General features: G+C 30.7%; 4 protein-coding genes across 5 annotated transcripts; 1 reads left to right on the top strand and 3 right to left on the bottom strand.

The window, feature by feature from the left end:
• Positions 1-13513: 13513 nt before the first annotated feature.
• On the bottom strand, positions 13514-27987 carry LOC105832397 (cytochrome P450 4C1). 2 transcript variants are annotated; one of them, XM_036287093.1, is made up of 12 exons: positions 27543-27987; positions 27010-27119; positions 26691-26781; positions 24197-24382; positions 22551-22644; positions 18551-18653; positions 18274-18376; positions 17963-18069; positions 16157-16225; positions 14402-14570; positions 14001-14180; positions 13514-13929 (listed from the first exon to the last, which is right to left on the bottom strand). In XM_036287093.1, the coding sequence occupies exons 1-12, from the start codon at positions 27688-27690 to the stop codon at positions 13757-13759; spliced, it is 1533 nt and encodes a 510-aa protein (XP_036142986.1). In that variant the 5' UTR covers positions 27691-27987; the 3' UTR covers positions 13514-13756. The 2 variants fall into 2 exon arrangements, with proteins under 2 accessions (XP_036142986.1, XP_036142988.1); XM_036287095.1 differs by lacking the exon at positions 24197-24382.
• Positions 27988-38248: 10261 nt separating this feature from the next.
• Positions 38249-40415, top strand: LOC118645856. The gene has a single exon (XM_036287630.1). The coding sequence runs from the start codon at positions 38465-38467 to the stop codon at positions 39023-39025; it is 561 nt and encodes a 186-aa protein (XP_036143523.1). The 5' UTR covers positions 38249-38464; the 3' UTR covers positions 39026-40415.
• A 6365-nt stretch (positions 40416-46780) lies between these two features.
• LOC118645868 (glucose dehydrogenase [FAD, quinone]-like) lies at positions 46781-49701 on the bottom strand. The gene is made up of 2 exons (XM_036287684.1): positions 47349-49701; positions 46781-47185 (listed from the first exon to the last, which is right to left on the bottom strand). The coding sequence occupies exons 1-2, from the start codon at positions 49140-49142 to the stop codon at positions 47039-47041; spliced, it is 1941 nt and encodes a 646-aa protein (XP_036143577.1). The 5' UTR covers positions 49143-49701; the 3' UTR covers positions 46781-47038.
• Positions 49702-60766: 11065 nt separating this feature from the next.
• On the bottom strand, positions 60767-67430 carry LOC114255345 (fatty acyl-CoA reductase wat-like). The gene is made up of 8 exons (XM_036287020.1): positions 67060-67430; positions 66847-66972; positions 66161-66306; positions 65979-66088; positions 62283-62478; positions 61623-61862; positions 61220-61477; positions 60767-61139 (listed from the first exon to the last, which is right to left on the bottom strand). Exons 2-8 carry the CDS (start codon positions 66952-66954, stop codon positions 61049-61051), a joined length of 1149 nt encoding a protein of 382 aa, XP_036142913.1. The 5' UTR covers positions 66955-66972; positions 67060-67430; the 3' UTR covers positions 60767-61048.
• Positions 67431-72089: the final 4659 nt, after the last annotated feature.

Genomic DNA, 72089 nt, shown 5'->3' with positions numbered 1-72089 from the left:
TGCAAAAGAATTATTACACATAGCTTTATTTCAGTTAAACATTTTTGACATTAATAAAGAATTAAAAGAACCAAAATAAATATTTTAAAAATCAGGAGTATAAAACGACATATATCTACATATATACTATTCGTACACGGATTCGGACACGGATACGGACATGTAAAAACAATCATCTGGTACTGATAATTACAGTGCTCACGATTGATTACGTATGTTTCTTCACCGTGTACGGTATGGATACAGTACGGAATGTCTGAATAGACCTTGATAATTATATTTGTTTGCTTGCAAATTTTTTAAAAAGCGATAAAATAGAATTAATGCGATAGGTGCTACATGATGGTAAGAAAAATATTAAAATATTAAAAAAGTATGAGAGAGAGAGAGAGAGAGAGAGAGATTTCGATAAAATAAATAAAAAATATTTAAAAGTATTAATGTGAGTTGCTCCAGTTAATGTATAGATACTGTAGATACAGTACGGATGATTCGATACTTTTTTCAAACATTGTGTAATTTGTGATGTTGATTAACTCGTAAAATTATAAAAAGTCAAAATTTGGCATAAATCACTGTTATATAGGTGCGGGTAAAATCAAAATACATTTAAGTCACTTACAATAAACATCATTAAAAAGCATTAAATTAATTGTCAAAATTATAAAAGATTAAAGTAATTATATAATATAAGCTTACATGTATTTGGAAAAGAACTGCGTTGGTAGAACGTGACGTAAATAAAGCTGAATAAGTGTTGTGTTCAGTACACAGACAACTCTCGTAGTGTATTGAGCTCGTATACAAAATTTTCAAAATGGATTTTGTTTCTACGATGATTTTTCGCTAAGTTCCAGCAGTTTGAAAATAGCCTAAATTTTCGGTATACTAAAAATATTCTTTATTTTTTTTTTAAGTAGTATATTAAGTCATTTTATTTATTCATTGACTAATATATAGTGACTTTCTAAGATTGGAAGAATATAATTGACAAAAAGGACTGCACTGTTTAACATTCTAAGATTTTTTCAAGAATTTTAAGAAATTACGTAATTCCGAGTAAAATTCTCTTCAAATAAAAGAACACGTGTAAAAAAAATTGTAGTATTATTTTAATTTCAAAGTATAATGATATATTATGTCATAATTGTAAATATAATTTTTGAAAAATTATTAATTCTAAATTTAATTTAATAATATATAGCAATTTTTAAACAATTGATGCTTAAAGTACCTGCATAATTGTATTATTAGTAAGAATTATCTTACAATTACTGCTGAATACATTTCTAAAATTAATTGTGTAATTATTGTACGAATTATTGCAAAACAAAAGAAAACCATTGTAGCATATAAAATTGTACAATTATTATTCAAGCATTCTCAAATAAAAATTTAAAAAAATTTGAAGCAACAAACATAAAACATAGTATTATTTCAATATCATTTCTAAATATTTGATATTATAAATTTATAAATATTTGATAATTGAATAAATTATTTGTTAAAGATTTAGAAAAAATATTATAATCACAAAATTCTTTTGTAACAAAAAATATGATTTATGCAACAATTATTGCGAAAGTTTTCTATCTAAAATTAGGAAATTAGAAATTTTAAAATTTGAATAAAAAAATATAAATCCCGGAAATTGATAAAATATTGATCGATATAATTGAGTATCAAATAAAACAAGCCATCACTGATAATTTCAAATGTTTTAATTTCAAAAATCTAAAGTTTATTTATTATTTTCTTATTTTGTTTACATTGATTTTTCAGAAGAAGTAATTCTATAATCTATAGCTGTGTTTTGCTCACCTCGCCTTGCGTTGCCGCGCGCTTGCCGGTATTTGGCGGTAGGCTGTGCAAAATGGCTATTCCTTCTTAATTAATAAGTATTGCGACAATTACAAAACTATAGAGGACTTTTCTACGCAATTCAGTCCGTTCACGTACTGAAATGTTCACCACTTAAACGATTTGGACGAACTGACGGAATGCGCTGTAACAGCATGCGCACTTTCTCTTGACATAATACGCCTCATCGTTTTCTCGACTCATCAAAAAGATATGTCGAGGACCAATCACCGTGTCTTAAAATTTGGGGAACCAATACACGCACTTTGTTTATATTAGATTAGATAGGCAGCAGGGCTCCGCGTAAGCCCTACTCCCGGCTCTATGAGATCTTAAATGAGAGTTAAAATTCTAAAGTTCTTAAATATATATATTTTACAGTAAAAATTCACATAATTTAATTAATCTATGTTTATCCTTATGCGAGGCGAATTTATTGCGTTTTTGATTCGTTGTTATATCTTTATTAGATCTCGTGTTATGAAAATTTGGTAAGGTTTGTCTTCGACTTATTCGAAAGAATACTTAACCTTGCAATTAGGATGATTTCAGTCTTATTGTTATAAATTGTTATAAATACGTATTAGTTAGTTCTGCAAAAGGGCTTTCTTCTTTTAAAAGAAAAATATATTTTATTTAAGAATGCTCGAAATGAGTTGCAGGCTGCGTTTCTTATCTTAAGACGGTCGCCTGGAACGACTTAAGGGTTTTAGATATTTGGGTTTACCGCGTGGGAATGCGTTGCGTGATCTGTGGAAATAGATTGAGATAAATATTTGAGTGAGCCCTTTTACAGAACAGATGGAAAATTCTAGTGTGGGAAATGGATATACTGGGATGTAACAGAATATCTTTTAGCGATAAAACTTCAGATCTCTCCAAGCTCTCAGTTTATTGTTTCAAAACATCATTTTTCTATTTGTAATATAATTTCTATCTTTTTAATTGAATTCGTTATTAAATTGTAGAACAATTAACTACAAAAGTTTCTTTAAATCTAACTGCCTATTTTTTTAACAAAATAATGTTTAAATAATAAATTTTAACTGCAAAACGTTTATTAATCAAGCGTTTTCAAACGAGAGAAATTACTTTTGCAGATGTCCATTCTACATGTCAAACAATGGTACAGATTGACATATACAACATGTAAATTAACGCTGACATTTGTAGCTTTTTTGAAATCCTACTTTTTTTATAAGATGATGTTTTCTTGAAATTGTTTATTACCGCTTCGCAATAAGTGATAGTGTTTAAACAGGAACAATTGTTTTTCGATGATCGTTTCGAGGCTTTCAAAAATATCTGCACAACTACGTACACAAACAGAAGGATTTCTTCGGATTTAATTAACAGTTTTTTTCAACTGTTCGAAAGCATATATTTCTTTGGTTTTAATAAATTTTATACACATTTCTTTAGATTTAATAAAATTTATTAGAAACAAAGAAATATGCGCTTTGGAATAATCAAACAAAGCTGTTTATTAAATTTAAAGAAATCTTTCTCTTTGTGTATGTTACATAAATGTTAATCCCTTCACCATATTTATTTCTCCAATATATAAATAATTAAATTGTTAATAAATTATTAACAATTACAAAAAAATTAATTTGAGTTGGAGGAGAATATAATATAATAATAATAATTCATACTAAATAATATAATTAAAGAGGTAAGATAGTCACAAATATTCTATAATAGTAATTATCAATTACTTTGTTTTATGTTTTCGTCCTATAATATAATTTTAAAAAAGCTGCTTTTTTCAAATTGTTAAAAAAAAAACGGAAAAACCGGGTTTTTTTCAAAAAATTGTTTTTTGGAAAAAAATTTTTTTTGGAAAAAATTACTATTTGCTGTATATATGCGAACAGAAATGCTTGGCTATACTAACTACACTAATTCCGAGAGGTTTCTGAGTGTATCTTTCTCTTTCCACATGTTTTCGTATTGGAAAAAAAGACACTCTGAACTAGCGCAGTTAGTGTAGCCAGACATTGTTTGCGAGTGTACGTTGCGCAAAGAATACAATAGCATCTCAAATATATCAGTAAGTGGTTTATGTTGACTACAAATTAAAACGCGCGCGCGCGTATTGTATTTATAATACTAGGTTTATAAAAACATTAATTCTTAGAACTGCGAGAAAGGTTAAGTATTTTTTATAAATTATAATTTATTTTATTAAAAAAATTTTATAATTTGTTTTAATCTGCTTGAAACATATATGCTTTTATTTTTATTTCATAAAGTTTATATATAATACGCTTTTTGTTTAAATTATAAGTTACAATTTAATTTAAAAATAAGATATATTTTAGTAAAAAAATAAATTACTTAAAAATATATTAATTTTGTTTTTATTTACTGTGATTTGATGTTTCTCTTGTAATTAATACTAAAGAGTACTTTAAAAACAGAAAATATATGACAGACCAACTTTAAACTAACTCTAGTTATTTAAAAATACAAAAGTAAGTGTAAATTTTACGAAAAACATATGCCGATTTCTCAATAAATTTTTCTACCCTTATGAAAAAATCCGAAAAAACCCGCAGAAAAGTGAAAAAAACCGATTTTTTTCCAAGCCTTTAAAACTATAAACTATAATCATTACATAAATATGATAAGAAAATAATCAATTAACTATAATAAATGATAATTATTTAGTAAACTGTTTACTAAAATTTTGTAAAAGAATTCTCTGATAATGTTCTTGGATTTTTTAGTAATCATACTTATTAAAAATTAGAAAATTTTAGCTTTAATATAAATTATTATATTGTCATTTTATTATTTTAGATCGTAGCGCGGCCCACTGTGTCAAGCATTAGCTGCCGGCGGCGGAGGGAAGGAGAAGAAGCGGCGCCGCTACACCTGCTTCGCCGCTCTCGCATTCCACCGCACCGCGCCTAGACTCGCGTCGTTACGCACATTCTCAATTACTTGACAAAATTATTTAGCAAAAATAGGACAAATTAAAACCCTAATAAACTTCTGTGACTAAAAAAGTCAAAAAAGAGAAAGCGATAGAAACTTATGGAATCTTCAAATAATCTAATTTCTATCGTAATTGTGAATATAGTAAATTAATGAAAGTTTTCGGTACATTTACGATATATTCTTTTTTTTTCTTAAATATCTTATTTACAGTATCATACAATTCTAACTTTGTTTCTTATCGAATTGTATCGTACTGTTAAATCCTTGATGAAAACATTGATAAAAATTCGTAAATTTATTCGTAAAATTATTATCGTAAATTCAGGATTGATTCTCAAATTGATAGTTTTTCTTTATTCGTTTATTATAATATTTGCCACTTTGAGTTCTCTCATCGTTATCTTTTTTCTCTTACACGATATATTCATAAATATTTCTTCATATTTAATTAAAATGATGCAACAGTAAAACAAACTTTTTTAGCAGGAAATGCGACAACGATATAAAGTGATATTATTTATTTAAATTTGTTCTTTTTGATTTAGAGAAGTGATAGATTATGAAATAAAAATCAATTAGATTTTCGTGTTTCTATTTTAAACAAATCACTGAAAATCTATCGTAATTAATAATGCAATTAAAGATAGAAGAAGCTCCAAGTTTTCTATCGTCATGAAAAAAAACCCTTCGTTGTATTAACAATATGTGATATTGAACGTTAATCTCTAAGCATAATTATCGTTACGTTACATGATCGTTTGATAGGCGTATTTTGTTCTTGATGAGCCCGAAGCCGATAATGTTAGGCCTTATTTCCTTGACTCTTTTTTGTTACGCATTCGGTGCTCATTTCTCCTTTAGCATGCTTTAGCATGCCCGGAGAATTTGGCGTACTATGAATGCGTACTGCCAGCCGTATGATCGTTTAACTGTAAAGCAGTAAAATCTTTCATCGGGAGAGTCTGTCATTAATGTCTGTTTAGGCAGCAAGCCCGAAATTATGTTAGTGAGTCGTTCTAATTAAAGACAGGAAAACAATTGGACGGAAGTTTAAAAATTTGTCTTAAAGACGAAGCATTTCGATTCTTCGAAAGTGATTAGGCTGTTTCCGAGCACATGCTTAGATAACGTTTGTATAGTTTCACCATATGGTCTCCCACTGGGCTCGTATTGTAAAGTGAGTGAGGTATGCTGTGCCAGGTAGACGGGTGATTGTTAGCCGATGTAGCCACGTATTTTTTGTACTTCGGAATTGAGCCTCGTATGTATTTCTTTTAACTTATTATTTGTATTTCCAAAATTCATCCCTCGTATAGCTACAAACCGACAATTATGATAGATCGCTTATAATCTCAAGATGCGTTGATGAATAAATATATGAGAATACACGCGTAAATCTTGATCCGTGACTGATTGTGCGGAACTTTCTTTTTTTCGATGTGAAACGGATTACGAAAGTAGTATTACCTTGTATTCACGAAAAGAGCCGCGTCATAATTTTTGCTAAATTGTTTTATTGTGTTTAAACACGTGAGACAAGAGAAAAATGCATTCTATTTGCATCATAAATGTGTGAGCCGATAAGGAGAGGTGTATAAAGGAAATTTGCAACATTTTAATTTAACATATAATTTATAGCGCACTTGTATATCAGTTATGACGGCACGTTTTTTTTTTAATCCTTCTTAATCTCGTCTCATGCGAAAAATTAGCACTTCTACTGTTAACGTTATGGATACACTAGGAGGAGATTCATGATTCTCTTGGACACAGATGTGCCTTTAAATATAATTTATAGTTATTTTTGATAACTGTGTTTAACTATAATATATATATATAATTTTTTTTTTTGCAAACGGTAAATACGATAGTCTAAGGCATCCGCTGGTGCGAATCAGCCCGTTTTTGTTCATAATTCTATAATAGATTTAAGTCGTAAATTTACCTTTGTCTGTTCTGTCTCAATTTTTGACCTGCTTAACTTTGTCCGGGAAGTGAATCGATTGTAAAGTTTTAATACGCGTATTTCGGCCTCTTCGAATTTTTTAAGCTTAACAGACCAAATTTTTGCGATGTAACACGGCGGGCGGTATTTAACGATCCTCGATAATTGCGTGTAAGATAATACGTTTCTAATATGCTCGGATTGCAAATTATAGTTAATGGAAGAGCGGTTGTACACACGCATATATTTGTGTATATATATATCCCTTCCCCTTGTTTTTAATGTGTAAATAGCAATTTTATTCCGCGATTTTTCCTTCTTTCAACAATAATATTGCAAGTAGTCACCGTATTTGTTATAAAAATTTGAAATATAGACCACCATTGTTTCTAAACATACGTATAAACAACTGTATAAATATTTTCTGAATACGTTAAAAATATGTGTAAGAGCTATTGGAGAAATTGTATACTTAATTGTAAAAATAATAAAAATTAATTCAAATCTAATGTGTGCCAAAAATAACGGATGTACCGAGTGTTAAAATTTAGAATTTTAGAAAGATATTATAAATAGTGCTAAAAGGTTTTTTTACTACTCTAAGCTGAAGATTTGCTAATCAACAGTTGCAAGGATTAACATAAGTAATATTTAATCAAAAATATATAAATATACCAAAGTTCCTTGCATGAACATATTTCGAAAACTCATGCGATGTTTCGTTTCTAATGACTCGAACTCGTTCAATGCACTCGCCGCCAGTTGGCAGATCGTCTACGTGTAAATCGTTTTTAAGAAATATGACGGCATGGTAGTATATGTAACTTTTATCCTCCGCGCGTTCTTGGAGATCACGAATTGTAAGACGACGACGAAACGTCGAATGTGAGAGTGTTTAATTGATACGTCTTTATGTCGCCGTCCTCGCGTTGTTGAATTTGATACCGACGCGACGGTCCTTCTTGTATAGTACTGCTAGTAGTATGCCGGTACGTTTTCTCAACGTCTGCGGTTGTTACGTGTAATTGTATGTGCGAACCCGAATCTAATATAAAAAGTTTATTCTGGATCGTAGGTACCGTCATCGACGCATCGTTTAATGACGCATATCGTCAGCTGATTTTACGAACGCGTCAGACACGATACGAATCTTGTCGTGTTGCTCGAATTTTTGATAACAGCTTAATTAGATGCGTGAAATTCGTCATCACCGAATTCAACGAAGATGTGTGATCTAATGTTTGCATTCATTAATTCGCGTATACTCAGTTTCAAATCAAAATTTTGGTTTAATTTACGTTTTAGTGTCAACAGACATTTTAAGCGCGACGAACCGTAACTCGTCTACATAAATGTTTAAATCGCGGAATGGCGAGCGGATTACGTTAAACTCGTCCTTGTTGCGGGAAATGGTTTTACGAAGTATATTTCGTCTTTAATGTCTTCTTTTGATTTTATTTTGCCGACCGCGACCTCCTCGATCGTTCAGAATTTGGTTAACTATTTGTCAAGATTTGTTAATTGAAACGACGAGGTTTCGTCAGAATCCGTGACGTACTGCCGATAATAATCCATCCTGAACGTGTTTCCTTTGTAAACGTAAATTATGATTGCGACGCGATGAGTCAAATTTACCAGTAAAGAACAAGCAATGTGGCACCAGAACCGATTAGTAAATTAATGACGCGTGACAAATAAATTTCGGATCGATCAGCTTTCGTATTCGGGGGTATTTCAATTAAAGTTCATGGACAAATCTCGTAAGAAATCAATTCGGTGATATTCGGAATTATGATATACGTTAAGATTTTATTAAACCCGTTGTATGCTGATTATATTATTGTTTGCACAATTCCCTTTAATATTGTGGAATTCATCGATTCGACCGATTGCGACTGCCGGTAACTTTAATCGTCCGACGAGGCGTTTGGAATAAATTCAGTGTGTTATGTGTATCTAGGAAAGCACGAGATTTAGTACGATTAAGTTTTATGATCTCGTTCATATGTTAACGCGCTCGCTAATAGCTGCGACGATGCTGCCGTGGACAGCATTGATAAATTGATTTTACTATCGTTCGAAAGCAGTCAATCGGTCTTTATCTGCTATCCGCCTTCGCGATTTCGCAGCTTGCCGTACTTGCATATTTTTCTGAATGTAACAACGTCACGTATTGTGGCGTTTTTGTAGATGAAACCCGAATATCTGCCTTTGCTAGTGTGAACCCATGTAGGTATAGCATAGCCGAGCCCCTACTACCAATTCGATACGCTTATTCACCGGCATTTGTGTGAACCTTTGAGTATATATACATAGAGGAGGAATGCCAGCACTGAAAGTGTGTCCAAGATCTGTGCGAGAGAGAAAAATATATCATGATACTTGCTCTCTCTGCGCATGCGTCAAACGCTATTGTACAATGGCTGGCATTGTATGTTTCACACACACATACAATTCGTAATTAAGTACAAAAGTGCACAAGAAGTGTTGAAACTGCGGTGCGGATAATGATATTGACGCATGCGCAGAGAGAGCAAGTATCATGATATACCTTTCTCTCTCGCACAGATCTTGGACACACTTTCGGTCTACATGAAACCATAGCAATTCCTCCTCCATGTATATATACTCAAAGGTTTGAACGCGTCGCACGCAAGAGGGTTTTACAAGCTATGCAGGTATCAGATGTATTCGACCAAAAGGAGTCTTTTGTGTCCCTTTTGCAGGTAGGGCTGACTCGTCTTTCTCATGGTTCGAAAGTTTGATCTCTCGCGTTTTCGACAAGCTCACCGCAGCTTGTAAATAAATTCGTATATTTAGTCGGCCGTCGGAATTTCGTCTTTATCAAGCTTTGCTTCCCATTTGTCGATGGTACGTTTAGATAATTTGCCTTCTAATAAATGAACGATAACTTCGGAACCGACGTGGACGCCTAACGCTTCTAATGACGCGTACCGTCGCGAGTCTCGTCAAATCGACCGTGTATCTCATTTTGGTTGAGAGATATTCCTTAACGACAGAAAGTGACGTGACATGAAAGAATTCGATTATTTTATACGCTTGCTCTAATAATTCCCACGCTTTAGTATAGTTTATCCCGTTTACTGAAAAGATTTTATTTTATTGACCACTTCACCGCTCGAGACTAATTTTAAATGATGCGGTTTAATTATTTTGATTATTTTGTAATAATCGGTTTATGCGTTTATTATATTTTGAATGCCTTTCGGAATGATGGTCAATGTTCTTATTAACCATTGAACGTCGGAAAAGTACTTCCGTTATAAATTTATGTTTCTTTGTCAGCGCGACCCGTCGCTACGCGATTCGCCGCTCAATATGCCAACGGTGGATGCCAACGCACTATACATACTCGGAATATTGTCGATTTTACTCGTTAGCGAGTAGAATTAATTTTGAATGTTAGTAAATTTATTCATATGCCTCCTGGTCGAATAATACAAGCTCATTGCTGAAATCCTTGCATGTATATAGTAAAGTTAAGCTCGTAACTCATAGATTTAGCGCGTTTTTTATAATCAGTTTACGTTGTTAGTGAAATGGGTGATTTGAGATTTCAGCGACGTATGCTTTCGTCCGAGGAGTTTAACTCTGTCAGACGCGCTTGTATAGATAGTAATTTAGTAAAGATCAAACGACTCACTTTCGATAGCGGTTCTCCCGCTACTTGCCTGCGCTTGCCGACATCTAGTTCTGCGTCATTGAGCTTGGACGTAGACTCCCCGTGTGCGTGGACGATATCCGACTTCATGGACGTTGAGGCGGTTTTTCATCGGTGACTCTTTTTGAATTACTGTTCCTATATCCGTGTAAATGAGTGCGAACTTCGCATCTCGCAGGAGGCACCAAAATGTTCTGTAGTATCGGCGGTGTTGTACATACACATACACACACACACACACACCGGCGTTTTCGCGTAAGATTCTTTGAGTGTAGGTATATAGTCAATGAGTCAAGTACACTGTTTGTATTATATTCAAGAGTTTATTATGTATTGGCGAATGTATTCACGAAATTATAATCTTAAATCGCTTAACGCGCGCGGCGAGGATAACCTCGTAGAAACTTGAGGGCCGTGATGCCCTCACCGCGATATATTCGATTAAACGAGCCTGTAGGTGTACGTTATTTCGATTTTGTTATGTGTGAAGAACTTACGAGGAATCGGCCTCTGAGTTTATATCTCGAAAACTCGGTCTCTGGTCTACGATATTAAGAACTCGGTCTCTGATTTACTATTGAGGACTCGGCATCTGCACGTGTTAGCGTATACACTGCGTCAGACAGACTGATGATTCTTCCTGTCGACAACTCTTGTGTAGGCGTACTTGAAGGTTGCCCAAATCTGATTTGGTACTGCCTTTCGGATTATCGTCCCTTAACTCGGAGGTGAGCACCGTCTGGAACAATCGGCGATTTCAGGTCCTGTAACGGTCGTAGCAGCGTACATGACAAGGTGTGTCTGCACATGTTTTTTCTCGAACCCTTGCATGTCGCCAGGAAGACCTTCGGCGCCGAAATAACGGGACAAGCATATTTACGACTTGCATTCAGTGGTGCAAGTTTTGGGCCGCTAGCACCTCGGGTGCTCCGCCGAGCACCGCCGAACACCGCCGAGCACCCGAGCCGGTCGCGTTCGTACCTCGAGTCTCGGGCCGGCTCGGTCGCTCTCGCTACGCCTGCCGCTACTCGGTTATTAAAAAGAGAGAGACGTCCGTCTCTCTTCCTCCAAGGCTGCCACGAAAGCGTGCGTTCAGCGGCCAGCGATTGACGCTTGACGAAAAGCGCCTATGCTCCCCCCAACTCCTCACATGTTCCCTGCTCATCTAAAGCATCGCGATCAACAAGCAGATCAATTGATATCAATCATTGATAGCATTGCTTATATTATTCATTATTATTAATTATTAAATTTTTTTCCATTAATGTAATTTATTGTCTTATTTAAATTATAATAAATTAATTATAATAAAACCAATTATAAATGTACCTTAAGTAATAATAAAATTTTTTAATAAATTATTAAATACAACTAAAAATAGAAAGAGCTGACGAATTAGCAAAAGATCTTTATATCCAAATTCTTTATTCTATAATAGTTAATAGACATTTTGTTATTCAATTATTTTTAATGTATATATAGTTTCCCCAGATGTACTATAATTATTAGATAAATACGCCAACATGTCAAATAAAAAATAAATTAAAATCTTATCGGTGGTAACGATAACATTAATTATTAAATCTTAATTACATTGCAACTTTTTTAGATATTAATACACAGTAATTATAAATACATACATAAATTCGTGAAATATGTAAAATTAATGTAACGTAATCGTGTCACTCTTAAAATTAATTAAAAAGTAAATTAAATAAGAGAAATATGATAGTAGTCCGCAACTTAACAAAATAAGAAAATAATAAAAATACACATATAATAACAAGACTCGTGACAAACTCATCTCCGACAAAGTATTTAGTCACTGTTAAAACTCAACTAACAAGGGAACCTCGCGAACCCGAAAATTCTGATTTTAATGAAACTTGGCATAAATGTAGAGGGGGTAAATACATGAATTTAGAAATTATAAGTTGGTGCTTATAAACGGTTTAAAGGGTTGAAACTACCCTTCAAAAATTTTGAGCTTTTGCCTTTTCTCGATATATCTCGTAAACTAAACAAAATATTAAAAAATGTTTTATAAAAAAGTTTTACAGTATAAATACCTCTATTTAATTATGTTATTTATTAAAAAAAAAATTTTTTTTTCAAAAACAAATTTTTTTTTCTTTGAAAAAAAATCTTTTTGGAAAAAATAAATATAATAGTTGAATAGAGGTATTCATGCCGTAAAACTTTTGTATGAAACATTTTTTAATATTTTGTTTAGTTTACGAGATATATCGAGAAAATGCAAAAATGTTTCAACTTTGAAGCGTGCTTTCACCCCTTCAAGCCGTTTTTGAACCAAAATAAAACATTTTTAAATTAATGTATTTACCACCTCTACATTTATGCCAAGTTTTATTAAAATCAGAAAATTTTCTCTTTGGTCTTAAAACGGTTTGAAGGAGTGAAACTACCCTTCAAAGGTTGAGATATTTTTACCTTTCTCGATATATCTCGTAAACTAAACAAAATATAAAAAATGTTTCATACATAAGTTTTATAGCATAAATACCTCCATTTAACTACGCTGTTTATTTTCCGAAAAAAAATTTTTTTTTAAATTAAAATAAATTTTCAATAAAATTGACCTTTATGTATATAGCATTTATAAAGTAATAATACTATCTTATATACTACGTTTTATTTATATTAACTATGTGTATATTATGTATTATCTATGTGTATATTATGTAATATATTATCTATGTTATAATACTATACATTTATATTATCTGCATCCCTGTATGTATTAGTTTTCATATAACATTTGCGCAATATTAGAGTAGTCACGTTGCTTTCACACAGTGTTCATTCTGTCTACGTCACGGTATGTATCATATATGAAATGGAAATCACGTATTAATAAAAGTTTGGTATCTTTATTTAAAAAATGTCTTTATTATTTAATTTCTAATAGTGTAAAATTTTTTAAAATCATTTTTGTGGTATAACTCATTTTTTCTTTTCAATTATATCCCTTAAATTATATTGAAACCTAGGCCACATGTCATGCTTAATTCGCATTCGGTGAAACGGGGAGAGGTGAGAAAAAAAAGAGAGTAAAGGAAAAAAATTTTCTGTAGATTTTTATTATTGGCCTAAAACTAACTCAACATTTATAGTCGCCAAGTCTCTAATGTTGGCGCGATAATTGTGACCTTTACCAACCAAGTATATGAATAATGGAAATATTCTGGAGTGATTAACTTCGATCCAATAATCGAGTACTTATATACGGCTAAACATAGTGAACAATGTTGGGTCATTAATAATTTTTGTCTTTTTTTGAAATTTGAATTGTTTCTAAATATCTATATGCATTCTTTAGCGACTGGGATAAACTTTAAACGATGCGGAGTTAAAGGGCGATACACAAAATCAATTCCCGTTCGAAGATCTTTTAAATAATCCACTGGCTCTACGTAGAAGTTGTGAATCAGAGAGGCTATCATTGCCTTCATCTCTAATAGAGCAAATCGTTGACCTATAATTTTAAGTTATATGTAAATATTACAATTTATTTATATAAAAGGATATCAAGGATAAACATCTTACCGATACAATTACGCGGTCCAGCACTGAATGGTATATATGAATAAGGATGACGATTTCTTATATTTTCAGGTAAGAATCGATCTGGATCAAATATTTCTGGATTTGGCCAAAAATTAGGATCTCTGTGAACTTCTAATATATTCAGATGTATTATTGTTCTGGCGGGTATTATATAAGAGTCTGTAAAAAGTTTTACAATAAATAATATAAAACATTAATTAACAGAAAAAAATATGATTCAACAATTAGAAAGTTATTTAAAATTTCAGAGATACATATTTAAACTTTTAGATACATGTAATTAATTTGTTCACAATGTTGTGTGAACCACAAAAAACAATTAATTGAAAATATGAACATCCTGAAAAACATATACGTCAAGAGATTAATAGGTTACGTACTTAATTGTACATCTTCTGAATTAACTCGGGATACGAAAAACACACTTGGGTACATACGCAATGCTTCTTTTATACATCTCTCCAAATATTGCAGATCTTGCAGGGACTGCATGGTAAGATTTCCTTGATTCTCCTTCATAATAGTATCAACTTCTTTTCGAACACAATTCTGTATTATTAATGTAAACGTAGATACAATTTTTTTATTGCATACTTATATTTTATGAACAAAGAAATAGAATTGTAAAATTTCTACATTTAATTTATATACGTTTCGATTAATATTTTCTAAGACAATACACAAATTATATACTTGAATAAAATATATATTTAACGTATTTATAAAGGAACATTGCCAATACTAGCATACATGTATTTGGTTAGATTATATTTGTTAAATGAAACCTAATAATAAAACTTTAAAAAGATGCATAAACTAACTAAATTAAACAAACTAAAAAGCGATGAAATAACAAATAATACTGTGGTTTTTAAAGTTTTAAATTTTACAATAATTAAGAAAGAGGCTCTTTTTGGCTCGTCGACTGAAAATTCCACTTTAACACTGTTTTTATGCGTATAAGTACAATTAAAATTATAATTAAAATAATTAAAAAAAAAAGTTAATTCTTTTATACATTTTATACATTTTATATAGATAACACATTGTATTTCATATATTTTATTAGAAGACTGTTGATGAATTTTTGAGTGAGTCCCAGATGCGCATAGTATAAAACAGACACCACCAATCAAATTCTGTAAATTCATCCTAACCCTAATTAACTCAGCGATTGGTGGTTTCCGTCTTACACTGGGCGCATCTGGGACGTTTCCGAATTTTTGTGTTGACAATTTGCAATTTATTCTTGTGTGGTATTTCGTCCTTATTATTCGCTTTGTACTAGTGCTGTAATGTATAATGTATTAGTAAAATTTTTGAAATGATTGACCAATAATTAATGTTAGTGAAGAAAATAGTACGTGGAAGATACATTCTCCAGTTCTTCCAGCAGCTATCAAACCGCATGTTTCATTATATAACTATTAAGTTTTGTATAATATTCATTACGGTTGCTTATTAATTGTTAGGGAAAAACCGTTTAGATAATCTTACAAGTGTGTTAAAGCAATCTGAAGTGACATTTTACTAAAATATCTTTAAAAACAATAAACATGAATTCTAAGCCTGATATTTTGTAACATTTGACACCATAAATTTAATATGCACGCATCCAGAAGCCTCAAGCCTTTTTTGTAAGATAAGTAAAAATAAATGTCTGATAAAATAAGTTTCAAAAACACGTAATAGGCAGTAATGCTACATTTTTCTTTTTTCTTTTTACATCTTTTTACAATATATGAATTACGAGTCTGAACAAAATACAAAAATTGAAATTTACTTCAAGATCTTTGTTTCATAGAACTACCTCAAGTGTACTGTCTTTTTTCGATAAATATTGTAAAAAATACAGCCTGCTATGATCAACTTGAATTTGACATATGTTATTAAAGTCATTGGCCTGCATACTAATTTCCAAGAGATTTTAACCGTTTTTTCCGTGCTTATGACACAAAATTTTTTCACATAGATTTTGCTTTTTCCACTCTTTATCTTACACGTGTATTTTAAATGACATGTGTATTTTATTTTATTATAACAATATAATAAGTCAAGATCAAGCTGTTAGAGCGGTTCCGTTTTTTTTCAATACTTACCACTTTTTTATAAAACATTCATTACATTAAAAGTACCTGTATATCTTTGTGTTCGGCCAACAGACATAACGTAAAACAAAGACCCATTGATACAGTATCATGACCCTGTAATTATATTGCTTGTATTTATACATATATATCTAGGTACGGTTTGAAAAATTATTTTGTAAAAGTAACTAGTTACAGTTACAAGTTACTGATTTTGAAAAATAACTTGTTACAGTTATTTAAAAGATTAACGAGTTTGTTACTTTTTAGTTACATCTTTCTGAAATAAATGTACATTATTTTAAATTTTAAGAAATAAAAATCGTGCAGTTTGTGTTTTAGTAACAGCTTTATATTATGTGTTTAATTATGTGCTTTATTATTTTATGTACACTAAATAAGAATTTTATAAAGATAAAGGACTAAATCATATGTTATTGTTATTAGAATTTAATGAAATATAATGCTACATAATTGTCATACATTAATTCATAAATACATTCTCTTTGTCATAAAATTTTAATAAAAATTCTTAATAATTTTTAATAGAATTTGATATGCAAATATATCATCGTTAAGAAAAGATTCTGGTTTAAGGTTAAAATTTTCGACAACATTTTTTTGCCATAATCGATAGTAAAACTATTCAAAAATATACTCGTGAAATTTTAAAATTTTAAGACGGAATTCATAGACCGATCTTAAGCTTAAGAATTGTCTTAAGTCTAGCTTCGAGCCGACTTGAGACTTACTTTACCAATGAAATAACAGCATTGACGTCTCAAGATCGTGCTTAAGATGGGTCTTGAGTAAGATTCGACTATGAATACCGGCCTTAGAGTCTAACTCGAAGTACTTCAGAAGTTATAGAATAGAAAGTGAGTCAGCGTCGCGTAGATATACGAGCACCCGGCCGGAGCGGACCACGCGCTCCGCCCTTCGACATCGAAAAACACTTCCGAATATACAAAAATCTTTCGAATGAAGATCTTTGGACTAAAAGTTTAGGCGCACATACACAAAATTCTAACAAAGCTTTTAAAGACAATTCTCAACAGAGATGTGGCATATCTGAAACATTAGAATTCGTGATTTAAAATTGTACAAATTGCCACCTACATAGCTGCAGGCATCTTCAACGAAGGATATGTTTCCACAAATTTGGACATACATTGACAAGGCACTTTCGTCACGGATTTATCACAACGCCATTTTACAACAATTTACCGATCAAAAATTGTTTTTGTATTACTTAAGTATGTAGTAAAGTATCGTCAAAGTTTTGGAAAGATTAACTGCACTTCTGTTTATTCAAAAATCTGTAAAACTCCTTCTTTTTTAAGTTTTATAAACCAGAATCCCTCCTTAAGATGACTTCTTTGTGGTGCCATTATAGTAAAGCTACCGATGCTAAACGTACGTCCTACAGAACTCGGAATACCTGTGTTATATTTAATAAAAAGTTTTTTAATTGTAGTGTAATCATTTAGCATAACATATTAATACTGCAATTATTCGATTTGCAATTATCGATTAGAATCGATATGATTCTTCTTGTGTAAACTCAATTTTTTCAGGTTGTTTAAAAATTTTAATCAATGTTCCCCTCAAAAGTAATTATTAAAGTAACTATCAAAATAGTTATTAGTTACCCCCAAAAATGTAACTAACAATTAGTTAAGTTATAGTTACAGATAGAGAAAAGTAACGATGTTAAGTTACAGATACCAAAAAAAAAATTAATTGTGACTTAATTCGTTATAAGTTATAATTCGTTATTTCTTAATCCTGCGTTTAGGTAATGCAATAAGACAAATGTAAATAAAAAGGAGAAAGGTTTGTACAAATGCATACCTCAAATGTAAAAGTATCGACTTCCTCTCTAATATCCAAATCAGTTAAAAGATTTTTTTGAGATGCCAGTATTAAAAGATCCAACATTGCGAGTCGTTTTTTTCGAACTAAATCAAATTATAAAAATCTTATTACAATCTTATTACATAATTCTTGTTTGTTTAAAGTTTAATTTACATTACAAATATTTAATTGATGGCAATGATATGCCATAATGTAAAATATTATATTATAGTATTTAAATTCTATTAAAATAATAATATTTAATATTAGATTATTGAATTCAAAATATAGCTTTGGCTGTCACGTACTTGTATTAGTAGTCTTTTCATCATCTACCATTGTTTCTTCGTCAAAATTTCTCAAATATTGCCCATTGGTGCTTCTATGATAATCTTTTCTTTCTGCAATAATCTACACATATCGAACATCGGTTTTGTAAATTGTGTAAATGCTGAAGATTTTTTCATCAATGCTTACAAAATATCTTATTATTTTATTATGTAAAAATTAAAGGATCTTTACCTTCTTAACTTTTTGGCATAATATAATATTAGTAAAAAATATTTAGAAAGATAACATTTTTACCTTTTCAGTAAATCCGTGTAATACCTTCAGGATCTGTTTTTGTTCTCTACCCGTTGGTGATAATGAGAATATCCAGTCGGCGTACAACCATGGCCTAAAAAATCTAAATCGTATTACAGAATATTAGGCATGTGAATTAAAAAATTCGTTTGTCAATTTTGTAAAATATTTTCTTTTAATCTTAGCTTGCCACATCATTTTTAAATACCTTGGCAAGCCAAAAATTCATATTTTAAACAAAAAATTTTGAATTCTGTAAATTTAAGCTTCGAGAAAAATATCGAAAATTTTCTAGTTAACCTTTTAGATTTTGGACTAATAAAGCAAATAGTACAATATATGATATATAACAATGGTATTTACAAACTTTTTTATATATTTGTAATTTTGAAAGAGTACAGACTTTTTGGGCAAAAAGAGAATCTTCAAAGTTTCATAATATTTATACGTTAATTAGTACACATGAACCGAGAAATATTACATTGAATTTAACAACGCGTATATACTAAAACAGTGCTCGGAATTAGTTGCACATTTCGTCTCGATTCCTGAGGCACCGCCTGCTATGCCCCCACTACCGCTGTAGGCTCGACGGCCGAGCCGCCGATCGCGTGCGTGGCCTTGTGTCTCAGGAGCGTTCTACGATAGATATGCCCGATCCATTTGCGTGATTAAAAAATTTTCTTGCGCTGTGAATAATTCTTTTATTTTTACAGACGATTAAAGTTATTAATATTATTTTTACGTTTATAAACATATTTGTATATACATATAATGAGCATAATATAACACAATGTAATAATTGCAATTTTGTTAATAGCTTTCCACATCACCCAAGAGGAAAAATAATATTAATAACTTTAATTATCTGTAAAAATAAAAAAATTATTCACAGCGCAAGAGAATTTTTTAATTACGCGAATGGACCAGGCATATCTATCGTAGAACGCTCCTGAGACACAAGGCCAAGCGCGCGATCGGCGGCTCGGCCGTCGAGCCTACAGCGGTAGTGGGGGCATAGCAGGCGGTGCCTCAGAAATCGAGGCGAAATGTGCAACTAATTCCGAGCACTGTACTAAAATATACTTTTTAATTTCATATTTTCTAAAATTCAGTAAAATTATATTTAATAAAAAACAAAATGGTGCCCCAAACACCGAAAACTTACATGTACCAGCTTATGTACACTTGAATCTACTTTGTGAACTCTTATACTACTATAACTATAACATAAAAAATACTCTGCAGGCATTATCTCCAAGATAATGTGTCTTTAAATTTGGATGCATTATTTGATATTATACTGTCATAATATTTCTATTCGTTATATCCGGATGTTGGAAACTTTAAACAAATTTTATATCGGAGTGAACAATGAGTCAAATAGATATGCAGACTGTTAATTGCATCGACGTAAAGTATGGATTCTGCGATAGCAGAAAAAACTTGTCCGACCGAGAGAGAAAAACAGCGATTGGTAGAAGTTAAGCGGTGTCGATTTCTTTCTAATCAGTAGCATAGTGGGCGCTAGACAGAGAAAGAACTTGACCCATACCACGTCTTCTCTTTATCTTTTATCTGCCGGACACTTTTTAAGAGCTTTTTGCAGGGATCGCGAAGTTCCATACTTTACGATAGTTAGTTGTTAATGGGTGTTTTCCAGCAATATATGTACATACACAGGCAACACTGTGTAACACAGTGTACGAACGAGTGCTTTCCAACATAAGTTGACACAATCGTACACAGCTAAAGCTAATTGTAAATTTGACTGTGTCGTCACTCTACAAATACCAACATTTTTACATTTTTACAATTAGTATCGCTTATTTTTTGGTAGTTAGAAATATATAATGATAGAAATTTCGAATTTCAGTTAAACGGTTAGATTATTTGCATTAAATATTTCTGAAAAATATAATTTTTGAGTGATTATAATTCCAAAGTGTTTTTATAAAATCTCTTTGTTAATAAAAAACTAAGATTGAAAAGATAAATAACACGATTTTATTAAAGATTGGTTTCTAAATAATGGAAAATATTTAATGCATACTTTATTTAATTATTTATTACAACAATAAATGTATATAATACAATAATCAATATATACTAGCGCAAAAAAACGAAACAAAAATTTTGAATTTTTAGGCAATCTTTAGAGTGATGCAACTTTGCGAACAATGATCCAAATTACATGTACTTTTTTTTAATTAAGGGACAAAGACTCTACTTTGAGAACCCTTGGGCGAAAGTTTGATTTGTTAAGTGTGAACCATTTGTATCGCATGAAAATCAAATGTTTTTTTTTTATTGAAAAAAGTTTGTTATCATTTTTCACAAGTTTCTCGTTAAAATCTTGCTAATATTAATTCAGATTCTTAAAGTTCATTTTTCTCTAAGCCATTTAAAAAAACATATCGATACGATGTTTTTTGTTGATTGCACATAAGTTTGAAATTTGCAATACATTTTAGGCTATTTTAGCGATTTAATACGGTATTTTTTTAATATCATAAATTTTTAATATTAAGGGGATCCGGGAGTGACAGAGTTACCGACATTTTTTTGGGAACTTGGATTTTCGAATTGGAGCAACAGAATGCAAAATCCTTTTACAGGATTAAAGTACGCACAAAAATGAAGGGGGCGATGTACAATTTGTTCTGATAAATAAAAAAAAATTGTTATTTATTAGTCACTTAACGACAATATTTGCTTCATACAAAAAATCTATAGTTTATATGTATAAAATAATCACGTCGCCCCCTAGAAAAAACTCTCAGGAATAATATCGTGCAATTAGAAATAAGATTAGAATCCTAGAAAAAAAGATTCGCATTCCGCAAATTGGAAAATGAAAAAACGAAAATTTGGGTTATGTACACGTAAAAAGTCGATAAGTAGAGCAATATAAGAAACAATTTTTTTGTTTTCAATATAAAATCCAATTTATAGATTAATATTAATATGTGTACTTTAATTCTGGAAAAGGATTTCTAAATCTATACAAGAATTACATATGAAATCTCATAATGATGTGCACGAATGACTACATTATCGACCTCGATCAAATTTCAAAGGCACTCCTGGATCCCCTTAATACCCTTGTTACGTCCGGCAGAGTCCACGATTTCCCTTCGTCAGAGAAACAAATAATTTACAAAGGAAATTCCGTTTCAACGGTCTCCGATAATTTTTTATGCGTCTACGATTAGGCTGTTAGTCAATTTGACAAACATGGATGGACGAAACGACCAAGTTGATTCCGACTCCTTTTGAATATTGAGTCAACAAATAATAAATTCTGACGATAGAAATTCAAAAATAAGTAATTTGGATGATTTTTCGCAAAATTGCATCACTTTGAAGATTGCCTAAAAATTCGGTCAAAATTTTTGTTCCGTTTTTTTGCACCAGTGTATATTGATAAATTTACTATTAATTATTACTATCTTTTACACACGTTAACTATGTTAACTATTAATATTAAATATTACATTTTATTATAATAAAAAATTTACAAAAATTTAATAATTAATAATTATATAATTTTCCAATTACAGCAATGGAAGGATTTATTTGCAAATACTGCAATGCTATTATTGTTTCAGTGTTTATTATTAACCAAATGTTAAACAAATAAAATATTTCATTGTAAAGCACTATATTTCTTATTTAATAAGACTTATTAGAAAATGCTCATTTTATTAAAAAAATTTTTTAATATTAACTTACACCACAAATCTTTTGATAATTACTGCTCTGCTCTCTGGCGGTAAAATAAAGCTAAACAGCGTTCCAGCTACAACTTGACATTATGTAACACTGTGTCACACAGTGACGACACAATGTTTCATAGCTGAAAAACACCCAATTTAAACAATATGCGTAAACAATATGCATAATATAGTAAGTACAATTATTTGTTTTAATTTATTCAATACTAATCTATATGTCTATTACGTTAGTTTAGATATATTAATTATTTATTGTGAATTACCTATAAACACAAATTTCCCCCATTCTGTGAACCGCTTTTCGATACTGTTGCTGAAATGCACCCATTCCTTGTAGAGAAGTGCCCATGGCAGTTTCTAAAAGACTTTAAGTTACATTTCCACCCAGCTAATCAAACTTTCTAAAATCACATATCGTGAAAGCTTAAGTTTGTTCTTGCTACTAATTTGTCATTATTCCGTGCTTGGCAAGATTTTTTCTGTTTTTCCCATAAATTCCCAGGTAGCAAAATGATATAAACTTTGCGTGAAGTTTGCCGCAAACTCGAACAATCTTTGCAGCAAAATTGCGACAAGGTGTGTCCGCAGAACAAGGCAAACTTTGCCGTACACGATATGATAGCAAATTTGTGGCAAGAACAGGACAAATCTCACCGAAATTAAGATCGACAAAAATGAAATATTGGACTGATCAGTCTAATATTATATATGACTGGTGCAATTATACTTGATTTGTTTCTCTGTTCTCGACGAGCCTCTTTTATTTACCTAGCAGATAAATCTTTTTCACGAGAAATGCGTTATCTCCGGGTAGATAGTGAAGTCACCCAGAAATGAAGTAGTCCTTGTTAAAACCCAATAATGTAACCCTGTTATTTGCATAAAATATGCGTCATACTATTTGCAACAAGTTTTGCCAGCAAAAGCTAAGCTGTTTGCGGACACACTTTGTCGCAATTTTGCTACAAAAGTATACTCGGCAAGTTTCACTTTGTTCTTGCTACTAATTTGCCGTTATTCCGTGCTTAGCAAGATTTTTTGTTCTTGCCAGAAATTTATTGTTATGTCGTGTGACAAGGTTTGCTTTGTTATTTGCGTAAATTTTGCATTTTATTGTGTCTGAGCAAACCTTGTGATTTCTCTACGTAATATTTATGTACAAATCTTTTTCTGTTATTTATAGCATTGTGTGATAAAAACTTTAGGCGTAAATTTGCTCGGAACTTTTAGAAGACAAAGTAAAGAACAATTACTTGTCATAAAATTAAAACAATCTTTGTTGTAGAGCTTTCACAATATGTAATTTTAGCAGGCCTGACTAACATGGATGGGTTTATTGTTATGTAGCTAAGTTTGCTCTGTTATTTGCGTAAATTTCGCATTTTACCAAACCGGAGCAAACATTGCCTTACGCTTGTCGCAAATTTACTATTTTGCTGTGTACAGCAAAATTTTCCCTAGTTTTAAAACAAATTTGTTATTAAACCGTGCACAACAAAATTTGGCACTATTGACGTAAAGTTTATGTTACATCACCGTGAATCGCATCATTTGTGATTTTTTTACGTAATATTTATGTACAAGTCTTTCTTTGTAATTTACAACATCGTATGATAAAACATTTTATCGTAAATTTACTCGAAATTTTATGAGACAAAGCGAAAGACAATTACTTGTCACAAAATTGTTGTCAAAATTGGAAAAATCTGTAAAGCTTTAACAAAATATAATTTTAGCATGCCTACCTAGCTGAGATCGTTTTAACGTAATTACATATTTTTAAAATATCTCTTTATAAAAATTAAATAATTCTTAATATCCATATTTTGTATAAGAATTATATAATCTATTTGTATTATATATGTTATTCAAGATAGAATATCTGCATAGATTTAAGAAAATATAGTACCACATATTGCGTTCAATGTATGTTCACTAATAAACGGTACTAAATCTTTTGTAACAATGCCTCCCGAATTTTTTAATGATCTTGTCATACTTTCGCCCTCTTTGACTAAAATTTCGACAAATTGCTTTAATATATTAAAATGGAATGTGGGAGTTAATATCTTTCGCCGTGAATGCCACTTGGAGCCTAAAAAAAAAAAACTAATGTACAATCGTGTTATAATAATACTACTAACATAAATGACGTTTACATATAATATACAATTTTCCTGTTTTTTTTAAATTTAATATTAAAAATTAATTGCCAATTAGTATTAAATATTAAAAAAAAACTTTTGTGCTAATTGAAAAATATTTACTTTCTTTGACTTGAACGTACAAATAATCAAAAATCACGTTCAATAATTTTTTCTAATAATGATATGCAGTATAGTAATAAAAAAAAAGTTTTATATACATTTAAGGCTGGGTTACTTCACAAAAGTAACATTTCTATTACTTTTTGTAAAAATAAATTCGTAACCGTTACTTATTGCTAATTTTCAAAGTAACGTTATTAACGTTAATTATCGCTACTGTACATAGAAAGTAACAATTTGTTTTCGTTATTTTTATGTAATACTAAAATAAGATATTATTGTATTATACATTACAAAAAATTACAATTACTATGTTAGATTTTAAAGCTATGTTATTTACTAAATATAGCGTAAAGCTATGTTATTTAGTAAACCAGCAAAAATGTTATAATAAAGCTGAAAATTTTTAAGTATATAGAAGAAGTTTATCTTTATACCAAATTTAAATAATTTTTTTAATTTCCTTTTTATATTCCCTTACGGAAAGAAACTACAGCGGATTACAGAAAATTATATTACAGGAACTACATAAAAGTATCATTGCACTCATACACTCTGTAAGCAAGAGGAAGGGAGTGAATCCCAAATGTATACAGTGTAAAACAGACATCACCAATCAAATTCTACAAATTTATTTTAACGTTAACTAAAGCAATAATCTGATTGGCCGTTTTACACTGTGCGCATCTGGGACGTTCCCAGGGAAAGTGTGGATGTTTCCGAACACGATTCCGATAATTTGGATGCATTGATTTGACGATGGTTTTTGATAATATTTTTATGCTGAACAAAAAGTTGTATAAATCTTATAGGGCTAACTGCTTCAGTTTTCAAGATATACCATATTAAAAATAATAATAAAAGCAGATAAAAATAAAAAGAAAAGTAGGTAGACCTCGCTTTGCATAGAAAGTCGCAAATCCATGTGGAACAGTACGAAGCGTAGACACTTCTTCACTATGGCCACACATACACGCGCGCGCGCGCGCGCAAGTGCAAGTGGGGCTTCGCTCCTCCACTTCTATTTCGTAGAGGTATCGTGAAAAGTCGCAAACCTATTATGTGGTACAGTACAAGCATGGACATCGTTTCAATTAGATTACTGTTTTAGTTAATGTTAGGATAAGTTTATAGAATTTGACTGGTGATGTCCGTTTTACACTGTACACATTTGGGATTTACTCCCTTCCTTTAGCTTACAGAGTGTAATGAGCGCAATGTTATCATGTGTGCGTGTGTGCAATGTGTTAATATTGTTTCTTTATTTTATGTGCGCAATATTGTCATGTGTGCAATGTGTATGTGCGCAATAATATCATGTGTGATCGTACTTTTGTACCTTAATTACTTTCGTGTGTGCAAACGAAGCTGTAAGCAATCGGGATGTTGGTAATCAGGAATCTAGGCAATTGTGCAGCTCTACAAAATTTGTGTGCAAACAAAGCTGTAGGTAATCGGGATTGTAAGCAAATGGGACCATCCTTTTATAAAATAGATATGTGTGATTTGATACACGTGTATATACGTTACGATTGTCATGCATAGTTGAGTGATCATAATTCTATACAATTGAGCAATTATTAAGTAAATACGAAGAAACAGTTTTTGAATAGTAAGGTTTATACTTGATCTAGAAATGACAATTTTACAAATACAATAATTGGTGTATATTTGGAACAAAAAAGTGACTTTTTTTAAAAAAACAATAATTGTTCGAGGTGTTATAAGGTCAATAATTGATCATTGATAATTTAGATTTTAGATCCCATTTATTGATCATTAACTAAAAATTTGTGTTTTACTTTTTTTAAGGTCAGATTTAATTAAAAATTGATCATGTTATTTTCCATGTCATAAAGTGAACGTGAAATTGCCGTTTGTTCACGATTTGCTATTTGGACAGTAATGTTGCATATTGACTACTGTACTTGAGCACTGAAGTGACGTGCGAATTAAATATGAAAATATTATGACAAACTAAAGTAATCATTATTAAAAATATTTGTTGCAAATAAAATAACGATGACAGCGTTACAAATAAAGTGTTATTTTCAATATTTATTATTATTAGTACGTCTTGTTTATTATTATAAAGTATGTACATTTTTGTATTTATAGATATTAATATTACGTTACCTCCACTAGTAAGAAGACCCATTCCTAACCAAGGATGTAACATCTCATATATTCGACTCTTATCGATGTCTCTTGTACTGCTTAGTATTGTCTAATAAATTATGAAAAGTATTATGATAAATATTATAACTTAATAATCTTAATAATGATAATCAGTCTCTTTGAAATATCTCAACATATCACTACATTTAAACTATTGCTTTTCTTATAATTATAAAGATTTTCTTGTAAAATATTTTTTGTAAATAATCAAAAATTTTAATCTTTAGTTTGTACAAAGATAATGGATATCGAATTTAATTTTTTTAAATTTTATTACCTCCAAGTCATCAGGATGTCGAATAGATACAATACCATAAAGAAAGATCCACACTTTAAAAATAGGATAATATTGAACAGAAAAAGTAATTAAAAATTCCCAGAGCTTCTCTGAAAATTTGTGCAAGTATATCAAATATTAAGAATAAAAAAAAGTTGCAATTAGTTTAATTTAGAATTTTACATGTACTTTAAACTGATTTTTTTGCACTCTGGTTAGACCGAAAACAAAACAAATCCAATCAAAAAATAAAAATTTGTGCAAGTATATTAAATATTAAGAATAAAGAAAAATTGCAATTAGTTAAATTTAGAATTTTACATGTACTTTAAACTGATTTTTCTCCACTCTGGTTGAATCGAAAACAAAACAAACTCAATAAAAAAATGAAAACACAATCAAAGAATAAGAAATATTGTAAAACTCTCTTTCTTATACAATTATTAAAAATATTATGCACAAAGGGTCATTAATATTTACATAATTTAAAAAATTTGTTTATTTATAAAAATATGTTAAAAGTTTTAACTTACCTCGTGAACATAGCGCTAATAATAAATGACCAATAATTGGATAACTTGACGGTCCTGGTATTTTATGGAATAATCGTCCATTGTGCACGTAATAATGACACGCCAAATATACCACAGGAATAAGTAATAATAATATAATAATTAACATTCTTGTGGTTATAACTGTTCAATTTCTTAAAGTCTTGTACTTCTTCAGTCTTTGGAGATTGTACGTAAAAAGTATTTTATATTTTATATCTAAATATCACTTTAAGAATTTTGACATAACATGTTTTATCTTTGCTGGTCCGAAATTTTATAAACTGTTATGCCGTAATTTAACATCTTATGTACACCTGAAGAGGACCAAAATTAATGGTCGAAACGTTGTGTTATTAATAAACGGATTGCCAGACAGTCGATTGAATAAATTTATCAATTTATTTTATATCTTTTTATACGATAAATAAAATAAATATGATTTGAATCTTATAGTTATCTTGATAAGATTGATAAGATTTATGTGTAAACACATTTGAAAATACTGTCCAACTCATTAAATTCCGACCTGGACTAGATAATTCTTATAAATTTTTTTCGTTAAAAAAGTATGATAAATAAAATTGCCCTTTCTTAAATTTTTTCATAAGTGCCTATAATAAAGATGTTATTGCCTACTTAATAAGTTTATCTAAACACGTTTGATAAGTAATTACTTGTGTTTTAAAACACAACATCAAAATACGTTAATTAAGAAGATATAAAAATATAGTAAATATACTCTTTTTATTTCTAAAGTAAAAAGTGTATGAATCGCTAAAAATTATATACATTTTACAAAAAATCTAATTGTCCTTTTTCTCAATTAAAAGAATTTGTTAATTTTATGAAGCAGTTAACATTATATAAAATGTTTTTGAAGTATTTATTAATTGCGTGTTATGTAATTGCGTTTTGTTAATTTATAATCAATTTAGATAAATATTCCCAATAAATATGTTCCTTACTGTGCAAAGTTTTGTGACAAACTGATGCTTTCTTAAATGCATTAGCTTATATTCTAAAATATCTGTTTACATGTTTTTTTTTGCAATTCTGTTGATAACCATTGAACCTATGGACTGCCGCACATACTTTTACATAACACGAAATGCATAATGCATAAGAGAATTAACCAATCAAAAGTTTTTATTTCTATCTTGGGGAGGGAAATAGACAACTCTGATTAATTAATTCTCTTATGCGTTAGGCACTATGTGTTATGCAAAAGTCTATGCGGGAGCCCTGTCAGTTGGTGTGATCTTGAGATATATATATACCATCGGCCACTTCATCGACGTAAAGCAAGGACTGTGTAATCTCTACAAAAAGCTCTTGAAAAGTGTCTGGCAGAAAAACAAAGAGGAGACGTAGTCCAAGTCAATTTCTTTCTTTGTCTAGCGCTCACTATGCTACTGGTTAAACAGCGCTTGACCCAGACCAGTTTCTGGTCTTCCTTTTTCGGTTGGACATGTTTTCTCTGTCATCGCGAAGTTTATCTACTTAATCACAATAACACATAAATATAGTCTATTTGTGCGCAGGAGCGGTTGTCTGTTAATTTCAATGTTCACGGCAATTCTGTCAGTGTAATTACATCGATGGTCGATAGTGGGGATTCCAAGATCTGTCGCACCCTGCCATTTAAATTAAAAACTCATGATAATGTTTTTCTTGTTTTACTACTTGTTGAACTTTTTTTGCGATAAATGGTAATGAATACAAGTTTTTCTTAAGATACAAGTTTCAAGTTTACATATTAAAAATTCTTGAATTTTATCTTGAATATAATCAGCTACGGTCGCTATTTATAACTGAATCTTATTTCAAAACTATCTCAACTAATAACTGAATCCTTTCGTATCGTCGATTTTCCCAGAAAAAATGCACTTTACATGAAAACGGTTTTTGGAGATGTTAATTGATTCCAAATTAACTATCAAAATTAAAATTTAAAAAGGTAAATTTAGGATGGCGGTCATAAAATATTAAAATATCGATAAATTTCAAATATGAACCCGGATTAAAGTTTTTCTGTGATTACTAATTACAAACCAAAGGCAAGAAGTATAATTCAAAATAGCGTATTTAGAAAAATAAAAGTATTACGAAAGTATGAAAGACATTGTTGCTTGCGCATACTTTCAATACAATATAAATTACAATTACAATTTATTATAATAAAATTTTAATCTTTTTTCATTTTCTTCGCAATTAAATAAGACTCTAACTAAAAAGTCAATTCAATAAAATTTTGACATAATATATGATTATTCTTTACTACCAAAAAGATGAAATTTTCGCAAAGTTTACATTATATCTTTTTGAAAACGCAAGATTTCAAAGTGTGCAATGATTTATACGTAGATTAAACTTTCCTTTTTAAAACAATAAAAATAAAAGTAAGATAATTTCTTTAAAAGTTATATAATTTCTATAAGAAAAAGCATATATATTCCAGACGTACAAAAGAGTTAAGATGCTAATACGACTTTGTGATTGATGATATCTTAAGATAGTACTTAATTTTTAATATAACACTCGACTATAATGGGTGTCAAAGTCTTGTATCGGAAAAAAATTCATAATTTTTAAATCTTTTCCGTGCTATGACAAATAACTCAATTTTTTATTTTTAAATAATAAGGACATGTTATATTTTATTTTATTATATTGTGTTATATTTTATTATATGTATTTATACAGGGTGTCCCAACGCACGTGGACCATTACTCGTAAAAAGGTAAAAGGGGGATCGAAATGAACATAAAAATCCAATATTGTCTTGGGTTAGGTCTTGGGTTAAGTCGCGGGTTAGGTCCACCAATAATCAAGGTATTAATTTTTCAAATTATGCGAATGAGAGCGCGCCGAGAAAAGAGTTCAATCCGCTTGAGCTATAACACGGAAAAAAAATTATTATAAATGTTTGATAAGCTTTTATTATTTACTGTTCACAATTACGATAGAAATTAATTAGATTATTTGAGAATTCCATACGTTAATATTTCGATTATTTGCAGACCTAACCCAAGACAATATTGAACTTTATGTTCATCTCGATCCCTTTTACTTTTTTACGAGTAATAGTCCACGTGCGTTGGGACACCCTGTATATTTTATTGTGTATGTATTTGTATATACATATATACATTTTATATATATATATATATATATATATATATATATATATATATATATATATATCAAGAGGCACGGTAATGCCTCGCGCCAAGTGTATGCGCAGCGAGGCACCACCGTGCTTCTTTTACGCGAGACGTCGTTTGCTAGAAGGCCGTAATTATCGGATCTCAATAACGACTTAATTGATTGATTTCTAAATAGGCTTAATGGATAGCTTACATCCGATTTATATAATAAAAGTGTTTTTATTTTTCCGCTATATGACTTACGAGCGGAGATATCGCGATTCGAATTTTTTGCTCAAGAGTAAATTTGGTTTAAGAAACGTCGTAGTCATCATTATTATTGTCATTGTCGTCGCCCGGCGTTTAGGACGAATGGTGGGGACTTGTACTGTTGTATCCTCGTTTATCTTGTGTGCACAAACATTTGACAACAAGGATGAACGATGCACCATGCGCCATGAAACGGAACGCACCATGTGTATCGTGATTGGTGAAGATAGTCGAGTCCGCGCCGCCGCGTGTCGATCGAGTGACAGTTCGAGGTTAGAGACGTGTTGACGTGTGCGAGGTTAGCGACGAGTTAGTTTTTATTAGTGTTATGCATATAATTATGCATATTACATCGTGGAGTACATCGTGGATTACATTGTAGAGGAAAAATAATCAGATAAGTTATATAGAATTTTTATTTTTGTATAGAATAAACTATTCTGAAATAAAATTGATACTTTGTGTTATGTTTCCATTTTTAGTTTTAAAAGAAAGAGAAAGAATTACAAATCTTACACTGTCAAGGTGTATCTTAGATTTAAGCCAATTTCAAAGAAGCTGAAGTTGACGGAAGAGCAGCAAGAAGCGTATAAAATCATTAATACTACAACCTTACTTACAAAGCTACTAGTTCTACGTTATTTACAAAGCTACTAGTATTAGATAGTAATGATTTGTTCCAGTCAAAGGTTCTATATGGTAAGAAAAATTTTCATCATACATTCACAATGATCACATTTAAAATTTTAATTATTGTTTAATTAATGCTCTTGAAACATATGATCGTATGCCGGCTTGGCAAACTTGAGAAGTTTCCATGACAGCCACGCTTTTGTTCACCATTACATAAGATCAATACTTTGTGTTATTTTTCTTTTTTTACCCACACAGCATACTTTATCTTGAGGATATCCCAAATTATCCCAGACAGACGAAGGCGATCCCACGGATATCTCAATGAGTAGCTCCCGGGATATCCTATAAAAATATCGTAAAATATCGTAAAATATCTTAAGATATCATATGATGTCCCATTAATATATTTCGATATCCCCAAAAAATATCTTAAAATATTATAAGATATTGTAAGATATTCTATAATATCTTACGATATCCTATTACACATCCAGATAATATCCCATCATATCTTTTATCTCTACAATTAATAGAGCGTAAATCAAGTGTAAAGGAAAAGTGAATTATAATGTAATAAACGAGTGACAAAAGCGTTAATTAAATCTCTAAGAAACGTAAATTAAAACAGAACATAAAGAAAGTACACTTATCGAAATAATGTGGTATATATTAATAATACTAAAAAATTATAAAAAATGACATTAAAAAATTTTTTTGATTTTATACAAACAGAGCAAAAACAAACTTTTTAATAAGTTATTCCACATGCTATTTTGCACGCATATGTAAAAATGAATAAAAAACTAAAACTTCATATTTATTCATAAAAATATAAGTTAACTATACATACATATTTCATCCTTCTGATAACATCTCTTGTAATGATATGTATGCATAATAAATATGTATGCATAGACAAGAAGTGTTCATGGATTATCACGTGGCGTTAAGATGCGTACGGTCTTCGAAGTCAAGCAACGTCGGCGATGGTTGACACTTGGATGGGTGACCGTTTTCTCAGATATAGAGATTAAACATGCTTTAACGGGTACGACTGTGGCTTGGCTGAAACATGTTGTTATAGTCTTCTTCCATTTACAAGATTACCGTAAAAATAATTAGAATTTTTTATTTTTTGTTCAAGTTTTTTTCAATTCTTAGAAACTCTCAAAAATACTTAGAAATATTCAAAAATTTTCTAAATTAATCAAAATTTTTTATTTTTAAAGTTTTTCCGAGAAATGTTTCAATTCTTATAAAAAATCGGAATATTTATTAGAAATCCTAAAAAAAATTTTTTAAATTTTGACAAATTTTTTTACTAGGGTATATTACGATATCTCAGGAAATCCCTTGGACATCCTCTGGATATCGTTTGAGATATCTGCAGGATGTCAAATCGGTGGACATTTGTGCATCCCTTGGATATCCCTTGGATATCACAGACGGTCCACGGATATCCAACGATATTGCGATATCCCAAAATGACATCCTAGTGACATCCCTAGAATAAAGTGTGCTGTGTGGGTTAATTTTAAAAGAATGATGAAGAATTACAAATCTTACACTATCAAGGTGTATCTTAGACTTTAGCCAATTTTAAAGAAGCTGAAGTTGACGGAAGAGCAGCAGGAACTAGTTCCACAATGTTACTGACAAAACTACTAGTACTGGATAGTAATAATTTGTTCCTGTTAATACTACAATGCTCACTATTTAGTTTGGATTTAATATTTCTATATGGTAAGAAAATTTTTCATACATTCACAGATATCCAAAATTTTACAGTTATTATTAATGAATCTATTTTGTTTTTAATTAATGCTCTTGGAACATATAATCATGTGTCGGCTTGGCAAACTTGAGAAGTTTCTGTGACAGCCACGCTTTGTTCACCATTACAAGCCGGCGCATGATTATATGTTGCAAGCGCTTTAAGGCCCGGTTCTCAATCGTATTTGTCGTTCAGCAAAATTAACAAATACGATTGGTCAATTCCAATGGAATAATCGGTCAGTTAATTTAACCGTGAGTTGTGGAACCGGCCCTAAGGGTGTATCGGACATACAATCTTAGACAAAAGTGCATGAAGTTTGAAATATCTACGCGTAACGCATAGTAAAGCTAGATGTAAGAAACTTGAACAACAGTTGGAGTCTTATTTTTACTCTTATAAAGGTATTTTTCACGTATTTGCGATTTTTTTCACTTATGAGTTTAAACTTTTGACAGTGAAAATGCACAATTATCTTAAGTTATATTTTATTTCTTTAAAACGGTGTAGTGAAGACAATTGAAACTTGGCAGATATTTTTATTTATTCATATACTAGATGTACAAAAAAATTCAAAACACGGGTACTATTTCTTCTATATTTTTTTAGCTGTTTCATCCGTCAAGATCGTCTTTTTCCATAAGATAGAAAAGGATACCATGTAAAATCTGTGAAAATTAAACTAGTTACAACTCAGCAACCGTTTAGTGGATGCGTTTTCAATTTTTTCAGTATATTAGGAAAACTGAGGCCGGTATTCATAGTCGGATCTTATATTTAAGATCATCTTAAGTACTGTCTTAAGATGCCATCAACCAATTGCAGAGCCGTATTAGCATCTTAAGACATTGCTTGAGACGATCTTGAAATAAGATTTGACTATGAATACCGGCCTATAAGAACAATTTCACAAATTTTTAGCAACTTTGTACTATTTTGAACTTCAGTCCGATACATCCTTAAGTGAAACATGGACAAAATAGGTTTATTATCAATAATTGTAAAGGACAATAAACATAATTTTAAAAGTACAATTATAATTTAACTACATATAAAAAATTTTTTTAATGACTTTTTGAATGCATGAAGAGAATTGCATTAATTATAATAAATTGTTTTGGGATAGACAGTACTACACAATATTATTCTCCCTTCCTTTCCTCTCTTTCTCTCTCTTTCTTTCTCTCTCTCTCTTTCTCTCTCTTAATTTAACAATAATACTCTTTCTAGCACAATAATTATAATTTATTTATACGTATAAATAACACAAATATGTGTAAATTGTTCACCATTACAAACCGGCATATGATTATATGTATGTTCCAAGAGCATTAAGTGAAACACAGACAAAATAGGTTTATTACCAATAATTGTAAAAGAACAATAAACATAATTATAAAAGTATTATAATAAAGTGTTTCGGGATAGACTTTTTTTAAAAGATTTACTACGCAATATTATTATCCAATTATTTATCAATTAGTATCCAAATTCTTTATTCTATAATAGTTAATAGACATTTCGTTATTCAATTATTTTTAATGTATATATAGTTTCCCCAGATGTACTATAATTAAAATGGATGTTCATATAAACTAAAACATCCACTTTTACAAATAATTATTTGTACAAATATTACAAATAAATATTTTAATACAAATTTTACTACAAAAACTTGGCGCCGCTAAACCGAATAATTTGCCAACTCTCTTTCTTTTTCTTTTGTGCGTGCATCTAATTTGAATGCGTGCGTGTGTGTATATGTATGTTAGTATATAATTTTGTTCATAAGGAAGCGATTTTTAATATCTGAGTCTCTTAGGGCCGGTTATTCCAACTTCTTGATAAACTTATCTACCAGGTAGGTGTCTATCTTCATTTCTTTTCTTAAATAAATAGACAAACATATATTGATAGGTAAGTTTACAAAGAAGTTGGAACAATCAAGCCTTATGCGTGCGTATGTCGAATATGTCTCTCTCTCTCTCTCTCTCTCTCTCTCTCTCTCTCTCTCTCTCTCTCTCTCTCTCTCTCTCTTATGTGTACGTGTATAATGTTACGCGTATATAATGCCATTGTGATTTCTATTGTAAAAATTTGTAATTTTAAATTATTATTTTATTATGTAAGTTAAATTGTAAGAAAGCAATTTTGTATTAAAGCAAATTATTCGATTTAGCGGCGCCAAGTTTTTGTAGTAAAATTTGTATTAAAATATTTATTTGTAATATTTGTACAAATAAATATTTGTAAAAGTGGATGTTTTAGTTTGTATGAACATCCATTTTCATGGTTGGCGCATTTTCTTCATATCATTACTTTTGTAGAGAAAATTAATTATTTGTTGTTTTTGGGGAAAAAGAAAATTTTATTAAAATTTTGTACATTTGTAGTGCTAAATTAAAATTATTTTGTACAAAAATAGATTTTTTAGGGCGTTTCATGCGCGCGTATACTTGGCGCTTTTTTATATCTTTTTTTAAAAAGGTAATTTTGTTGGGTATATATATACATATATATCATTATTCCGCAGCAGCCGCGAGTAGTTCGCGAGATCGTTGCTAGGCGAGGGCACGGTGCTTCTTCTTCTCGTAAAAAAATTTACACCAAGAGGCTTATAAAAGAAAATCATCCACAGCAACAAATTATCTCTCGATGTGTATAGTGAGCTCAATAGGTTTACCTAACAAAGTGTAGTATTATTTTTGTCACTCGAAGAGAATCTCTTGGGCCTTAAAATAGAGCTTCAGAGAATTGTGAAAATATAAAAATAAATTTTAACCCTTGATCCTTGGTCTTATGCAGTGGCCAGGAAGGAGCAAGAAACACTATAGCTACTTCCTAGATAGATTATATGTTTAGGGGCTAAGATTCAGAAAGTTACATATAGAGCTTGGTACTAGCCATTTTTTCTAGATAGATGCTAGACAGAATCTAGAAAAACTACCCAGAACCTACCTATATGCAAGACGAAATTTCCACACGGGTATTGTCATTGTCATCGTCGTCATCACCCGATGCCCAGTTAACATAATATACCGTGCATATTTTATCATTGGTTCTACGTTGATACTAGTGATATTCTTGGTATTTACTGTAAAATATTCTCAATATATTCTACGAAGCAGAAAAAGGCGGAAATAGGAATGTACTCAGTATGTTCTCAGAATTTACGCAATTGTACTGCTGCAATATCCTTCGAACATTCTTATCATCTACATGTACTGTATGGGTTGTTATACTGATTGTCTCAATCTCTTTTTCCACAATTAAAATTCGTTCACCATAAAATCTATAGTTTTTTATTTTTAACAGTAGATAAAATAAACGTTTCTTGTTAGCTATCAGTTAATATAAGGATGTGATTTTATTATATTTTAAGTAACGTAAATATTGGATTTTTGGACTTTAAGATGTTTATAGCGATATGTTGAGTAATACATTTTCTCTCAAGATAGACAAAGATGGGTAATATTAATAACAGAATTAAAAATCCTTTTCCACAATTAACGTACAGACGGTAACAAAATACGCACGTAAAATTTTATATAAAAAACAAAAAAAAATTTAATTTGTAAATTAAATTAAAATTTTTTTTCGTTTTTTATATAAAATTCTTATGTGCATATTATGTTACCGTACTTTAATTGTGAAAAAGGATTTTTAATTCTATAAATACGATTAAAAGATTAGTAAATTGAAAATAAGCCAAATAATCGATAAAACAGCTTTATCATCCTCTTAAGGGGATCCGGGAGTGACAGAGTTACCGACATTTTTTTGGGAATTTGGATTTTCGAATTGGAGCAACAGAATGCAAAATCCTTTTACAGGATTAAAGTACGCACAAAAATAAAGGGGGCGATGTACAATTTGTTCTGATAAATAAAAAAAAATTGTTATTTATTAGTCATTTAACGACAATATTTGCTTCATACAAAAAAATCTATAGTTTATATGTATAAAATAATCACGTCGCCCCCTAGAAAAAACTCTCAGGAATAATATCGTGCAATTAGAAATAAAATTAGAATCCTAGAAAAAAAGATTCGCATTCCGCAAATTGGAAAATGAAAAAACAAAAATTTGGGTTATGTACACATAAAAAGTCGATAAGTAGAGCAATATAAGAAACAATTTTTTTGTTTTCAATATAAAATCCAATTTATAGATTAATATTAATATGTGTACTTTAATTCTGGAAAAGGATTTCTAAATCTATACAAGAATTACATATGAAATCTCATAATGATGTGCACGAATGACTCTACATTATCGACCTCGATCAAATTTCAAAGGCACTCCTGGATCCCCTTAAGTGATATAAAATATGTATATTCTGGAAATTAAAATAGAAAATACCCACTCGGCAAGTAATGTTGTTGAAATATTTGAAAATGGTACATAAATATTTTATTAATAATTTAATTGTAATTTTGCACATGAAATATTTAAAAAATAAATCTGCACCATATTTTTATAATAATGCAAATGCAATATTTCTGAAATCTTTAGAGAAGATAAAAAAGTTTGCTTTCATATTTGTATGGCTCTGTAATATTACAAAAGAAATGTAACAAATGCATTATTTCAAAAATATTTCTGGAAAATTATAAACTAATATTAATATTTCTTACACAATGAATATTTCTGCAAAATATCAAACGCAACATTGCATTTAAAGTATTTCTAAAAAATTTCTGAAGAATTGTGTAGGTAATCAAAATTTAAATTACTGAAAATGAATTTCTGCAATATTGCACAAGAAATATTGCAAATATAATGATTCAGAAACATTTCTGAATGTTTAAAATTGACATAAAAACATATTCTTTATATAATTATAGTTAATAATAATAACATTAAAGTATACATAAAATAAACAATAAAAAAAAATTTTATTTTAATATGCATGTATTATTTTATTTAATACTTTATAAATATTTAATACTTTACATAAAACTTTTGGATTACTAGTTCCATTATTTGCCGATTCATCATCTGCCATTAAAATTCAATCTAAAGAAGCTCAGTATTAAAAAAAAATAGATGTTTTTATTTGGGATGGAGCTTCCATGGCACCACGATATGCTCTAGATATAATGGATCGAACACTCCGTGATATTATGAATAATGATTTACCATTTGGTGGAAAAATTGTTATATTGGGTGGTGATTTTAGACAACTTCTTTCAATTAAAGTACGAGGTACTCAAAGTGAAATTATAAATCTTTCTATTAAATTTAGTAACATATGGAAATATTTTAAAAAGTTTTCTTTAATACAAAACATGCGAGTTTCTCTAAATGAAATTGAATTTGCAAAATTTTTAATAAAAATGGGTGATGGAAAATTGAATGATTCTAATGACAATATACAAATTCCTGAATGTTGCATAGCTCCATCTGATGCAGATATTGTCACAGACATATATGGTGATTTAATACAAAAAAGAGATTTTAATAAGATAGCTAAATGTGCGATACTTTCAGCGAGAAATATTGATATAGACGAAATTAATAAACGAGTTGTTGAATTACTAAATATAACAGAAGAACGAATTTATACAAGTGTAGATAGTGCTGTAAACTGCGGTGATAATGGTGATTGTTTGAGATTAGAACAGTTTCAATAGAATTTTAACATTCTTTCTTTTTTCTCTGTTTTATCCGCGAGTAGTGAGAGCTGCTGACAGCCATCGCGCTCTTTGTAGTTCATTCCTTCGATGCATCCAGTCGCACGGCGCTGTTACTAGTTCATCACGCGCGCGTCTTTCGTTTTCTCGCATCGTGGTAACTATGCAAATAAACATGCTCAAAAAAGGGCACGTCAAAATCAATGCCCAAATAAGTCTCGAGATCCGTTCCCTTGCCGCCTCTTTTTTCGCCTCCGCGATCGTAATTGTCTTAAGACAAAAAATTCGTCAGTCTCTCGCAGCCCGGCACCGACATTAGATCGTCCCGCAGATCTCTTGCGTCATCTGCCGATCCTAGCTGCGGGAATTCACGTCTTCCATCCCTAATTCGGCAACTTATGTTAATTCATTCTTAAGTTCGAATATTCGTGTGAATGTGTGAGTGCATCACGTCAATGCGCGGGTGACCGTATCTTTCCCGTGAACGTCCTCTGCCTCGTGCACAAGATCTCCGTCGGATCGCGCGGAAGATTTCCGGATTCGCGAGAGCTTCGATCTAGAAGCTCTTCAAGATTTCCGCGTCGAATACAGGCAGCGTAATATCGGGACGTGTCAAGATTTCCGTAAAATTGCAAAAGATACGGTTCGCCCCTCGCTCCAAACGTCCGTTTTTTTAATAAATAATTAAAGTGCGAGTGACACCATCGCCTCCTTTTTCTTCCTATCACCTCCCGTGAACCTACCGCATTCCTTATCACTCGCTTCGCGTCTCTATCGGGACGGATTCCGGCATTCTCTCCGTGCGATCACGTTTACTCTACGCACGCACAAACAGTGATATTGGTGAAACTTTATTACCAGAATATTTAAATAGTTTGTCTCCATTATGTCTTCCTCCTTATGAATTACGTTTAAGATTAAATTCTATTATTATGTTAATAAGAAACCTTAACATCAATGAAGGACTTTGTAATGGTACTAGATATTAGATTATTGGTCATAGAACTTGGCGATCATTTATTGAAATGCAAGATTTTAACTGGTGATAAAACAAGAGATATTATTTTTTTAAATCGTATAACATTATATTGTGAAAATGTATATATCCTTTTACATTTAAAAGAAGACAATTTCCAATAAAAATAGCTTTCGCTATAACAATTAATAAGTCTCAAGGACAAACATTTGATAGAGTAGGAATAGATCTTCGCAAAGATGTTTTTAATCATGGACAACTTTATGTTGCTTTTTCGCGAGTTCGTTCTTGGCAAGCATTAAAAATTTATCTAGGTAAACAACGAGATAATAATAATGTTAAAAATTATGTATATAAAGAAATATATATATAACATTTATTATTTTTTCGTTTTTAACCATTTGTATTATTAAGAACGTAAATAAAAACTATAGATACATAAGAAATAAACTGATTAATAAAGATAGATACATAGGAAATAAGAAAAATAAATAGATAAAAAATAAGTCAATAGCATAGAAATAGATAGATAGATGATAATAAGAGATAAATAGATAGATGATAAATGAATAAATATTTATAACGCGAAGTACTTAAATAACGGGGATAAAAATTGACATCATTGTCGACTTTGTTTCTTTTAAGATGTATACAACAATAATGAACGGGAAAGTGATTCATTGGTTCCTTTTCTTCAATCAGGTTTTTTTCCACATACCTGGTGACCAGTGTTGGGTAGTATCTCTATACATGTATCTAGATACATGTATAGAGATACATTTTGTGTATCTGAACCTGTATCTAAGATACATTTGAATTAGAGTATTTGTATCTGTATCTAGATACAAAACACAGTATCTGAACTGCTTTTCAGATACATTTTCAGATACATTTTTAAATACATTTTTACGTACTTTTTGTCTTTATTGGGAAAAAAATGTTTTTTTAAGGTCATTTTTGATTTGCTATTACTGTCGATAGCGTCATTTAGATTTGCGCAAATAGTACTTATGTATGAAATAACTTTGCTATCTAGTCTATAGAATCATTAGATTTTGTGCATATTACATACATTATTAATATTATTATTATTATTACAATAAAATATAATTTAAAAGACGAGAAACGCAAGTTTACTCAACAACTCAACAAACAAATAAAAAATTCGGAAAAGACAGTAAGAGTATTTATGCGCAATACAAAGATGTAATTATTTATTTTATAATGCGCTTTTTGTGTTGCGCACAAACATTTAAATTTTTCAGATTTTTTTATTTGAATAACTTAAGAGTATATCTGATACGTATCTGAGATACTTTTAAAGTATCTGAGTATCTGTATCTATATACATTTTAATTTGTGTATCTGTATCTGTATCTAGATACATTTTTTTATAAGTATCTGTATCTGTATCGAGATACATTTTAAAAGTACCTTACCCAACACTGCTGGTGACGGAACTTTCAATAGAATAGTTCTGTGCAACATAAAAGTTTAGTAGGATGGTGTCCCTACTTTACCACACATAAGAAGAATTTCCTTTTTCTTGAAAATGAAGAAAAAACCAGATTTTCTTCCACATACTTGGTGACAGAACTTCTAACAGAATAGTTCTATACAAAAAGATACCCTGGAAATAACACATTGTGATTTCCAAGGTATTCCCAAGCGTTAAAACAAAGACACCCGAGGGGGTTTTAGTCGGTAAGAGTCCGGCATAACCTTCACTGAGAGTCGTAGGTTATCCCTGAGGATTTTCCCCCCGATATCAAAAAAAACCTAGATGGCTGGAAAACTGATAAACAAATAATAAACAGATGGGTAGATAGAAAATTAATAAATAGATAAACATAAATAGAGAAATAAAATAAATAAATAGAAATAGAAATATATATTTATTTATCTTGTATACATATATGCATACTTACATACATATAATGTATGTATGCATATATGTATACACACAGAAAAAATGTAATATAGCCAATAACATAAGTGATTGCGGGCTACCAACTACATAAAATACTCAATACAATAATATTTGCTATTAATGCAAGTACAATGTTGATACTGCAATAGCATATATTATTGTCAAGCGACGCGGTAGCGGCGCGACGCCAAGTACATAAAGAATTTTGCTGCATGATACAAATGATGCAAACTTCACTGCGCAAATGTTACGCCGCTACTAAGCTTTATCTGGAATTTAGCTGTCAAATTCACTTTCAGTTAAAATATCTCAGAAACTAAAATCATAATCAAAAATTTAATGGCAATTTTGTTATATAATATTGATGTCAGCTTTCGATTGCGACTACTCCGATTAAAATTGGTACACTCATTTTTGAGATTTCGTAATCTCTTGCGCGAAAAAGCTCACTTGGATCACTTGGATATTTTCCACAGATCACATGTATGTACACGCACCGGCAGAAATGGTGTCCCGCGACGTTCAGCGCGCGGCGATCACCCACACACGCGAAGCGCCGTACGTGTTACTGGGCGCGCGGAGGAGCCGAGGAGATGGGAGAGGAGCGAAAAAAGTGGGGATCGCGCCGGTGTTGCATCCTTCACCAACGTCGCACGTTGAAGAAGGATAGAGCTAAGATGAGTGAGAAGACGTGATACCGACTCGATGGTGTCCCAATATCCGTTTCACTCGCACTCGATACTAATATCGTCTCTCGCTCGCCAATACCATATTAATTATGTTAAATGTTAGATGAACAAAAAATTAACTTACAATCTATCTTACAAACTACAATTAACTTACAAACTATCAACATTAAATAAATCTAAATGTTAAAATAAAATTTTTATTATCTTTTAAAATTATTATTTACACAATTTTGCACACACTTACTTACAATACAAGAAATTAATCTTATACTCTAAATTTGTAAATGGATAAGAAACTCTTATAGTGAGTCTGAAAATTATCCGTAACGATGGTTATAATTTCACACAAAAATTTGTTACGGGATGAAAAAGAAGCATTATTACGCAATCATAAGTGAATCAATAATTAATTGGGATAAACGTTAATTTTTTTCTTTCTATGTATAACATAATTAATATTTCAATAAAAATTTGTGTTTTTTAAAATTAAATTTTATCACTTTACATAATATAAAGTAATGAATGACATGCTAATAGAATAAATGTCGACGCTTCGTGCACTCGGATAGCCGTCTCTCAAAGAAAAAGGAAAGCACGACGCATCGGTATTGGCGAGCGAGAGACGATATTAGTATCGAGTGCGAGTGAAACGGATATTGGGACACCATCGAGTCGGTATCACGTCTTCTCACTCATCTTAGCTCTATCCTTCTTCAACGTGCGACGTTAGTGAAGGATGCAACACCGGCGCGATCCCCACTTTTTTCGCTCCTCTCCCATCTCCCCGGCTCCTCCGTGCGCCCAGTAACACGTACGGCGCTTCGCGTGTGTGGGTGATCGCCGCGCGCTGAACGTCGCGGGACACCATTTCTGCCGGTGCGTGTACACACACACGTAAAGCCAGTTTGTCGTTCAAGGGGCTTCACAATGTTCCTACATACAATTTTATAAAATTAAAATAAAATTATTTTGTAATGTAAGTGGTGAATATTGGTACGCGAAAAAATATAATAAACTTGATAATTCTAAGATCTTGTGATCTCTTGCGCAAAAAAGCTCACTTGAGTTATTTTCTACGCATTCACATATACATGCACACACACACCCAAAGCCGGTTTGTCCTTCAAGGGGCTTCACAATGTGCCTACATATAATTTTATAAAACTAAAATAAAAATTATTTCGTAATATATGTGGTGAATATTGGTATGCAAAAAAATATAATAAACTTAATAATTCTGTGATCTTGAGATTTCTTGCGCAAAAAAGCTTATTTGAGTTATTTTCTACAAATTCACATGTACATGCACACACACACGCAAAGCCGGTGTGTCCTTCAAGGGGCTTCACAATGTGCTTACATATAATTTTATAAAACTAAACATATAAAAAATTATTTTATGATATAAATAGTGAATTTGGTATGCGAGAAAAGTATAATAAGTTAACAAAAATAAAATAAATATATAACATAAACAAATACATGATATATGTGTAAATGTCAAAAATATTAATATAAAAATTAATAATAAAATTACAACGTCTGAATGTGAGTAATGTAAGTGATATTATTAGTACACGAAAAAATTTAATAAAATTAATAAAAATAAAATAAATAAATAATAATAACAAATAATATACATAATATATATGTAATAAATGTCAAAAATATTAATAAAAAATTTTTATCTGTCAATGCAAATAAGTATAAAAATATTAGTGCAATCTTTTATCACGGTGAAAACATAATAGATGGACATTACACAAACATGATATGTACTAAAAGCGCAAAATGGATGTTAATAAATGATTTAAGTATAAAGAAATGCAATTGGCCTTGAAATGCTAAAAATGCATTCATATTTTTTACAGAACAAATAAAATAAAATAAATTATGGAAAATATATACATATATACATACATACATATCAAATTAACACATTAAAAAATATGTATAACAAAACTTAATGTAATTAAAAAAGAAGTAACTCTTTAATTTTTACAAAAAAGAGTGAAATCCCTTAAAAAAACCTTAAAAAGGTAAAAAAGATACGCCAAGTACATAAACGCGTGCTTTCCAAAATAAATTTGAGATCAATACAGTTAGCCAAGTATATTTTAAAAGACTTAAAGAAGTTTAATAAACATCTATTAAAAAATTGCTTAAACGGGCTTGATGATTAAATGATTAAAATCAACCAACGGGATTATAGTGAAGCAAAAACTTGGCGTGCCCGACTTAAAACGCCCGACTTAAAATGATCAATGTTAAACAATATGAAAATTATTTGTACGAATAAAATAATAAAAAAATTAATAACTTATGAAAAACTTCACAAAGTTAAAAAAGATATGTCAAGTATATATGTCAAGTATATAAACGCATTCAAAAATGGTTCTATTCAAAAATTATGTGAAAAATGGGAATATAAGTGATAACATATAATAAAGCAGAAATTGACAGATAGTAAAGCAATATCCGAATCACATTAATTGTATTCTTGTATATATATTTATCAATATCAATAACATACAGCTTTGGAAATTCAGAAAAAATACGAGCCGGGCACGCCAAGTTTTTGCTTCACTATAATCCCATTGGTTGATTTTAATCATTTAATCATCAAGCCCGTTTAAGCAATTTTTAAATAGATGTTTATTAAACTTCTTTAAGTCTTTTAAAATATACTTGGCTAACTGTATTGATCTCAAATTTATTTTGGAAAGCACGCGTTTATGTACTTGGCGTATCTTTTTTACATTTTTAAGGTTTTTTTAAGGGTATAGAGTATATCTGTAGTTGACAGCTCGCGATAACATATCTTATTGAATATATTTTTTTTTCAGTGTACGTATACATATAAATTGAACAAATGACGCGCGCTTAGCGGGCGTCTGTCTTGTTCTAGTTACATAAAAATAAGATTGCTTAAATTTAAAAAACATTATTGTAATACAATAATAATAATTGAAATAAGACCGACGAAACTGTCAAAAATAAATATACAAATAAGATCGCCTACATTGATCTATAACAGATCTCGGTGCTAAAAAATTTTGGTATAATTTTTATTATTTCTAACTCATATATATGAACTGTGCGCATTTTATTGGTCTTGAAAAGTACACAAATTATTCAGTACCAAAACCCGCTATAAACCAATATAAGCAATTTCATTTGCATCTTCACATTTAACAATTTCATCGATCCTGTTTTAATTATTATTATTATTATATTACAATAATATTTTTTAAGTGTATCTGCAATTTCTTGGATAAAATGTATTTAAGATATTTTCTGAAATGTTTCTGCTATCTGCATAGATATGTTTCAGAAATATTTCAGTAATATTATCGAAATATTACTAAAATCTTTCAAAAAGATCGCACTTGAAATGATCGCGGACATTGAAACATTGCAGAAGTGTTGCAGAAATAGTCGTGAAATATTTCTGTGATATTGCTGTACAGTGTAACATTTCAAATAAAATATTTTAGAAACATTATATGCCGAGTGGGTACTGATTGTACAATTGAATTTTTTCTACATTAATAATAAAGATTTAAATATTATAGATTTCCTACTGACCAACATTAAAAAAAATTTTTTAATCATCAAAAATTCTTCTCGTGTGTGTATCTTTTCTCTAAAAAGAACCTATTTTTTAAATTTGAACTAAAGTGGAAATTGGACGTTTTTGGAAGTATCGCCAATATTTTTTCTACATATTTTTTATGATATTCAGATTAGATTACAATATGTTAAAAACTTTCCAAATTATATATGGAAACACTCTCGTGGGTTTTCTTATTAATTAATTTTAAATTAATGTTTAACTTTAACTAAGTTTTTGAATACATAAACGTTAACTTGTTAATTTCTTTCACAATTTAAAAACTTATGTAAAACAAAAACATGTAAATTTATGTAAAAACAAATATGCATTTATATAAAAAAATTTTACTTTAGTTATTTCACACATAAATTATCTTTACCAATAAATTGTTAAATTTATTTGACAACCTATATTGTAATTATTTTGTTATTTAAAGTAATCCATTTTTTAAAAATCACGATATTGTAATTTTATATAAATAATGCTTTTTAAAATTAACTTTTAACTTTACTTAAGTCTTAACGCAATTTTTGAATAAATTGGTTTTTCATTTGTATAACGTTTAACTGAATTAATTTGTAACCAATTAATTTCATAAATCCTTAACTTTAATTAAATTTAGAAAGACATTAATTAATTTTGCCAAACATTAATCGTTTTGTAAAGATTATAGAAGTATTTTACAATGTTTGTTTCCTGAAAATTTATTTAAACTTTTATTTTTATACATTGAAAATTATATATTTTTATTAAAGTTATAGCGATTGAAAATTTTTTGTTGATACAGTATCATAAATTACGTTTACGACTTGTCCAAGTATTTCCAATCTTCTTTCACCATATCCGCCAGTTTCTCGGCAATCATATACACAGGTATGTTTGTATGCGCCGATATAATCTCAGGCATGATAGAACCATCTGCTACTCGTAGTCCTCGAATACCAATTACCTGTAATATACACAAATTTTTTAATTATGGATCAAATGTGTATCTATGCACGGTGCGCACATGGGTGTGTTATGTATGCGTGCGCACGCGCATGTTAATGTAATAGGAATATTTGTTTTAAATTTAAGAATAATTTATTATATAGTGAGTTTTTCAACAATACCTTTAATCTAGGATCGACAACAGCAGTCGGATCTTTTCTCGATCCCATCTTGCAAGTACCAGAATAATGATAGATGGTGAAAGACAACGTCCTTATTGCGCACTCCCAATAGTCATCGGAGTCATACTTGTAATTTTCGCATCCGGATAAAGTATCGTTTAAAAGTCGTAAACCAAATATTTGCATAGTTTGACCGATACGTATTGCAGCTCTAATACCAGCAATCATCGTTTTGACATCTTCTGGATTGTCGAAATAATTTGCAATGATCTCGGGTTTAACATTAATATCATTGGCCAATAGTCTTATCTGTCCACGGCTTTTTGGTTTTAACAACATCGGTAGTATGGTCCAACCGTGATTTTTGTTATATTTATTCCACGTCTGACGTATTCGATTGTTGAGACCCAATATGATCGGAGCAATGAGATCTCCTTTAAATCCACCACCGATAAATAACAGTTCGATGTCCGGCAAACCGTCACGGTTTTTTAGATTTTTTGTGTCGATAAAACCGAGAGCCTCACATCCATTCGGGACCGTTAATGGTCCTGATCTTCGCGTTAGAAAATCCCTTATATATGGATTAATGGGATTTATGATGTTGAACGTTTTGATACTTATCGGCTCATCTATTGTCCACGTTAATCCTCCATAACCTAAATGATCCATTAGATTTTCGCCAACTGGTAAGTCCTGAACAATGTCGATCTCGAGCTCGCTAAGATGTTTAGCCGGTCCGATGCCGGATAGCATTAATAATTGTGGTGATCCAATTGCACCCGCGCACAAAATCACTTCTTTGCTTGCAAATACGTGGATAATTTGATTATGTTTGATAAACTCTACGCCAATTGCCCGATTCGTGCGACGATCGATCAGCACTTTCCTCACCATGCTCTCGCGTGTCAAGTAAAGGTTCCGGCGATTTTTTGCGGGATGTAGATATGCTTTATTGCTACTCATACGAGTACCATTCACGGTTGTGCTTTGAATATACGAGAATCCTATCATATTTTTTCCGTTATAATCTAACAGTGGATACCCCAGCTTTTCTCCAGCTTTTAAAAAAGCTTCTGCCAGTCGCGTATGAAATGGTGGATAAGAGATAAATAATGGTCCTTGTGTACCATGATAAATATTATCCGATTGCAGCTCTGAGATATTGATTGTTTCCAACTTTTTAAAATATTTGAGAACGTCTTTGTAAGCCCAGCCTTCATTTCCCATCTCAGCCCATCGGTCATAATCCTCGGCGCCGCCTCTGGTTGCAATCATGTAATTTAGCACACTGCTGCCGCCCATTACTTTGCCTCTAGGCCAATTACATCTGTTGTTATTCATGCCGAGACAGTATCTGTCGGAAGATTTTGTTCTGTATTTCCAATTAATATCATTGCTTAGTTGCAGCGTGTAAGCGAGAAGCGGAATGTCCATGAGCAAATTCTCGTTAGATCCAGCTTCGATCAACAATACTTTAACTTGATGAATCTCGCTTAGTCTCGCGGCTATCGTAGCACCGGCCGTGCCGGCGCCGACTACTATGAAGTCGTACACGGCTCCGGACTGTGGGATTGTATCTGATATCTCTTGATTTATAAAACGTTGGTTTTGCTCCACAAAGTTTAGGGCTTCGAAGCCTAGCTCTAATATATTTTCTAACACGTGTCCACCAATGTCATTGCCGTAAATACTGCGATTTCCTTTCGGTAACAGTTGTCCGCCCGACTTCAATGGAACGATTACAACGACCGCACTGAGAAGGTAAAAGAACGTCGGATTATGTGTAATCATATCAAATTGGTTATTGAACGTATCAAGTGGGACGATATACTATAATAGAGAATCTGAATGTTTGCTTGGAATATATACCTGCCAGTCAGGTTCATGTTTTCCAGGTAACTATGGTGGGATAACCGTGCTTGTTTCTCAACAAACACGGTTATCTCACCATAGTCGCATTAGCGTTGCTTAATATCTGTAGTCACCCATCCAATTCTGAACCGCCGCGCCGTCGATGTTGTTTGACTTTGAAGACTTTACGCAACTCATAGAACTTATACTAATGAAAGCGGAATAACGTATACCGTCCGTATGCCGTAACTGTGTCCAATATTTGTGCGACAAGGATAGGTAGAACATGACTTAAGATGAAATGACAGAACTAGTTTTCTGTCTCATTTCATAACTTTTCCTCATAATACGCATGAGCGGCCGTATTTGTAGGTATGAGACAGAACTGGTTTCTGTTTCACTTCTTGGACACACTTGTACGGGTTCTTTTCTTCTTCCATTAGTATAAGTTTTATAACGCAACCTAACACTTCGTGATGATCCATGAACATCTAATGCTCATGAATACATATTTGTTATAGATTAGTTTAATAGATGTCAGAAAGATAAAACGTACAGTTAAATAATATTTTTATAAATAAATATAAATTTAGTTTTTTAACTGATTTTTATATATGTGAAATAACTTAATAAAAATATCTGTTTTAGCTCTGTTCTTTATAAAGCTAAAATTATGTTATTATAAAATATTAATAGAAAATACCCACATAGAAATGAAACCTCCAGTAGACGTCTAATGGACGTCTGCCATGGAAGTTTAAACTTCCAGTGGACGTCCATTAGACGTCCTATATAAAGCCATTAGAAATCCACAGTTCCGCACTGTGGACGTCTATTAGACCTTCAATAGAGGTCGTCAAAGAGGTCTATTAGACGTTGTGTGGATCATTAACAGAGGCTTCACGGAGCCTCGATGGATGACTTACGGACGTTTCGTGGATAATTAATAGAGGCTTCACGGAGCCTCGATGGATGATTGACAAAATAAAAATTTAAAATAAAAATTTTATTTCTTTTAAATTATTTTTATCAACAGTACATACTAAATTTAGGACAAATTTTTATTAATTAATTAAATTTAAATTAAATTATTTTATTTTATTCTTACTTGCCTCTGGTTTTGAACCCGGGACCTTAGGATTACAAACCTTGTACTATATCTGCTATGCCAATTTGACTCATCGATATGGGTACTTGTTATTGTCTACATATACATATATGTTATAAACTGACGCAATTATATTATTTTTTATAAAAGCAATTAAATTTTGCAAAACATTAAATATAAATAGCATTAATTTATTTACTTATTAATTTCATTGTTAAATTTATCTTTTTCCATAACCTTAATAATTTGATGGAAATTGCGATCTATTTAGCATTAATACTTTGAAGCGTTCAAATGGTTAATTAGATAATTTTAACTATATAAATCATATATTTTAAGAAAAATTGAATAGTTTATTATTCTGTTTTTGTATTCAGTACATGATAAATTTAGATTTTGTGCATTTTTTTGTGCGCAGTAATTGTAGACAAACCGTTATTTTGGAAAACATTATCTTTATGATAATTTTTTTAAATATCAAATAGATCTCTCATTCAGGATGCTATAGTGTTGTCTGATTTCTGAGTCAACTACGACGCGCATGGACGGCTCAAAAATCGGACAGCATTGTGATATCTTTTATGAGATATTAAGCTGATATCATTTAGCTGTGATATCATAAGGATAACATTTTCAAGAAACTTAAATGAAACTCTTCCATGAGATATCTCAAAGACCTATCTTAGTAGACGTCTCTGATAAATGTTACCATTTGGACATCATTTCCAAGATATCTAAATGTTTTCTTAAAAAAGTTCTCTTAAAGTTTTCATTCTGACAAGCGTGTTGTCTGGGTAACTTTTACCATGAAAATAAATGTTCCATAGAGCTGTGGAAGTTTAATGGATCCTTAATGGACGTCTGTATAACTTCCATCATGGAAATAATGTTCCATAGAGCTATGGAAGTTTAGTGGATCCCTAATAGACATCCATCTAACTTCCACTATGGAAGAAAACATCCAATGGAGCTATGGATGTTTAATGGATCCCTAATGGATGTCTATCTAACTTCCACCATGGAGGTAAACCTCCAATGGAGCCATGGACGTTTACTAGACCTCTAATGGACGTCTGTCTAACTTCCGCCATGGAGGTAATCCTTCAATGGAGCCATGGAAGTTTACTGGATCCCTAATGGACGTCTACCTAACTTCCGCCATGAAGGTAAACCTCCAATGGAGCTAAGGAAGTTTACTAGACCTCTAATGGACGTCCATCTGACTTCCACCATGGACATAGACGTCCCATGGATCTATGGAGGTTTAATGGACGTCCATTGGACATCCACTGGATGTCAATTTCTATGTGGGTAGTAACTTAAGGGGATGCTGGAGTTGTCTGTTTTACCAACAAAAAAATAGTAATTTTTGTTTAACAATATCTTTTTATTTCTTTTATAGATTTGGAAATCCTTCTCCAGAATAAAAAAATACGCATTGTTATCAGTCTGTGGAGTGGAATTTCCTTCAAAAACGAGAAAAAATTGTTAATTTGCTGTCACATCATAACAATGTTTGCTTAATATAAAAGATCTACAGTTTGTACCTATGAAATTCGTATTCACAGACTAGTAGACGACGAGAACAAACAATGTCGAGTTTTGAAAATTAGATTTTAGTGCCTAATTGAAACAAAATTGTGAAACAAAAATTTAGGTTATATACGCGTAAAAAGTCGATAAGTAGAGCAATAAAAAAAAATTTTTTTTGTCTTTGATATGAAGTTCAATTAACAGATGGATATTAATATGTGTACTTTAATTCTGGAAAAGAATTTCCAAATTTATAAAAGAGATATATTCAAAATCTCATTAATGATGTGCATGAATGACTCTACATTATCGACCTCGATCAAGTTTGAGAGGCAGTCCAGCATCGCTTTAAGCGATTTTTATAACATAATTTTTCTTAATTTCTACAAAAAATATTTATATCAAACAATAAATAAATTTATTTAATTTTAGTACATTAAATACTATTATTTATGAATAATTTTAGTATTATATGAGTATGTATTTACACATACTCATATTTACATAAAATATATATTTTAATTAATAATATTTCAAATCTTAAAAATTTTTTAACTTTTAATTTTTTGTACTCATTCTTATAAAATTCGTATTATAAACACATAAAAAATATTTTAGATTATGTTTGTAAAATTATTAAATGTTTAGATTTTATGTATTAAGTGACTAATATTTTAAGAATATTTATAAAATTATGTTATAATGTTTAATAACGTTAATTTAAAACACATATGTAACTCGTGTATTTAAAATATTAGGACAGTATATTATTCAGTAATATTTAAAAATTATTTTTCAAACGTTATGTCATAACGTTCAAAAACATTTAAATAATATCTAATAAATTTAATGTTTTTAAAATATCTTAATAATATTAAGACAGCAATATTATTAAGTAATATTCTACAAATATTTATAAAACATTAAGTTATAATGTTAAGAAATTTCTCTAAAATTAACATTTCAAAAATGTTGATCAATGTTTCTTGTTTACTCGGGAGGTAAATATGTTTGATACCATAGGCGAAAAGTATCATTATAAACGATAGACATTTTAACGCTTTCGACTCTATTTCTATTCGCCATTTTGTATTTCAACTCTATATCGATAATGCCGCAGCACTACGTCAAAGAACAAACTTTAACGAGCAAAACAAGCCAAACAAACTTAAAATCGGTTGACAATTGCACTGTAGATAGATTTTTGTCCAAAAATGAGCCTGTTTTTCCACGGCGCGCCGTAACGAGAGAGACAAAAAAACATCTCACACAATTCTAAGAATACAATTACAGCAAAAAAACGGTTTATTTAAGCTTGTACTTGCATTTTTAATCATATCTTCGGTCAATATCAATGTTTGTTGATATTTGCTCACAATTTATTGTTGCAATTTTTTTAATAATACCGTTTTTGACGATTTGTTATTACTAATGATTAAAGTAATTATTACTAATAATAACAAAGATGAGTAATTTTGTTTGCAGATTGTATCTATTTTTTAAACAGATTTCACAGAAATGTCGATAATGTTATTTAATATTTGATATAATTTAATATTGAAGTTTGCATAATTGTTGTGAAATGATAATGTTTAAAAATTGATTTATATTAACTTAAACACAGCGTAGCGTTTAGCAATAATTGCGAAAACTTTGACAAAACAGGAGAAAGCATAACTGAAATATATGTCAATCATAAAATTAGCTTTAATTAAACTTTGACGTCAAAGATTACATTATCCATGGTTGCACATCGTTTTTGCTTTGAATAAAATATTTTCAAAAAATGGATAGCGGTATTACTAACCATTAAATATAGAAAGCGTTGTTACTAACAATATTATAGTTACTTTTAGAGGCAACATGATGCCACACGCCTTATCATTATATGGTGGCCTAGTTAAGATTAAGTTGAGACCATACATTAGATGTTAAACAATGTTATAAGTGTTACAGATTTGGGCATGTCCAAGCAATATGCAGAGAAAAGAAGAGGCTATGCATTATCTGTGGTGACTATTTCCATGGCAGATGTGAAAGAGTTCCACGCTGCAGAAACTGTGGAGAAGGGCATAAAGCGAACAGCAAATTATGCAAAGAGTTCCTACACCAAAGAGACATTTTAAGACATGCAGCGAAAAAAAACATATCAATAACTGAGGCAAAACAAGAAATCGGACAGCGAGCAACATACTATAGAGATGCGGTACTAAGAAGCGAGACTACAGACAAACAGAGAAGACAGAACAAGGAAAGAGAAGATGAAAGAGGAACAAGTTCAAGGACACAACAATCAAGAAGAACACAAATCATTGAAAGAAAAGGAAAAAATACCATACAAAGGAAGAGGATTATGAGAAAAAATACTAAAATAGATACCCAGACAACACGCTTGTCAGAATGAAAACTTTCAGAAACAAGATATCTTTTAGAGATCTTTTTGACAACGTATTGTTCACTGGGTAGTCAGGAGGACGAAAAGAACTATTGGCAAAAATACGAGGTAAGTAGCGTACTCGCCACCAGGGGTAGTAAAAGCTATCAAAAAAGTCGTGGTAAAAAAGCAGGAATGGAAAGCAACATAAAGAAACAAGAAAAAAAAGCTACAGTAGCAAGAAGCATAAAAAAATTAATCGAGATAAACAAGCAAAATGACTACTTCCTGGAAGCATTAAAGGACATAATTGAGACAATGCACGCAGAAATAATGAAAGTAATGAAGGAAAAGAAAAACAAAGAAAGAAGAGAAGACAAAGGAAAAGATAAAAAGTAATGAACATAATACTATGGAATGCAAGAGGCATCAGAGGCACAAAGAATGAAATACAGAATAGAATCAATGAAACAGACATCTTATGCATTATAGAAACCAAGTTAAAGAAAATGGATAAAATATACATGCAAGGTTTTAAACATGCAAGGTTTGAACATAAAGCAATCAGCGAACAGATATAATAGCTCAAATATATAGGAGCAGGAAGAACAATTATAATAATCAACAAAGGAATAAGATACACAAGGGGAGCGTCCCAGATGCGCACAGTAATAAACGGACACAGCAGGCTGAGTGAAACGGACACAGTAACAAACGGACACAGACCAAACGGACACAGTAATAAACGGACACAGTAACAAACGGACACAGTAGTCAACGGACACAGTAACAAACGGACACAGTAATAAACGGACACAGTAACAAACGGACACAGTAACAAACGGACACAGTAACAAACGGACACAGTAATAAACGGACACAGTAACAAACGGACACAAACCAAATGCGCACACTGCACATGCGCACACTGCACGTGCGCACGGACCAAATGCAATCCATGTACATTGCAAGCAGAGTAAAGTCCACATAGGTTAGCGACTTGGACGGGGTGGGTGCGGGAGGGGGGCCGAAGGCCCTCTTTGCACCCCCCGTGTGTGTGTGTGTGTGTGTATGCGTGCAAAGCATTCACTGCATCACATGGGTTTGCGACTTTCCGTGTATGCATTTGGTCTGTGCGCATGTGCAGTGTGCGCATTTGGTCTGTGTCCGTTTATTACTGTGTCCGTTTATTACTGTGTCCGTTTATTACTGTGTCCGTTTATTACTGTGTCCGTTTGTTACTGTGTCCGTTTGTTACTGTGTCCGTTTATTAATGTGTCCGTTTATTACTGTGTCCGTTTGTTACTGTGTCCGTTTGTTACTGTGTCCGTTGGTTACTGTGTCCGTTTATTACTGTGTCCGTTTGGTCTGTGTCCGTTTGTTACTGTGTCCGTTTCACTCAGTTTGCTGTGTCCGTTTATTACTGTGCGCATCTGGGACTCACTCTACACAAGAGTGAACATTACCAACACTCCGAGTCAATGCGAAGCCACTGCAATAAAGATAGAAATACTAAACCATACAGATATTAACGATAGTAGTAATGTACCGTAAACCAGAAAATCTAATAAGAAGACAAAAGTGGAAACAGTTCCTAGCACAATTCGCTAACAAAAAAATATAATAATCACTGGAGAAATATAATAATACAAAAAATATAATAATCACTTTAACGCACACAATATAGCGTAGAATTGCAAGAATACAGATACTAATGAAACCATACTAGCAGATATAACATGGGACGCGGGTATAATCATAATTAATTCAAACACTAAGAGCTACAGATTGAGTCCCAGATGCGCACAGTAATAAACGGACACAGTAAGCTGAGTGAAACGGACACAGTAACAAACGGACACAGACCAAACGGACACAGTAATAAACGGACACAGTAACCAACGGACACAGTAACAAACGGACACAGTAACAAACGGACACAGTAATAAACGGACACAGCAAGCTGAGTGAAACGGACACAGTAACAAACGGACACAGACCAAATGCGCACAGAGCGAAACGGACACAGTGCAAAACGGACACAGACCAAATGCGCACAGAGCGAAACGGACACAGTGCGAAACGGACACAGACCAAATGCGCACACTGCACATGCGCACAGACTAAATGCATACACGGAAAGTCGCAAACCCATGTGATGCAATGAATGCTTTGCACGCACACACACACACACACACACACACACACACACACACACACACACACACGGGGGGTGCAAGGGGGGCCTTTGGCCCCTCTCCCGCACCCACCCCGTCCAAGTCGCTAACCTATGTGGACTTTACTCTGCTTGCAATGTACATGGATTGCATTTGGTCCGTGCGCACGTGCAGTGTGCGCATGTGCAGTGTGCGCATTTGGTCCGTGTGCATTTGGTCCGTGCGCATTTGGTCTGTGTCCGTTTTGCACTGTGTCCGTTTCGCTCTGTGCGCATTTGGTCTGTGTCCGTTTGTTACTGTGTCCGTTTCACTCAGCTTGCTGTGTCCGTTTATTACTGTGCGCATCTGGGACGCTCCCGAGCTACATGGGAGATCATAATAAAGCTAGTTCAAACTTGGACCTAATAATAACTTCCCTAAACATGATAGATAAAATTGACTATGAACAAGAAGGTGACACGTGGGGTTCAGATCACCACCCTATTAATATTCAAATATGTACGTCAACAAAAAGATATATAAAGAAGTCAAATAGAATTACAAAAAAAGAACACTAATTGAAAGGAGTATGGCAAAAAAATGTTGGAATGGTTCAAGTCAAATCTAAACTGGAGAAAGGAAAAACCAATGAAATTATATAATAGCCTGGTGAAAGAAATGATAAACGCGTTAGCAAAAAAAAAGCCACTGAACAATAATCCTCAAAAAACAAAGGAAAAGGATGCACAAAATAACAAGCAAAATGATAACAGGAATCGACAGAAAGACAGCACAGAAAATAAAAGAAAATCAAGTCAAAAACCATGGTTGGACAAAGAATGTAAAGAGTGCATAGAAAATAGAAAAAAAGCACTCAAACAGTTTTACAAAACTCAGACTATGTTCGACTTTATAGAATTCCAAAAGGCAAATGCTCAAGAAAAAAAGTAATCAATCAAAAAAAGAGGATGTCTCTTTATAATTTTATTGAAAGCATTAACAAGAACATAAGTATGAAATATGTACGGAATAGACTTAGAATACTCCGCAACCCCAGTAAAACGATTAATTGGAATAAGTGGCAGAACAAAAACAAAAATGAAACGATTATAGCCAAAATGCAAGAATATGCCTCAAGCTAGACAAAAGTTGAAAAAATATAAAAGATCAAAGAGCACAAGAAAGAAAATTTTAACAAAAGTATCAAGGCAGAAGAACTAAGAAGAGTATTAAAGAAGGAGAAAAAACAATCAGCGCCAGGATTAAACCATGTGGAATATTCGATGCTAAAAAAATTACCGAGAGAACTGGAAGATGTACTTACATTCATTTTCAACAAAATTTTCGAGGGAGAAATGGAAATCCCAGATAAATAAAAAAAGTTTCAAGTTATATTCATTGATAAGCAGGACAAGGAGGATGTAAGGCCAATCTCACTGTCATCATGTATGAGAAAAATGTATGAAAGAATAATAGCTGAAAGGCTCAACTGGTGGGCAGAAGCCAACGATGTATATGACAAACAACAGGCAGGCTTCAGAAGAAGAAAATCGTACCTGAACAACTTGATGAAGTTAACAACACATATAAACACGCATAAATTAAGAAATAGGAATACCTTGGTAGCATTGATAGATATATCTTCGGCCTACGGTAATGTGCTTGTTTAAGATTCTCGCATTCTCTACACCAAAATTTCTTAATTTTATTGCCAACATTGTTGAGAATTGGTCGGAGAGATTTTCTTTGCAAAACATTGCCAAATAAGATAATGTTTTGAGAGGAGATCAACAGATCTCACACTTTTCATCCACAACAACAACGGTTCGATGAGAGGTGCCACGAGTTAAGCACGCCACTGAGGCCCAATCCGGGCCGCGAGAGAAGATCAGCGCATGACAAGTAGCAAAAGATTTGCTATCGTCGTCGCTGATCTCCAATCACCCTCGGCGGTCTCAGGTGGCCTTGCAAACTCATGGTGCGGCGGAATTCAATTGGCTCATCTCGATCTTCCCGAGTTTTCGTATCTCTCGTAAAAGGAGTTTGTCGTCGCCGACTTACTCGACCATTCACCCGAACATCGTACGGACGCGTCTCCGTTCTCGCGCGAAGAGTCACCTCTCTTTCAACTCTCGAAGCACCGCTAATAATTTTTTGCGTGAATTCCGCTCACCAAGCGCGTGAAGGGTTCTTCGATCTACCCATTCACGATTCTTTTAACCAAGTTCGCGAGTGCGTGGAGAAGTGAACGTATCCACAACTGTACATAATTTTAACTCATGTAAATAGTGTATAATAGACAAGAAATACAGTTTTTTTGTGACTAGACCAGTGTAACTCCACTTATCCCAACACTCCTGAACAGTGCTATATGATGTTATGATCAATAAATTACTGGAAGAAAGATGCCCAAGCAAGATAATAAACTCTATTAACAAACTATTATATGAAAGAATCGTTGATTTTAGCACAGAGGATGGTAACATAAGAAGAAAAGTTAACAAAGGGTTACCACAAGGAGCTGTCCTAAACCAAATATTGTATAATATATACACAAATAAAATCACGAGTACAATTCCGAAAGAGGTGAAACAAGTCTAATTTGCAGACGACGTGGCTATATTCTGCAGCGAAAAATACTTTACATCAAGAATAAAACTAATAGAGAGTGCTTTAGAAAACACACAAAAGGAATTAGATAAAATCGGGCTAAAGATAAACCCTCGCAAGACCAAAATAATTGAATTTAATAAACAAAGAATAACAGACAAAACAGAAAGGATTAAATTTGAAAACAAAGAAATAAAACTATTATCAGAAACAAAATTCCTTGGCATATGGATGGATACAAAATTAAGCTTTGACAAACAATGTAACGTATTAAGAGATAAAGCAAGAAAAGCAAATAACATATTAAAATATACAAATAAGGTAGCAAGAGGAATGGAGATAAATACAGCCCTCCTACTATATAGAAGTTTAGTTTGAGCCACAATGAAATATGGAATCAAAGCCTATCTACTCACTAACAGGAATGAAGCAATAAAGAAAATAAGAAAGCACAATTCAAGGGTGCGAGAACAGCCATGGGATACAGGAATAACACGCCAACAAATGTCCTACTAGCAGAATCAAAATTACTAAGTATAACAAATAGAGCAAGATTCTTAGCAAGAAATGGTCAATATGGTCAAGATTGTAAGTAAAAACCCTACATCAAGAAATGAAGAAATAGAGGGAAAAAACAGCTAGATAAAGAAGAAATGAAATACAAAATGATCTCTCCATGTTACAAGGGAAGTATTGCAGTGGAAGCTTGGAAACAGATTAAAAGGGATACCGATGCCATAAAAACAAATTCAAGAGAAGAGTTATTCAAAACAAACTGATGGGATGTAATAGACAATTTAACGCTAGATACGGAAATTGGAAAGCAATATAGCATCAAGGAGAAAATAATAGAAAAAGAGTTACTTCAGGACATTCAAGGAAAATACGACTTAAATCAGGATACAATCAGGATTTACACGGACGGTTCCAAGTTGGAAGAGGAGCCATCAGTGGGATGTGCCTTCCTGGTAGAAAACGAAGAAAGAGGATACACGAGTCTTAATAACGCAGCTACAGTGTTTACAGCGGAAGCATGCGCAATAGCGAAAGCCATGGAATGAGTCTACTATTCTACACTTGGCGCGAGGCACTACCGTGCCTCTTGATTATTAGTTTCAATAAGTTTTTTTCAAAGCTAATAGTATTCCTGTAAGCAAAATGCGCTCCATGTGTTAACAGATTGGCAACAGATTTTCTCAAAAGTTGATAACAAAATAAAAGTTAATTGGCATTTATTGTTTTAGCAATATACTTACAATTTACAGAACTTACTTGCAGAATTTGATAGCAGACTAAAGGTCCTCACACATGAATTGACATAACCATAACGTAAGGTTTTGACGCGTCGGATTGGGCGACCATAACCGTAACCTGCCGTAACCGGCTAATTCAAGTACGTGATTGGTCGAAACCTTACTATTACGGTTATGTCAATTTATGTGTGAGGGCTTTAATGGCAGGAATCGAGTAAAATCTGCACGTGCAAGCAATCTGACTGCAGATTAATAACAAAAAGTGCAAACCTCGCTCGATCACTGACATCAATCTGCTCGCATAGCACGATCAACAGGTTTTGTCATATCAATCTTTGTTTGCAATTTGTCAACACCTTGTAATATTACAGATATATTTTTGCAATTTGTCAGCTTTTACAACGGTTGATAGCAAACAATTGGCATAATCAGTTTTCAACAAACTTGGCTATTTGGAATTCTTTAATAAAGAACGAAATATGACGTAATTCGATTGATGAATTTTCATTATTAACAATTACAAAAGTCGATCTTTTTTATATAACATCCTTCTAATAATTTAGAATTAAAAAATCGTCGATAAGATCTAAGTTAGTCTGCAAGAGATTAAATATCAAAATCTACTTTAAACAAAAGCTGATTTTCTATGTTATTCATATATTAATCTAATAGCAAACTTATTATTTTACTATTTTATTAAATTATGGCAATTGCAGAAAAAAAAGAGAATGCATAGATGATAAATGTATTGCATGTGTCATGAAGCAAATGTAAAACAAGGTGATAAGATAATAAATATCTTAATGTTAACATTATATAAACAATTTCTTAAATATAATTAATATAATCCAAAAGACAGCAAAAACAAATACAACTTTTATCATTTGGTGTATCCAATAAAATCTGAAATTAAAAGTTTTGTTTATATACAATAAATTTAAACTAAAAGAAGTAATTGAAAATTTACAAAAATTATTTGTTACCTTTTATATTTAATACGGCTGATTTCTAAAGTATTCTCATCATCCTTGACTAAGTAGAGGCGTAAGCCCTGATAATGATCAATAAAATATTTTGTCCAGTTAAATTCTATCATGTTAAACTTAAATAATTGTTGATCCATTTTATTGAGACGATCCCACATTGCATGAACATTGTCAGTAGAATAAGTCCACTCTTTATTACAAAAAGGTTCGATTGCTTTGGAAAATTTGTCGATCTTTATATACAACTTGCACATACTGAAATACATGAAAAATTACTAAAACTTTTTATATTATAAATGTAATTTTATTTGATTAGATAGATATAGACTATTGTACATAATTATGAAGTGTACATAATTATTAATCTATTAAGTATATATAATATTTTTATTTCTAATACCTCGGACTACGATTTATACAGATGCTTGCAATATCCATAAGTAATGCTGGAAGAAAGTGACCGAGCCAAATACAAATTTTATAGAATGCTTTATATCGTAAGAAAATTATTATTGGTATGTATATGGCATTTCTCAAAGGATATGTTTTACTCATGTCGAGAAATGAGTTTTTATAGTCATTCCAAGTAGGCCCATCAATTGGTGATACGAAATTATAAATTAACATATCTCTGCCTTTCCTAAAAAATTCATTAAGATTTAGTTAAATTATGTGTTATATTTTTTTATGTAACAGTGTTACAATTACATAAATATTCACAAATTATAGTAATACCTTAATATATAAGATATTTAAATATACATCTTCATATAATAATAGAAGTTTATTGTTAATTTTATTTTAATAAAATATTTTGCTCGATTACTCTATGTATTATTATTGTTATTATTATTATTATATATTATAAACATTTACATATAAATAAATATGCAATAATAAATAAAAAGTTATAATAAAAAAATTATGTGTAAAATTAAAATTATATTATAGTCTACTATTGTCTGTGGCAATAATTAAAATAATAAAAGTAAGATTGTATATAAATTAATTGCATTGATTGATACGTAAAGTAGTGGCATTATTTAGTACACGGTTATACCTTGATTGATTATGGACGTCCCAAGCACTAACAATTAATGCATTTGCGGTGAAATCGACTGGCACTAGATTTGCCTTGGTACTAGAATCACAACGTTGAAATCTTGCTAATCCAAATAGTGAAGACATGAACAAGCCAACTGGTCCATACTTATTGTCGATCCATCCAACGAGTGGCTCACTGGCACTAGATAAAACTGTAAGAAATTTTGACTATTCTTTCTTGTAGATTTATATATGAAAAGTGTTTAACAAAAGATAAGAGAAAATTTAAGAATAGATTTTATATGTAAGTAATAAAATAATATTAAATAACAAAATTGCTCGTTTTATTAGTTTAGTTTTTAATTATAATTGTTTTCAATATTCCCCTATGTTTGAAGCTTTTTTTACATAAATATATTTGAATATTTTTATAATTTATGTCTTTCAAGACTGATCAAATTGTAGGCATGCAATTTATACAAGCTAAGAAAATTAATAGAAAAATTATATTTAGTATCACCCTCTCAGAAAGGATTTCTGATATCAAGACAAAAAAATTTTTGACATACGTAATCTTATTACAGTCTCATGTAGTATAAAATTAAAACAAGACAGATTAAGATTAAATCAGAAATTTCTATCTTCCGATCAATTTATTCTCAAATTTAGAATATCATAAGATTGTCATAAATTTACTAAATCATTCTAAGAAAATTAATGAGATAGGCATCAAAAATCATTTTATTCTAGATTTAAGACCTTTCTATTTAAGAATAAAATATTTCTTTTTTGATAATAAAATGATTGGGGTTATATCGATCCTATCTTATGATAGATCAAAGAGTAATAATATTAGGTCCAGAAATCTTTTCTGTGGGTGTGAGAGTCTCTGCAGACCAAATAATTTCAATTTTAACTTTATCTATATGTTTAAAACATTTATTGGTCAGAGAATTAACTTTCTATTATTGTATAAACGCGTCGTTTGAAAAAGGACTTACTTTAAGATATACTAAAGAGATGTGTTGCGGAGAATAATATCATATGCCTCTATATATGATATTTACAGACATTACTTACACACGTAATAAATGTGTATGTATTAGTGTTATGGTTAGACTTCAAATTATTTAAATAATAATAAGATAAATTATATAGAAATGTATTTTATGTAAAATAAACATGGTTTTATATTAAATTTATCTAAATAAAAAATGTTATCATTTTATTAAAATAATTTTAGGATTGCGAAAGAAAATGTTGTTCAAGAGTACTACGGTTTAGGATATATGTCAAACAATATATTTATATTTAAAAAAGTTTTGTTAATCACAGTTTTTCATAAATAATTCAATTGAGCAAAAAGTATTTTTCTTTTAATTTGAATAAATACGCAAATGAACATCAAAATTGAAACGTATAGAGAGAATATGTAATTCACAAAATTTATGATAATAAAGTTTTTGTAAAAGTTTTAAACTTATTTTTAAAATTATAGTTTTAAACTATAACACAGGCACACAAAAAAAAAGTGGTTGGTCCGGCGGACTAGACTAATCAATCCTTATGTATTTCGACCCGCTGAATCCAAATCCAAAGTCAGAATTGCAAAGTTAGCTCGCATTTTCTAACCTCAAAAAAAATTTTTTTTTTAATGTTGGTCCGGCGAACCAGACTAGTCAATTCTTATGTATTTTGACCCGCTGAATCCGAATCCAAAAACAGAATTTCCGAATTGGCTCATTTTTTTTTAACCTAAAAAAATTTTTTTTTTTTTTAATGTTGGTCCGGCGGACCAGAATAGTCTATCTTTATGTATTTTGACCCGCTGAATCCAAATTGAGTGTCAGAATTGCTGCATTGGCTCATTTCTTTTTAATCTAAAAAAAAATTTTTTTTTAAATCTTGGTCCGGCCAATTGAGCAATTCTGACCTTAAATTTGGATTTAGCGGATCAAAATACATAAAAATAGACTATTCTGGTCCGCCGAACCAACATAAAAAAAAATTTTTTTTTGAGGTTAAAAAAAAATAAGCCAATTCGGAAATTCTGATCTTGGATTCGGATTCAGCGGGTCAAAATACATAAGGATTAACAAGTATGGTTCGCCGAACCAACATTTAAAAAAAAAATTTTTTTGAGGTTAGAAAATGCGAGCTAACTTTGCAATTCTGACCTTGGATTCGAATTCAGCGGGTCAAAATACATAAGGATTGACTAGTCTAGTCCGCCGGACCAACTACTTTTTTTTGTGTGCCTGTGTAATTTTTGGGCAATTTTTATATTATACTATTATTTTCTGATTTGTGCAGTCCGTTGTTGTTACATTAAAAAAATTATTTATAATAATATAAATTTAGAAGTTAAAACTAATGTAAGAATTGCTTCATACTCGTTTAGCTTATATATAATTTTATTCCTCTAATTACACAGGCACACAAAAAAAGTGGTTGGTCCGACGCACTAGACTAGTCAATCCTTATGTATTTCGAACCGCTGAATCCGAATCCAAGGTCAGAATTGCAACGTTTGCTCGCATTTCTTAACCTCAAAAAAATTTTTTTTTAAATGTTGGTCCGGTGCACCAAACTAGTCTATTCTTATGCATTTTGACCCGTTGAATCCGAATCCAAGGTCAGAATTGCAAAGTTAGCTCGCATTTCCTAACCTCAAAAAAAAATTTTTTTTAATGTTGGTCCGGCGGACCAGACTAGTCTATTTTTATGTATTTTGACCCGCTGAATCCAAATCCAAGGTCAGAATTTCTGAATTGGCTCATTTTTTCCTAACCTCAAAAAAAAATTTTTTCTTATGATTAATGTTTTATTGTGTGCCTGTGTTATTGGACAGAAACTCATTTTAATTATATATATTTATTTTTTATATTGTTTAATATTTTTCTGGATAAACCGAGAATGATATAGAGAAAAGTTATGCATGTCTCTTTAATAAATCAATTAGCGTAATGTTTTTACAATGTTTAACAATTTGTTCATAGCAATTGCAAAACTGATTTTTGCAAAGTGTTTTTTATGTCAGATATGTTTTTTATATTCTTTTTTTCTTTCTAATTATTATTGTGTAGCTATACTCTTGCGGGTTTAGCCGTAAATCTTAAGGGGATACTAAACTGCATTTATCATTAATTTTCGGACACCAAAATCTTTTTATTGATTGCATGGAATTGAAAATCCTTCTCCAAAATTAAAATACAGATAATAACGCGGTGCGCTGCGATCAATTTCATACGAAAAACGAAAAAAAGTTAGAAAATTATAGTTTTGTTATCGACTTCTGTAGTCAACTCGTGAAAACATTGGCTGCGTATAAAAGTTTTAGACTTTGTACGTATAAAATAAGCACTTTGCATTTCAGCAAAGAACAATACTGTGCTTTTAGAATGAGCCTAGGAACCTTAGAAAAAAAGTTTTTGGTGTTTAAAAGGATCTTATCTGTTTTATCGTCAGAATTGTACAATTTGTTCCAATGTACAACCTTTTATTGCATTTACAGAATTAAAAATTCCCCACAATTAATTCTGGAAAGAGATTTCTAAATCTATAAAAGAAATACATACAAAATTTTGTTAATAACATGCCCAAATGACTCTACATTATTGACCTCGATCAAGTTTGACGAGCAGTTTAGCATCCTCTTAATGGGTTAATAAACTTTTAAAGAATCTGTTAATTTTTATAATTATTTTGTTACCTATGCCAGGCCGAAATATTCCAACTGGTAAATCTCCGCTTTCGTATCTGAGAAATCCTTCCGCCATTGCTTTTGTGAATGTATAAGTATTCGGCCATTGTGATACAATTCTAGTCAAATAATAATTTAATTATCTATATTAATACATTTTATTATTTTATTATACTGCATATTACACATACCTAGATATCTTTTCCTTGATTATATTTTCAGGTAAATTACGTGTAAACGTAATAAGATTTTTGTGATTAATAGGATATGAGTAAAATCGTTCTTCAATATGGTCCACATAGCAATTCGCATATACGGTTGACACGTGAATAAATGACTGCAAGATAAAGAATCGTTAAATTTAATTTTTTAATTTTTTAAAAATAAATAAACGTACTAATACCGATAACTTTTGTTAAAAATTGTTATTCATTGAAGAGAAAATGTATGATATTTGGAACTACTAAAAAAATAGTTCCAAATATTATTTTATAGTATTTAAATGTTATTAAAAAAAATTATTTTTATAGTGTTTAAATGTTAATAAAGAATTATTTTAAAAGATAATTTTATTTCCGAGCAGAGCTGAATTCTCTTAGTCGGTTTCCTAGCCGGATGAACAGGCTCAGGATTATAATACAATCATAATACAATGAGATAACAAGGCACAACTTGTAGATGTGATATATGTAATATATTAAGAATAAACAAAAATAAATCTAATTGAACATGATCAAATATATAAAATTCTAAATTCTAAATGTTTAAAATAAAAATATGTTTAAGGCAAAAGTTAATTATAAAATACAGTGAGATTATGGTTAACGACATTTTTTTCTCTCAGTATTGATATGTAATTATCAGACCAAAAAATTACCTTTAAATTTATCATGTGTTTTGCAAGCTTTAAGATGGTAGCAATAGCTTCAATGTTTGCTGCCGTAGAAACTTTGATTTCTTCGTTAAAATGTAAATTTGCTGCCATATGAAAAATGACGGATACCTATATATTATATTAAAAATATTGCACTATAATATTTTTAGTTAAAAAATTAGGTAAAAGAAAAAAAGTTTATTAATGTTTAATTACGTTAATTTATACAGTGCAACTTCCCAATAGGACTCCTTGAATAAGCCCGCTTCCTCGCTTTTGCATTTGATCGCGATCCTCCACTATACCACCTTTCTATTCGAACTTACATTTCAAACATGACCCTCTCAATAAGACCACATACTATGTGCGTAAAAATGCACACATTTTTTACACCATATAATGTTAAATTATTTATTAATTATTAATATATTTAAATAATTATATTAAATAATGTACATTAATAAAATTGAGAACAAATCTTTAAACTTGCATATTTGTATTTTAAAACTACATATATTTTAAAATTACGGCCGGCCCTATTAAGAGGAAAGTGAATTTTTCTACGATGACGCGGCGGCGGTGCCGAATTAGTGGGGGGCCGTCAATTCATGGAAAAGTATTCTCCTCCGATCCAATCGCGGAAATATAGAGAAGTTGCACTGTAATTAAATTACAATTAGATTATGATTTATAATTAGATTATGGTTAGATAAAGGAAGATCATCAATACACTGCAATTTTTCTTTCGTATTTATTTGAAAAATGGACAATTTATTTAAAATTATGTTATAAATAGAACAGATTATACAGCTTAGATTTGTTTTCAGTAAGAAAAATACAGTGTTTGTGTTCTACAATAATTTTATATTTTATACCATACATTAAAAAAAAATACAAAAAAGAAAATATTAACAAAATAGTTTAAAAAATTATAAAAATGTAAAATAATATAAAATAATTATTTAATATATAATATAATTAATAATGTGTTCTCTATTTTTTAAACTATGTAACTTACAAAAAATAATACAAATTTTATTTTTATTTTTGAAGAAGTTATTTTAACAAAAGAGCTCCATAAATGTGAATAAATGTATATAAACTTTAAATTTTTTATATCTCTAACTAAATCATGTTTTTGTCACTATTAATAATATAATGCAATGTTTAGTTTTCGAGAAATAAAAGGATGTCACTTTAAGAAGCTTATTCCATTGAGAAATGACAAAATGACTCATTAAAATAACATCAATGTTTTTTGCATCAAAAATACATCAACTTAACGTCGATTCGATATTTTTTCGGAGAGCATATTTCACTGGGATATCAGTATTGACGATTTTCCTTTATATATAAAATCTGTACTCTCGTTTAAAGCAATAATTTTTATTGTATTAAAATATTATAGTACAGATAAAATAATTAGAGTAATCTGAATTAAATATACTTTATTTATTAAGATGCTCTTGTCATTTGCTGACAATCCAAAGTCTTCGACATTTAAATCACCTATAATTGGGACGACTTTTTGGCGGAAATTCGGTACTTCCTTTTTTACTCGATTGTAAATCTACACAGATCACACATATCTTATACGATAAGTTTACAAATACACATTGCGATATATTATATTAATTTGATATTGTTTCATAGCTACTTACAGGTTTTTCAAATATTTCGTCTAGTCGACTGTTGGGGCATTTATTTTTTTTTGATCGTATCAGCAGATATATCGTGGAAATATCGGCACAACTTCGTAATAGTTTTTCAATCAAGACTTTTCCAAGAAATCCGGTACCTCCTAAAAAATAAATAAAACGTAAATTATACGCACACACGCACGCACGTGCACACACACACACACACACACACACACACACACACACACACACACACACACACACACACATATGCGCGCGCGCGAAGAATTTATAAACCATTATATAGAAAGAACATTCTAATTTAATCTGAAAATTCTCTGAATAGTTCTTTTACATTAGAAGTGATCAAAAATGTTTAATTTTTGTGTAATTTTTTGTACGTTAAGATTCTGCATGTATTTTTTAAAAAATTGTCCTTTCTTATATTTGTACATATAGGAACAAGTTGTGGTCCAACTTTGTAAAAAAAACTTTTTTTAACAGTTTTAGAAATCTGTTTTCCGTCCTTGAAAATATTAAAATTTTTTTTATAAAAGCCATTTTAAATGTGTTTTGCTAAAGAAGGTTATTGGAAGCTTTGACTATATAAGTATGGACTGCCAGTAGCTAACTTCAGACTGATAACTAAGATGTGTCGCGTCACCATCGACCAATTCAGAAATTGAAGAATAAAATAACGTCAGGGTTGCGTTCAGAAACGTCACCCGAATGTTCTTGGGTATCACTCTATCCTTAGAGAAGAGAAGAGATTAGAGAGGGCAGAGGGAGAGAGAGAGAGAGAGAGAGAGGGAAAAAGGGATGAAATAAGAAACTAAAATATCAGGTAAAATTATTTGTTGTGTAAGAAAAGGAATGTAAAGATTATTTGTTATAGAAGATTAGGAAATAAAGTAAGGACATAACATTGATTTGACATTTCGCGTACTTTTTAGGAAAGAGATAGATAAAGAGATATATAGATCTATAGATAGATATATAGATATATTGATACATAGATATATATAGATAGAGAGAAAGAAAAATACGGAACAACATAAAAAATATAATATAATTTATAAATAAGTTAATTAAAATTTTATAAAATAATCAAATATATTATATAATAATATTATAAAATTTTTAAATTTTTCAGAAAGAAGGAAATAGGAAAGGAAAGAGATATTAGGTCGATGAATAAATCAAGAGATAGAAAGAGAAAGAAAAAGAGAGAGAGGGAGGGAGAGAGAGAGAGAGAGAGAGAGAGAGAGATTACGAAAAACAAGAAATTAGAAGAAGAAACAGTGATTTTTGCAGAAAAAAAGAAACAGAAAGAGAGAGAAGGAGAGTTTAAGAGAAAAGATATTATGAGAAATATCAGGTAATAATAAAATAAGAAATAACGACGTTGCACAATAATGTCTGTAGTCTGCAAATGTATATGTTTATTTACATATTTTTTTATATATCTTTAATTTGTTTTAATTATAAAATTTTAAGTTGTTAATTTTTATAGAAGTAAAGGAAAGAGATAGATAAATACATAGATAGAAAAATAGATAGATAGATAGATAAAAAGGAAGTGAGAAATAGGGAACGACATTAAAATATAATGTAATAAGAAGAAACAACGATTTTTGTAGAAAGAAGAAAGATAGACTAAGAGTTAGAAGAGAGAGAGAGAGAGAGAGAGAGAGAGAGACGGAGGGGTGTAGAAATGAGAAGAAAAGATAGATAGATAGGGAGAGAGAAATAGGGAACAACACTAAAATATAATATATAATTTATAATTTAATTAAAAATTTTACCTTAAAATAGTATGTAAAATATATTATATGACAATAATATGTTTAAAATTTCTTAATCTTTCAGAAAGAAAAAAGAAGAAAAGAAAAGAAATAGGTAAATAAATAGATTGAGAGATAGAAAAAGAGAGAGATAGAGAGAGAGATTACGGAAGACAAGAAATTAGAAGAAGAAACAGTGACTCTTTTTGCAGAAAGAAGGAATGGAAAAAGAAAAAGAAAGAGAAAGAGTTTAAAAGAGAAGAATTAAGGAGAAATATCAAGTAATAAGGAAATAACATTGCACAATAATGTTTCTAATGTATGTTTATATATACATTTCTTTTAAATATATCTTTAAAATTTTTTAATTGTAAAATTTTATGTTGTTAATTTTTGTGGAAGAAAAGGAAAGAGATAGATAAATAGATAAATAGAGAGGGAGAGAGAAATAGGGAAGAACACATTAAAATATAACATAATTAGAAAAAACAACGATTTTTGTAAATAGAAAGAACAGTAAGAGAGTGTAAAAGAGAAAAAGTAAAGAATAGAGTGTTAGAAAGAAGTAATAAAAAAACATATCAGGTAATATTTAATCTTTCAATAACATTATTAAATATTATCTGTATATGTATGCTTATGTATGGAGTTAAATAAATTAACATTTTGCATACTTCTCAGGAAAGAAATTGATAAATAGATATATAAATAGAAAAAGAGATAGAAATTTGGAACAACATAAAAATATAATATAATTTATAATTTAATTAAAAAATTTTTTTTTAAATAATTTATAAAATACATCATGTAATGATAATATCTTTTAAATTTTAAAATTTCTTTCAGAAATTTAAAAAATCTTTCAGAAAGAAAGAAGTAGGAAAGGAAAGAAATAGGTAGATAGATAGATTTAGAGATAGAAAGAAAGAGAGAGAGAGAAAGAGAAAGAGAGAGATTACGGGATTCAAGAAATTTAAAGGAGAAACAGCGACTTTTGCTGTAAAAAGAAACAGACAAAGTGAGATAGTTTAAGAGAAAAGAAATAAGAAGAAATATCAGGTAGTATCCTCTTATAAAATAGCCATGTAACCCTAAAGTTGCCTGCTAATCGCGATTGCATTGTTGCCGCTTTATTCCGATCGCGATTGGCTGTCTCGCGCTTGACTCGCTTCGTGTGCGAGAGTCGTGGTTTGACAGTTTAGTCGAGAGTAGCTGTCATTGCGATTGAATTTTGACAGTTGTCAAATTTGGTGAAAAGAGTCGATCAAGTAAGTTGTAATTTATATAATCCAATTATGATATTTAACTATTTCTTAACAATTTATATAACATATGTGTGTGTGTGTGTATGTGTGTAAATTCTAGGATTATATATTTGTAATCGAAAAATAGACAAGAAAAAAACGAAAATAGATTGATAAATAGAGAGCGAGAGAGAGAAGGAGAGAAAGGCGAGAAAGGAAAGAAGAAAAGAAATATAAATCCAGGTAATGATATGAAGAAAATACATACTTATCTTTTAATATTATTTATATGAAAAACATAATTATTTATGACATAATATTTATTATACAATACTAAGTTTTTTCAGAGATAAATACAGAGAGAAATAAAGAGAGAGAAAGGAAAAGAAAGAAGAAAGAAAAACAAATACAAAATCAGGTAATGATATAAAAAAATGCATAGCTGTTTTTACAAAAAAGTCATTTATACAAAAAATATATTTATAATATAATACTTAATACACATCATGTTTTTTTGTAAAAACAGTTATGTGGTTTTTTTATAATATTCAAATAAAATGATGAAAAATAAATATTTT

The sequence above is a fragment of the Monomorium pharaonis genome, chromosome 5, assembly GCF_013373865.1.
Source record: "Monomorium pharaonis isolate MP-MQ-018 chromosome 5, ASM1337386v2, whole genome shotgun sequence".
NCBI classification, from domain to species: Eukaryota; Metazoa; Arthropoda; class Insecta; order Hymenoptera; family Formicidae; genus Monomorium; species Monomorium pharaonis.
The sequence above is the reverse complement of the archived record's forward strand: the minus strand, read 5'-3'. Positions and strand labels throughout refer to the sequence as shown.

Bases quoted from the DNA above. Each gene is read 5' to 3' on its own strand.
- LOC118645856 (XM_036287630.1), top strand. From the start codon at position 38,465: ATGGCACCACGATATGCTCTAGATATAATGGATCGAACACTCCGTGAT.
- LOC105832397 (XM_036287093.1), bottom strand. From the start codon at position 27,690: ATGTTAATTATTATATTATTATTACTTATTCCTGTGGTATATTTGGCG. The intron at 24,383-26,690 runs GTAACGTAATAT...TTTTTTTTTTAG, and splicing joins GGGTCTTCTTACTAGTGGAG to GCTCCAAGTGGCATTCACGG. The intron at 18,377-18,550 runs GTAAAAATGTTA...CGATATGTGTAG, and splicing joins TACACGGATTTACTGAAAAG to ATTATTGCAGAAAGAAAAGA.
- LOC118645868 (XM_036287684.1), bottom strand. From the start codon at position 49,142: ATGATTACACATAATCCGACGTTCTTTTACCTTCTCAGTGCGGTCGTT. The intron at 47,186-47,348 runs GTATTGTTGAAA...TGTATATTACAG, and splicing joins TTGTCGATCCTAGATTAAAG to GTAATTGGTATTCGAGGACT.
- LOC114255345 (XM_036287020.1), bottom strand. From the start codon at position 66,954: ATGGCAGCAAATTTACATTTTAACGAAGAAATCAAAGTTTCTACGGCA. The intron at 66,307-66,846 runs GTAATTTTTTGG...TTTATCTTGCAG, and splicing joins AACACATGATAAATTTAAAG to TCATTTATTCACGTGTCAAC. The intron at 61,863-62,282 runs GTATAACCGTGT...TGAATTTTTTAG, and splicing joins GACGTCCATAATCAATCAAG to GAAAGGCAGAGATATGTTAA.